Source organism: Zea mays, chromosome 3, assembly GCF_902167145.1.
Source record: "Zea mays cultivar B73 chromosome 3, Zm-B73-REFERENCE-NAM-5.0, whole genome shotgun sequence".
NCBI lineage: Eukaryota > Viridiplantae > Streptophyta > Magnoliopsida > Poales > Poaceae > Zea > Zea mays.
The window spans coordinates 216,930,292-217,002,380 of NC_050098.1; the positions used below are offsets into that span (position 1 = coordinate 216,930,292).

The 72,089-nt window shown below is 48.9% G+C and overlaps 1 protein-coding gene and 1 pseudogene across 2 annotated transcripts; one reads left to right on the top strand and one right to left on the bottom strand.

Annotated features, from left to right (window-relative positions):
- Window positions 1–34,859: 34,859 nt before the first annotated feature.
- Window positions 34,860–38,867, bottom strand: LOC100282599 (pterin-4-alpha-carbinolamine dehydratase). Of its 2 annotated transcripts, none has more exons than XM_008674653.3 (7): window positions 38,609–38,867; window positions 38,436–38,497; window positions 37,631–37,716; window positions 36,825–36,910; window positions 36,495–36,618; window positions 35,904–35,972; window positions 34,860–35,074 (listed from the first exon to the last, which is right to left on the bottom strand). In XM_008674653.3, exons 1-7 carry the CDS (start codon window positions 38,786–38,788, stop codon window positions 35,037–35,039), a joined length of 645 nt encoding a protein of 214 aa, XP_008672875.1. In that variant the 5' UTR covers window positions 38,789–38,867; the 3' UTR covers window positions 34,860–35,036. The 2 variants fall into 2 exon arrangements, with proteins under 2 accessions (XP_008672875.1, NP_001148979.2); NM_001155507.3 differs by having other exon boundaries at window positions 34,946–35,222; window positions 38,609–38,791.
- Window positions 38,868–51,545: 12,678 nt separating this feature from the next.
- Window positions 51,546–54,584, top strand: LOC103652551 (cytochrome P450-like; annotated as a pseudogene).
- Window positions 54,585–72,089: the final 17,505 nt, after the last annotated feature.

Sequence of the window (72,089 nt, forward strand, 5' to 3'; positions counted from 1 at the left end):
CTCACAAGCACAGGGTTGGCAAGCCATTCGGGATGGAATACCTCTTTGATGAACCCTGCCGCCATTAGCTTGTGGATCTCCTCGCCTATGGCTCTGCGCTTCTCCTCGTCGAATCGGCGCAGAGGCTGCTTGACGGGTCAGGCTCCGACTCGGATGTCCAGCGAGTGCTCGGTGACATCCCTCGGTATGCCGGGCATGTCCGAGGGACTCCACGCGAAGACGTCGGCGTTCGCGCGGAGAAAGTCGATGAGCACTGCTTCCTATTTGGGATCGAGCCCGGAGCCGATCCGGATCTGCTTGGAGGCGTCGCCGCTGAGGTCGAGGGGGACGGACTTAACCGTCTCCGCTGGCTCAAAGTTGCCGGCATGACGCTTCACGTCTGGCACCTCCTTCGAGAGGCTCTCCAGGTCGACGATGAGGGCCTCGGACTCGACGAGGGCCTCGGCGTACTCCACGCACTCCATGTCACATTCGAACGCGTGTTTGTACGTGGGGCCGACGGTGATGACCCCGTTGGGGCCCGACATCTTGAGCTTCAGGTAGGTGTAGTTGGGGACGGCCATGAACTTCGCGTAGCATGGTCTTCCCAGTACCGCGTGGTAGGTTCCTCGGAACCCGACCACCTCAAACGTTAGGGTCTCCCTTCGGAAGTTGGAGGGTGTTCCGAAGCAGACGGGAAGGTCGAGTTGTCTGAGGGGCTAGACGCGCTTCCCGGGAATGATCCCATGGAAGGGCGCAGCGCCTGCCCGGATGGAGGACAGATCGACACGCAGGAGCCCAAGGGTCTCGGCGTAGATGATGTTGAGGCCGCTGCCTCCGTCCATGAGGACCTTGGTGAGCCTGACGTCGCCGATGACGGGGTCGACGACGAGTGGGTATTTCCCCGGGCTCGGCACATGGTCGGGGTGATCGGCTCGGTCGAAGGTGATGGGCTTGTCGGACCAGTCTAGATAGACTGGCGCCGCTACCTTCACTGAGCAGACCTCCCGGCGCTCTTGCTTGCGGTGCCGAGCCGAGGCATTCGCCGCTTGCCCACCGTAGATCATGAAGCAGTCTCTCACACCCGGTTTTGGAAGGTAAACCGAATGCGAACTATGTACGTGCCAGGATCAGAACTCACGTACACAGCGATTACATAAATGAACATCATCGCACAGTGCTCGAATAATAACATAAAAGAGTATTAACTTATTACATCACAGAGTCAAAGACATCCACATAGTCATCAACTTAACTGATAAATCAAAGTGCTAAGCGAAACGCAGTAAAGATAAGGCCTTCACAGGCAGCTGACTGGGGGTTGCCGCCAACCCACACCTAGAACTCGTCGTAGTCTTGAAATTCCTGGAAGTCTCCTTCCACGACTTCATCTTCTCCTGAGCAGTGGTTACAATGTGGACAACCTGGTGTTTTGTGGTAAAGCAAGGATGAGTACACATCAACGTACTCAGCAAATGCCCCGTTTGGCTGAAGTGGACTAGCTTTATGTGGGGTTAGGCTCAAGCAGTTGCTTTTAGTTGGTCAGGTATTTATTGTTAGTGGAAGCCAGATTTTATCATCAAGCCCAAGTTATAGACCCAAAAGTACCTCCTCCGAAAGGAAATACCAAAATACATAATTAAAGTCACCAACATTAACCATCATCATTAGAGTCATCATCTGAAGTGTATCCGGAGTATCTCTAATCAAAGAGGATCCCAAGGCTGCTCTTAACCGTGAGCATGGCTGATATATCAGTTTCACTACCCTCTGCAGAGGTCGCACACTTTACCCATGAGCCGTGATTCCCGTTCTGCCCGGGGAGAGCTAATCCCCATTGATCACTTCCTAGGTGGTCCGGCAGGGTATCACTACGTAGCTGTTACAAAGATTCCCCAGAGATCATAGCTACCCGTTAGGTTTCTCCAGTTTGATAAACACAGTACCCCTCCCCGCAGGAGAGTGACTAACAAAAAGCAAAACGAAAGAACCTCGGCACTCTGCCTCGGCAGAGCAAGCACTGTGCCTGGACCCCATTGAAACAGCCCGAGTCCCCTAGAGTATCACAAGATCATCAATATCATCAGGATAACATTATCGTATCATAAATAGTCACATCATGTTCAGTGATTAGGTTAAGGCAATAGCAAAATGCTAACCATATTAACTCAAAAGGTCATCAAGGATAAGGTAAAGTATAAAGCTAGTCAATCCTTAGGTTTCAATTAAGTAATGCGGGAAAGTGAATTATAAGTGAATAGGACATAATGGGTCAGAGGACACTTGCCTTCACCAAACTGCTGATCAGGGACTTCTTCTGCAACTTCCTCGGGAAACACAGACTGCCCGTTGTCTACGTAAAGTAATCATTCATTCTATGCACTTGGGAAATAACAAACAAAAGCAATAAACCAAACATATGCAGCAGAGAGATCACAAGTTCACAGTAGAAAAGGGTTGGCAATCTGGTGTTCCCTAGGTCTAGGGTAGATGACTATACAAAATGATTCATTATCCACTAATCAGGTCTAAGTCAGTGGTGGGGTTAAATCATTACATGGTTTTAAGTCCATAAACTTAGGTGCTCCAACTTTTATTAAAGTCTACTATCTTCTATTTATCTCAAATAGGGTTCCAATAACATTAATTTTACCCTAATGATCAACAATTAATTGGGACATAAAAACAGCAGGGAAACATTGTTTAAATAGATAAATAAGAATATTATGAACATTTTGCAATTTGAAGCACCTAATTTGGAGTTCATATGACAAAGTTATGAATTTTACAAGATTAGGGATTAAAAATATGCCTTAATTACTTATCTTGGATTAAATAAAAGGTCCGAGGACCTAACTGCGAAGATCCAGGGACGGCGGGTTAATTTGCAGAAAGCCGGGGGTCTCTTTAAGAAATTGCGTGGGCGAAGGGGTATCGGGCTTCTACGGCCGTTGGATCTCAGATCAACGCCCGAGATTAGATCCGCGGGCGGGCGCGCGAGCGCGCGACGGCACTTTGGTGTGTGAGCAGCGTGGGGGAGGTGGAAGGGAGGTCTGCAGGTGCGCAAATGAGGGAGGGAGAGAGGGTGGGCTAGGCTCCGGGCTCAAGTGGCCGAGGGCGAGGTGGTTGCGAGCTCCACGCACGACGTGGGCGCGGAGTCCGCGGCACGCGCAGAGCGGGGCGGCGGTTACGCGGAGACGGAGGAGCTGACAGCCGGGGCCCGCGGGCAGAGAGAGCGGGGGAGCGAGCGCGAATGCGGGGAAAGCGGCCGCGCTGACGGGTGGGCCCGCCAGGGCAGAGAGAAGAGGGGGGAGGAAGGCGCGCGCGCGGGATGGGCCAGATGGGCCGAAAGGCCGAGGGGGCGGGGGGTGTGGGCTTCTTTCCTTTTTTCTTTTATTCTGGCATTTGTTTTCCCTTTTATTTTTATTTACTCTATTTGATTCAAATCTAAATCTGCCACAAATTCAAATTAGCACTTCCAAGTATTATGCACCAAGCAAAAGTGGAATTTAGGGTTTGACATGATGCCACAATACATACTCCTTGGAGTTTTAGTCTAATAGACTATAATTACACAAAGTAAATAGCCACTTTTCTTCTATAGAAAAGAGAAAGAGGGGATTGGGAAGGGTGTGAAAAGAGAAGTAACACCTGAATTTGTGAATATGAGCAAAGAAATTTTATACCCCTAAATTCAGGGTGTTACAAACCTATCCCCCTTAAGAGAATCTCGCCCCGAGATTCAAGGTTGGTCAGCAAAGAGTTCAGGGTATTTGGCCTTCAGATCATCTTCTCGTTCCCAGGTTGCTTCTTCCTCAGAGTGGTGGCCCCATCTGACTTTGCACATTCTGATGGTGTTTCTTCGGGTGACTCTGTCTGCAAACTCCAGAATCTGCGTTGGCTTCTCTACGTAGGTCAGATCCTCTTGGACTTCCAAGTCCTCCACTGGCAACTGTTCTTCTGGTACTCGCAGACACTTCTTCAATTGCGACACGTGGAACACATTGTGCACTGCCGACAAACTTTCTGGTAGGTTGAGCTGATAGGCCACTTCTCCACGCTTTGCTTGAATCTGATACGGTCCAACGTACCGGGGTGCTAACTTGCCTTTAACTCCGAACCTTCTGACTCCTCTGATAGGTGACACCTTCAGATAGACGTAATCTCTCACTTCGAAACTCAGTTCTCTTCTCCTTCTGTCAGCATAGCTTCGCTGTCTTGATTGTGCTATCTTCAGATTCTCCCGAACCATTTTGATATTCTCTTCGGCTTCAAGCAAGATGTCGGGGCCAAACACCTGTCTCTCTCCAGGCTGGTCCCAATGCAGCGGAGTCCTACAACTCCGTCCGTAGAGTGCCTGAAACGGTGACATCTTCAAGCTGGCCTGGTAACTATTGTTGTAGGAGAATTCTGCATAAGGTAACCTTTTGTCCCACCCTGACTTGTCTTGCAACGCACAGGCTCTCAACATATCTTCTAGGATCTGATTAGTTCTTTCAGTCTGACCGTCTGTCTGCGGGTGATAAGCCGAGCTGAAGTTCAAATGTGTGCCCAAAGCTTCTTGTAGCTGCTGCCAAAAATGAGAGGTGAACTGTGTTCCTCGATCTGACACTATCTTCTTCGGCACACCATGAAGGCAGACTATCCGAGACATGTATAACTCAGCTAACGTTGCTCCGGTGTATGTTGTCTTCACGGGTATGAAATGGGCCACCTTTGTTAAGCGGTCCACAACCACCCAGATGGAATCATAGCCGGCCCGGGTACGAGGTAGGCCAACTATAAAATCCATCCCGATCTCATCCCACTTCCACTAAGGAATCCGCAATGGCTGCAACAATCCGGCGGGCCTCTGATGCTCTGCTTTGGTTCTTTGACAGCTATCACAGATGGCGACATACTCTGCGATCTCTCTTTTCATGCCATACCACCAAAATCTCCTTTTTAAATCCTGATACATCTTCTCACTTCCAGGGTGTATGGAGTAGGCTGTCTCATGAGCTTCCTTGAGGATCAGCTCTCGAATAGGTTTGAGGTCGGGAACACACAATCGGTCTTTGAACCATATTACTCCCTCTTCATCCTCTCGAAAGTCCTTGCCTCTTCCTTCTAAGATCAGCTGCCGGATCTTGTTGATGTTTTCATCATCCTTCTGCCCTTCTTTGATCTCCCGCTCTAGGGTGGGCTCTAATTCCACTGTTACTCCTTGCGTACTGTTCAGGAAACCGAGACTCAGTCTGTCGAACTCCTTGGCTAACTCATACGGCATTGGGTACGTGGCCATCATATTAACTTGACTCTTCCTGCTTAGAGCATCTGCAACAACATTGGCTTTGCCTGGATGGTAATGTATCTCCAACTCATAGTCTTTGATCAATTCCAACCATCTTCGCTGTCTCATGTTTAACTCTGACTGGGTGAATATATACTTCATACTTTTATGATCTGTGTAGATGTCGCACTTCTACCCATACAGGTAATGTCTCCATGTCTTTAACGCATGAACCACTGCTGCCAACTCCAGGTCGTGTGTGGGGTAATTTTTCTCATGGATCTTCAGCTGTCGAGATGATTATGCTACAACTCTTCCTTCTTGCATTAGCACACATCCCAATCCGGTGTAAGAAGCATCGCAGTACACCGAGAATGGCTTGTGAACATCAGGCAGAACTAACACAGGTGTTGTAGTCAATCTATTCTTCAGTTCTTCAAATGCTTCTTGACACTTTTGGGTCCACTTAAACTCAACTTTCTTCGCTAGTAACGCTGTCATTAGTCTAGCAATCTTTGAAAAGCCTTCAATGAAACGCCTGTAGTATTCGGCCATTCCAATGAAGCTCTTGATCCCACGAACATCCTTCGGTGCTTTCTAGTTCAGGATATCTGCTACTTTCTTTGGGTCCACTGCTAACCCATCTTGGTTTATGATGTGACCCAGAAACAAGACTTCATGAATCCAGAACTCGCATTTACTCAGCTTGGCATACAACTGATGCTCTCGAAGCCTTTGCAATACCATCTTCAAATGCTCCACATGATCTTCCTCACTTTGAGAGTATATGAGAATATCATCGATGAACACTACCACAAACTTGTCTAGATAGTCCATGAACACGCTGTTCATCAGATACATAAAGAAGGCTGGCGCATTTGTCAAACCAAAGGACATAACTGTGAACTCATATAAGCCATACTTGGTGATGAATGTTGTCTTCGGTATGTCCGAGGGTCGGATTCTAAGTTGATGGTAACCTGATCTCAGATCTATCTTCAAGAATACACTGGCACCTCTGAGCTGGTCAAACAGATCTTCTATCCTTGGCAGGGGGTACTTGTTCTTAATAGTGACTTCATTCAGGGCTCTGTAATCTATGCACATCCTTTTGGTACCATCTTTCTTCTCTACAAACAATACTGGAGCGGCCCAAGGCAAGGTGCTTGGTCTGATGTAACCCTTCTCTAACATCTCATCTATCTGCTTCTAGAGTTCCACCAATTCTGGTCCAGACACTCGATAGGCTCTTTTGGAAATGGGGGCGGTACCAGGGATAAGCTCTATGGCAAATTCGACTTTTCTCTCGGGTGGCATGCCCGTTAGCTCCTCGGGAAACACATCCGGAAAGTCCGACACAACCTTGATAGCCTCGAGCGGGTTGGTCTCCTTACTATCAACTGAAACCTGGTGACAAACTCCCTCCGCTGATTTAGGCATCTTTAGCTCAGCCACTACCTCCTCTCCGGACGGGGACTTCAATGTTACGATCCTCTTGTCACAGCTGACATTCGCTTCATATTTCATTAACCAATTCATCCCTAGGATGACATCTACCCCAGGGGTGTCTATTACTATTAGGTCACTGGGGAACTCTATCCCCCTTATTTCCACCCTTATATTTGAGCATATTTTATCTGTTTGCACCTTGCCACCAACCGAATTAATCCTCATGGGCGGCATCATTGCCTCTACTGAGATGTTATGCATTTCTACCCATGTTGCAGTGACAAATGAATGAGGTGCACCAGTATCAAATAGCACTTTTGCGGAATAAGATTCGACTGAGAACATACCTACTGCCACATCTGGTGCATCCTGGATTGCTTCGGCCTCCAAGTGGTTCACCTTTCCACGGTTGTACGCTTGGCCACGATTGCCTGCTGCCTGCTGCAGTACACCTTGCCTTGTTGGAGCATTGGGGTTGGTCTGCGGCTGCGCCATCTTCTTTGGGCACTGCATCACCCAGCGGCCTTGTTCTCCACAGTGGAAACATCCTCTGCCTCCTCCTTGTGCTGGGGCTGCCTGGTTGTTCTGATTTGCTGCGGGGGCAGGAAGGCGAGGTGGCTGGTTGTTCTGCTTCTGATACTGATTACCTCCTTGCTGGCTGTTCTGACGATACTGCTGCTGTTGTGGGTACTGCCTCTGAAACTGCTGCTGATGCGGGCGCTGACTCTGATGCTGATATCCCTGTGGGTGACCGGGCCTGCCTTGCTGAGATGAACTGCCTGAGAAGCGGGGACGGTTGATGCTTCCAGACTGTGGTCCACTCATCTTGCGCTTCCGATCTTCCATATCCTTACGCTTCTTCTCAGTCATAACTGCCCTATCGATCAGGTGCTGGAAGGTGGGGAAGGTGTGATTCATCAGCTGGTAATGCAGGGGATCCACCAAACCCCTCATGAACCTGAACTGCCTTTTTGCATCAGTGTTGACATCTTCAGGTGCATAACGAGATTGCTGCAGAAATTTGTCTCTGTATTCACTAACAGACAGGGGTCCCTGCTTCAGAGCCAGAAACTCCTCCTTCTTCACGATCATCAGTCCCTCTGGCACATGGTACCTGCGGAAACTCTCGCTGAATTCTTCCCAGGTGATGGCTTCGGGGTCAGCATGGGTAGCGAGGTAGAACTCCCACCAGGACTGGGCTGCTCCCCTTAGCTGACGGGGACCGTACAGAACCTTCTCCCTGTCGTCACATTGGGCGATGCGCAGTTCCCTTTCCACTACGCGCAGCCAGTCTTCTGCATCCATGGGATCAGCAGAATGGGCGAAGGTAGGAGGGTGCCCTCTCATGAACTCGCCACGCTTATCCCGTGGCATCTGAGGCATCTGCACTTGCATCTGGGGTTGAGGTTGTTGTTGAGCCTGCTGCATGGCTGCCAGAGTCTGCCCAATAGCCTGCACTGCCTGAGTCTGCATCAAGAACATATGCTCCACGATCATCGGGGGTGGTGGGGGAGGTTGCCTCTGATGTTCCTCCTGCTGGGCACGCTGCTCTTGCTGAGCACACCTGTTGCATCGGCGCCTGTTGTCAGACACCTGTGGAAGACATTCATACATCAGCATTGATCTTACAATCCTTCAGCATAAGAAAAGGGAATACAGAATTCTTCATGACACTGAGTGAACAAAGAGCTTCACTGATCCTCATTATGATTCAACACAGCTTCTCAGATAGAAAGGAAAGTAGAAGTAAATGGTTTCCCAACTAAATAACTGACTTCATTAATATCACTAGCTAAGCCAAACTGCAGGGGAAACCCACATGTTGGCTACAGTCATTACAAAGATTCAAATCCAGCACAAGTTCACCATAACAAGCATGTAAGCAACTGATAAGCAAACTAAACTGAATGGAAGCAACTGATAAGCAAACTAAACTGACTATCTAAGACTGGGACATCTGACTTAAGAATTATTACAAACTCCGACGCTAACGATCTAAGGATCCAGATCTATCCTGGTCTTACAGGCAGGGGAACCATAAGTGTGGTGACCACGTGGCGGCGAGCGGTATGGGTGCTGAGTCCCAACAGGAGCGGGGGAACCACCCTCCTGGTGGCGGCGCTCTGCCAGTTCAGCACGCAACTTAGCAATCTCCGTTCGAGCCCTGCTTAGCTCGTCCAGAGAGTGATCCAGCTCGGTGTTAAGCACCGCGACTAGGTTGACTGTGCTGCTCAACCTAGGGTTATCCTCACCAACAGGTGAGACAACCACACTCTCTGTGCTGCCGGTGGGACGGCGGGGGTAGTACCGAAGGTTAAGACCGTCGGCCACCCCACCGAATAAGGAACAGTACTGGGAGAGTGCACGCCGTGCTGCATCCTGCATAGCTGCCTCTGCAGTGTCCCTCTCGGAGATGGAGTAATGCTCCGAAACGGCCTCTGCACCCCGGAGGTCATCCTCCGGACGGCGAACTAGGCAGGTAGCCTCCTAGCGGTCCGGGTACCTCCCGCGACTGTGCTGGTAGACTACACAACGATACTCGATCGACCAGGTGTGCTGGTCGAAAGCCTGGCGCAGCAAGGTGTCGAGTGCGTCGTGGAAGTAACAACCGCGAGCGGCGTCACGGGTGATGGGTCGGGCGACCCATCCTTCCGCCTCCTGCGGCTCAGAGGACTCCGTGCTGTGGTCCGAGTCGTCGTCGTCGGGGTCTCCTCCAGGACCTCCTCCAGTAGCTCCTCCAACAGCCGGGGCGTCCCGCGATGGTGCAGGGGGCGCCTCCAGCTGGGGAACAGAGGAACGGCGCCTCACGGACTCCACCTCCTGCTGAGGTGGGGAGGAAGAGCCCTGCTGCTCTCTGTGCTGACGCCGGCGTTCCTGCTCCTCACACAGGCGGTGGTGCAGTCTCTCCAGGTGACTCGACTGACCGGACACGGTGCGGCGCAGAGGACGCTCCGCAAGGCGAGATGGCAGGAAAGGAATCACCGACTTACGTGCAGTGTGTCTAAGACGAGCCATCTACAAAAGACACCGTAAGCACAAGAGTAAGAACAGAACTAATATGACATATGCATAAACCATAGACAGAACAAAATAAAATTTTAACAAGGTATAATATAGTATATATATGTAGTAAAACAAAGGGTTGGTCGAGGTGACCGACTTTTGAAGTAACATCCGAGGTCAAGGTGAGAGGGAAGGTCAATAGTCCTTAGTACGACCAGTGCTACTCTAGGTCAGCGGTCCTACAGTCAGCACGACTTTGATACCACTTATGTCACACCCGGTTTTGGAAGGTAAACCGAATGCGAACTATGTACGTGCCAGGATCAGAACTCACGTACACAGCGATTACATAAATGAACATCATCGCACAGTGCTCGAATAATAACATAAAAGAGTATTAACTTATTACATCACAGAGTCAGAGACATCCACATAGTCATCAACTTAACTAATAAATCAAAGTGCTAAGCGAAACGCAGTAAAGATAAGGCCTTCACAGGCAGCTGACTGGGGGTTGCCGCCAACCCACACCTAGAACTCGTCGTAGTCTTGAAATTCCTGGAAGTCTCCTTCCACGACTTCATCTTCTCCTGAGCAGTGGTTACAATATGGACAACCTGGTGTTTTGTGGTAAAGCAAGGATGAGTACACATCAACGTACTCAGCAAATGCCCCGTTTGGCTGAAGTGGACTAGCTTTATGTGGGGTTAGGCTCAAGCAGTTGCTTTTAGTTGGTCAGGTATTTATTGTTAGTGGAAGCCAGATTTTATCATCAAGCCCAAGTTATAGACCCAAAAGTACCTCCTCCGAAAGGAAATACCAAAATACATAATTAAAGTCACCAACATTAACCATCATCATTAGAGTCATCATCTGAAGTGTATCCGGAGTATCTCTAATCAAAGAGGATCCCAAGGCTGCTCTTAACCGTGAGCACGGCTGATATATCAGTTTCACTACCCTCTGCAGAGGTCGCACACTTTACCCATGAGCCGTGATTCCCGTTCTGCCCGGGGAGAGCTAATCCCCATTGATCACTTCCTAGGTGGTCCGGTAGGGTATCACTACGTAGCTGTTACAAAGATTCCCTAGAGATCATAGCTGCCCGTTAGGTTTCTCCAGTTTGATAAACACAGTACCCCTCCCCGCAGGAGAGTGACTAACAAAAAGCAAAACGAAAGAACCTCGGCACTCTGCCTCGGCAGAGCAAGCACTGTGCCTGGACCCCATTGACGGCACGACGGCGAAGCAACTACACCTCTAGTTCCTCTAATTAATTAGCTAAGGGCATCCCATTTCACCCTCATGGTTGCACTGTTATCCCGGGTGATCTCTCAACGAACAGGTCCTTACGGAGAGGTACTCGGGAAACAGCCCGAGTCCCCTAGAGTATCACAAGATCATCAATATCATCAGGATAACAATATCGTATCATAAATAGTCACATCATGTTCATTGATTAGGTTAAGGCAATAACAAAATGCTAACCATATTAACCCAAAAGGTCATCAAGGATAAGGTAAAGTATAAAGCTAGTCAATCCTTAGGTTTCAATTAAGTAATGCGGGAAAGTGAATTATAAGTGAATAGGACATAATGGGTCAGAGGACACTTGCCTTCACCAAACTGCTGATCAGGAACTTCTTCTGCAACTTCCTCGGGAAACACAGACTGCCCGTTGTCTACGTAAAGTAATCATTCATTCTATGCACTTGGGAAATAACAAACAAAAGCAATAAACCAAACATATGCAGCAGAGAGATCATAAGTTCACAGTAGAAAAGGGTTGGCAATCTGGTGTTCCCTAGGTCTAGGGTAGATGACTATACAAAATGATTCATTATCCACTAATCAGGTCTAAGTCAGTGGTGAGGTTAAATCATTACATGGTTTTAAGTCCATAAACTTAGGTGCTCCAACTTTTATTAAAGTCTACTATCTTCTATTTATCTCAAATAGGGTTCCAATAACATTAATTTTACCCTAATGATCAACAATTAATTGGGACATAAAAACAGCAGGGAAACATTGTTTAAATAGATAGATAAGAATATTATGAACATTTTGCAATTTGAAGCACCTAATTTGGAGTTCATATGACAAAGTTATGAATTTTACAAGATTAGGGATTAAAAATATGCCTTAAGTACTTATCTTGGATTAAATAAAAGGTCTGAGGACCTAACTGCGAAGATCCAGGGACGGCAAGTTAATTTGCAGAAAGCCGGGGGTCTCTTTAAGAAATTGCGCGGGCGAAGGGGTATCGGGCTTCTACGGCCGTTGGATCTCAGATCAACGCCCGAGATTAGATCCGCGGGCGGGCGCGCGAGCGCGCGGCGGCACTTTGGTGTGTGAGCAGCGTGGGGGAGGTGGAAGGGAGGTCTGCAGGTGCGCAAATGAGGGAGGGAGAGAGGGTGGGCTAGGCTCCGGGCTCAAGTGGCCGAGGGCGAGGTGGTTGCGAGCTCCACACGCGACGTGGGCGCGGAGTCCGCGGCACGCGCAGCGCGGGGCGGCGGTTACGCGGAGACGGAGGAGCTGACAGCCGGGGCCCGCAGGCAGAGAGAGAAGAGGGGGGAGGAAGGCGCGCGCGCGGGATGGGCCAGATGGGCCGAAAGGCCGAGGGGCGGGGGGTGTGGGCTTCTTTCCTTTTTTCTTTTATTCTGGCATTTGTTTTCCCTTTTCTTTTTATTTACTCTATTTGATTCAAATCTAAATAGGCCACAAATTCAAATTAGCACTTCCAAGTATTATGCACCAAGCAAAAGTGGAATTTAGGGTTTGACATGATGCCACAATACATACTCCTTGGAGTTTTAGTCTAATAGACTATAATTACACAAAGTAAATAGCCACTTTTCTTCTATAGAAAAGAGAAAGAGGGGATTGGGAAGGGTGTGAAAAGAGAAGTAACACCTGAATTTGTGAATATGAGCAAAGAAATTTTATACCCCCAAATTCAGGGTGTTACACAGTCGCGGACCTCGGGGAACTCTCCTGCTTGGTGATCTTCCTTCTTATCGTCGTCGCGGGCCCTGCCACCCTCCGCGGGTGGCCCGGCCCTGTGGAAGTGGCGCCGAAGCATGACGCACTCCTCAAGGGTGTGCTTGACGGGCCCCTGGTGATAGGGGCACGGCTCCTTGAGCATCTTGTCGAAGAGGTTGGCACCTCCGGGGGGTTTCCGAGGGTTCTTGTACTCGACGGCGGCGACAAGGTCCGCGTCGGCGGCGTCGCGTTTCGCTTGCGACTTCTTCTTGCCCTTCTTCTTGGCGCCGCGCTGAGTTGACGCCTGAAAGGGAATTAGGCTTACACCTAGTTCCTAAATAATTTTGGTGGTTGAATTGCCCAACACAAATAATTGGACTAAATAGTTTGCTCTAGTGTATAAGTTATACAGGTGCCAAAGGTTCATACTTAGCCAATAAAAAGACCAAGAATTGGGTTCATCCAAAGAGCAAAGGGACAACCGAAGGCACCTCTGGTCTGAGGCACCGGACTGTCCGGTGTACACCGGACAGTGTCCGGTGCACCACCGGACAGTGTCCGGTGCACCAGAGGACTCCAACTCGAACTTGCCACCTTCGGGAATTTCCAGAGGCAACTCCGCTATAATTCACCGGACTGTCCGGTGTACACCGGACATGTCCGGTGCTCCAAGGAAGAGCGGCCTCCGGAACTCGCCAGCCTCGGGTTTTCACTTCAGCTGCTCCGCTAAAATTCACCGGACTATCCGGTGTACACCGGACTGTCCGGTGTAACGGCGGAGCAACGGCTACTTCGCGCCAACGGCTACCTGCGACGCATTAAATGCGCGCGCTGCGCGCGCAGAAGTCAGGCGCGCCCATACTGGCGCACCGGACAATGAACAGTACTTGTCCGGTGTGCACCGGACATCCAGACGGGCCCACAAGTCAGGAGCTCCAACGGTCGGAATCCAACGGAACTGGTGACGTGGCTGGGGCACCGGACATGTCCGGTGTGCACCGGACTGTCCGGTGCGCCATCAAACAGACAGCCTCCACCAACGGTCAAGTTGGTGGTTGGGGCTATAAATACCCCAACCACCCCACCATTCATTGTATCCAAGTTTTCCAGCTTCCAACCACTATACAAGAGCTAGCATTCATTGCAAAGCACACCAAAAGAGATCAAATCCTCTCCCAACTCCACACAAAGCTTTAGTGACTAGAGAGAGTGATTTGTAGTGTTCATTTGAGCTCTTGCGCTTGGATCGCTTCTTTTTCTTTGCCATTCTTTCTTGTGATCAAACACTCACTTGTAATTGAGGCAAGAGACACCAATTGTGTGGTGGTCCTTGCGGGAAGTTTGATTCCCAAGTGATTTGAGAAAGAGAAGCTCACTCGGTCCGAGGGACCGTTTGAGAGAGGGAAGGGTTGAAAGAGACCCGGCCTTTGTGGCCTCCTCAACGGGGAGTAGGTTTGAGAGAACCGAACCTCGGTAAAACAAATCCGCGTGTCTCACTTCATTATTTGCTTGCGATTTGTTTTCCACCATCTCTCGCGGACTTGATTATATTTCTAACGCTAACTCGGCTTGTAGTTGTGATTATTTTTGAGAATTTCAGTTTCGCCCTATTCACCCCCCTCTAGGCGACTATCAATTGGTATCAGAGGCCGGTGCTTCATTAGAGCCTAACCGCTCGAAGTGATGTCGGGAGATCACGCCAAGAAGGAGATGGAGACCGGCGAAAAGCCCACTACAAGCCACGGGAGCACTTCATCGGAAGAGTCCCGCACCAAGAGGAAGGAGAAGAAGAAGAGCTCCTCCAACAAAGGGAAGGAGAAGAAATCTTCTTCTCACCACAAAGAGAAGGAGAGATCTTCCTCTCACAAGCCACATCGGAGTGGGGACAAGCACAAGAGGATGAGGAAAGTGGTCTACTACGAGACCGACACTTCATCAACATCGACCTCCGACTCCGATGCGCCCTCCGTCACTTCTAAGCGCCAAGAGCGCAAGAAGTATAGTAAGATCCCCCTACACTACCCTCGCATTTCCAAACATACACCTTTGCTTTCCGTCCCATTAGGCAAACCGCCAACTTTTGATGGTGAAGATTATGCTAGGTGGAGTGATTTAATGCGATTTCATCTAACCTCACTCCACAAAAGTATATGGGATGTTGTTGAGTTTGGTGCACAGGTACCATCCATAGAGGATAAAGATTATGATGAGGATGAGGTGGCCCAAATCGAGCACTTCAACTCTCAAGCGACAACAATACTTCTCGCCTCTTTAAGTAGAGAGGAGTATAACAAAGTGCAAGGGTTGAAGAGCGCCAAGGAAGTTTGGGATGTGCTCAAAACCGCTCACGAAGGAGATGAGCTTACAAAGATCACCAAGCGGGAGACGATCGAGGGGGAGCTCGGTCGGTTCCGACTTCGCAAAGGGGAGGAGCCACAAAACATGTACAACCGGCTCAAGACCTTGGTGAATCAAGTGCGCAACCTCGGGAGCAAAAAGTGGGATGACCACGAGGTGGTTAAGGTTATTCTAAGATCTCTTATTTTCCTTAACCCTACTCAAGTTCAATTAATCCGTGGCAACCCAAGATATACACAAATGACCCCCGAGGAAGTAATCGGGAATTTTGTAAGTTTTGAGTGCATGATCGAAGGCTCAAGGAAGATCAACGAGCTTGATGATCCCTCCACATCCGAAGCTCAACCCGTAGCATTCAAGGCGACGGAGGAAAAGTAGGAGGAGTCTACACCAAGTCGACAACCAATCGACGCCTCCAAGCTCGACAATGAGGAAATGGCGCTCGTCATCAAGAGCTTCCGCCAAATCCTCAAGCAACGGAAGGGGAAGGATTACAAGTCCCGTTCCAAGAAGGTTTGCTACAAATGTGGTAAGCCCGGTCATTTTATTGCTAAATGTCCTATATCTAGTGACAGTGACCGCGACGACGACAAGAAGGGGAGAAGAAAGGAGAAGAAGAGGTACTACAAGAAAAAGGGCGGCGATGCCCATGTTTGTCGTGAGTGGGACTCCGACGAAAGCTCTAGCGACTCCTCCGACGACGAGGACGCCGCCAACATCGCCGTCACCAAGGGACTCCTCTTCCCCAACATCGGCCACAAGTGCCTCATGGCCAAGGACGGCAAAAAGAAGGTTAAATCTAAATCCTCCACTAGATATGAGTCTTCTAGCGATGATAATGCTAGTAATGAGGAGGAAAACTTGCATACCCTTTTTGCCAATCTTAACATGGAACAAAAGGAAAAATTGAATGAATTGATTAGTGCTATTCATGAAAAGGATGACCTTTTGGATTCCCAAGAGGACTTTCTAATTAAAGAAAACAAGAAACATGTTAAGATTAAGAATGCTTATGCTCTAGAGGTAGAAAAATGTGAAAAATTGTCTAGTGAGCTAAGCACTTGCCATGAGACCATTAACAACCTTAGAAATGAAAATGGTAAATTAATTGCTAAGGTTAATTCTCATGTTTGTAATGTTCCAACTTCCAATCCTAGAGATGATAATGTTGATTTACTTGCTAGAATTGATGAGTTAAATGCTTCCCTTGATAGCCTTAGAATTGAAAACGAAAAATTGCTTGCTAAAGATTTTGATGTTTGCAATGCTACTATTTCCGACCTTAGAAGTCAAAATGAAATATTACATGCTAAGGTTGTAGAACTAAAATCTTGCAAATCCTCTACATCTACTATTGAGCATGTATCTATTTGTACTAGATGTAGAGATGTTGACATTAATGCTATCCATGATCACATGTCCTTAATTAAACAACAAAATGATCATATAGCTAAATTAGATGCCAAAATTGCCGAGCATAACTTAGAAAATGAAAAATTTAAATTTGCTAGAAGTATGCTCTATAGTGGGAGACGCCCTGGTATTAAGGATGGCATTGGCTTCCAAAGGGGAGACAATGTCAAAATTAATGCCCCTCCTAAAAGATTGTCTAATTTTGTAAAAGGCAAGGCTCCCATGCCTCAAGATAACGAGGGTTACATTTTATACCCTGCCGGTTATCCTAAGGATAAAATTAGGAGAATTCATTATAGGAAGTCTCACTCTGGCCCTAACCATGCTTTTATATATAAGGGTGAGACATCTAGCTCTAGGCAACCAACCCGTGCTAAGTTGCCTAAAAAGAAAAATCCTAGTGCATCAAATGATCATAACATTTCATTTAAAACTTTTGATGCATCTTATGTTTTGACTAACAAATCCGGCAAGGTTGTTGCCAAGTTTGTTGGGGGCAAACACAAGGGCTCCAAGACTTGTGTTTGGGTACCCAAAGTTCTTGTTTCTAATGCCAAAGGACCCAAAACCGTTTGGGTACCTAAAGTCAAGAACTAAAATTGTGATGTAGGTTTATGCATCCGGGGGCTCAAGTTGGATACTCGACAGCAGGTGCACAAACCATATGACAGGGGAGAAAAAGATGTTCTCCTCCTACGAGAAAAACCAAGATCCCCAACGAGCTATCACATTCGGGGATGGAAATCAAGGTTTGGTCAAAGGTCTTGGTAAAATAGCTATATCTCCTGACCATTCTATTTCCAATGTTTTTCTCGTAGACTCTTTAGATTACAACTTGCTTTCCGTTTCACAATTATGTCAAATGGGCTACAACTGTCTATTCACTGATGTAGGTGTCACTGTCTTTAGAAGAAGTGATGATTCAATAGCATTTAAGGGAGTGTTAGAGGGTCAGCTATACTTGGTAGATTTTGATAAAGCTGAACTCGACACTTGCTTAATTGCTAAGGCTAACATGGGTTGGCTCTGGCACCGCCGACTAGCCCATGTTGGGATGAAGAATCTTCATAAGCTTCTAAAGGGAGAACACATTTTAGGATTAACAAATGTTCATTTTGAGAAAGACAGGATTTGTAGCGCATGCCAGGCAGGGAAGCAAGTTGGAGCCCATCATCCACACAAGAACATCATGACGACCGACAGGCCACTGGAGCTCCTACACATGGATCTATTCGGCCCGATTGCTTACATAAGCATCGGCGGGAGTAAGTATTGTCTTGTAATAGTGGATGATTATTCTCGCTTCACTTGGGTATTCTTTTTACAGGAAAAATCTCAAACCCAAGAAATCTTAAAGGGATTCTTGAGACGGGCTCAAAATGAGTTCGGCTTAAGGATCAAGAAAATTAGAACCGACAACGGGACGAAGTTCAAGAACTCACAGATTGAAGGCTTCCTTGAGGAGGAGGGAATCAAGCATGAGTTCTCTTCTCCCTACACGCCACAACAAAATGGTGTAGTGGAGAGGAAGAATCGAACTCTATTGGACATGGCAAGAACCATGCTTGATGAGTACAAGACTTCAGATCGGTTTTGGGCCGAGGCGATCAACACCGCCTGCTACGCCATCAACCGGTTATATCTACACCGAATCCTCAAGAAGACATCCTATGAACTCCTAACCGGTAAAAAGCCCAACATTTCATATTTTAGAGTTTTTGGTAGCAAATGCTTTATTCTTGTCAAAAGAGGTAGAAAATCTAAATTTGCTCCTAAAACTGTAGAAGGCTTTTTACTTGGTTATGACTCAAACACAAGGGCATATAGGGTCTTTAACAAGTCCACTGGACTAGTTGAAGTCTCATGTGACGTTGTGTTTGATGAAACTAACGGCTCTCAAGTAGAGCAAGTTGATCTTGATGAGATAGGTGAAGAACAGGCTCCGTGCATCGCGCTAAGGAACATGTCCATTGGGGATGTGTGTCCTAAGGAACCCGAAGAGCCTCCACATGCACAAGATCAACCATCCTCCTCCACGCAAGCATCTCCACCAACTCAAAATGAGGACGAAGCTCAAATTGATGAGGGACAAGATCAAAGTAATGAGCCACCTCAAGATGACAGTAATGATCAAGGGGGAGATGCAAATGATGAAGACAAGGAGGATGAACAACCAAGGCCGCCACACCCAAGAGTCCACCAAGCAATACAACGAGATCACCCCGTCGACACCATCCTCGGCGACATTCATAAAGGGGTAACTACTAGATCTCGTGTTGCACATTTTTGTGAGCATTACTCGTTTGTTTCCTCTATTGAGCCACACAGGGTAGAGGAAGCACTACAAGATTCGGATTGGGTGGTGGCAATGCAAGAGGAGCTCAACAACTTCACTAGAAATGAGGTATGGCATTTAGTTCCACGTCCTAACCAAAATGTTGTAGGAACCAAGTGGGTCTTCCGCAACAAGCAAGACGAGCATGGTGTGGTGACAAGGAACAAAGCTCGACTCGTGGCCAAGGGTTATTCACAAGTCGAAGGTTTGGATTTTGGTGAAACCTATGCACCCGTAGCTAGGCTTGAATCAATTCGCATATTATTAGCCTATGCTACTTACCATGGCTTCAAGCTTTATCAAATGGACGTGAAAAGTGCTTTCCTCAATGGACCAATCAAGGAAGAGGTCTATGTTGAGCAACCTCCCGGCTTTGAAGATAGTGAGTACCCTAACCATGTCTATAGGCTCTCTAAGGCGCTTTATGGGCTCAAGCAAGCCCCAAGAGCATGGTATGAATGCCTTAGAGATTTCCTTATCGCTAATGGCTTCAAAGTCGGCAAGGCCGATCCTACTTTATTTACTAAAACTCTTGACAATGATTTGTTTGTATGCCAAATTTATGTTGATGATATCATATTTGGGTCTACTAACGAATCTACTTGTGAAGAATTTAGTAGGATCATGACACAAAAATTCGAGATGTCTATGATGGGGGAGTTGAAGTATTTTCTAGGATTTCAAGTCAAGCAACTCCAAGAGGGCACCTTCATTTGTCAAACGAAGTACACTCAAGACATTCTAACCAAGTTTGGAATGAAGGATGCCAAGCCCATCAAGACTCCCATGGGAACAAATGGGCATCTCGACCTCGACACGGGAGGTAAGTCCGTGGATCAAAAGGTATACCGGTCGATGATAGGTTCTTTACTCTATTTATGTGCATCTCGACCGGATATTATGCTTTCCGTATGCATGTGTGCAAGATTCCAAGCCGACCCTAAGGAAGCTCACCTTACGGCCGTAAAACGAATCTTGAGATATTTGGCTTATACTCCTAAGTTTGGGCTTTGGTATCCTACGGGATCCATATTTGATTTGATTGGATACTCGGATGCCGATTGGGCGGGGTGCAAAATCAATAGGAAGAGCACATCGGGGACTTGCCAGTTCTTAGGAAGATCCTTGGTGTCTTGGGCTTCAAAGAAGCAAAATTCGGTCGCTCTTTCCACCGCCGAAGCCGAGTACATTGCCGCAGGCCATTGTTGCACGCAATTGCTTTGTATGAGGCAAACCCTGCGGGACTACGGTTACAAATTAACCAAAGTCCCTTTGCTATGTGATAATGAGAGTGCAATCAAGATGGCTGATAATCCCGTCGAGCATAGCCGCACTAAGCATATAGCCATTCGGTATCATTTTCTTAGGGATCACCAACAAAAGGGAGATATCGAGATTTCTTACATTAATACTAAAGATCAATTAGCCGATATCTTTACCAAGCCACTTGATGAACAAACTTTTAACAAACTTAGGCATGAGCTAAATATTCTTGATTCTAGGAACTTCTTTTGTTGATTTGCACACATAGCTCATTTTACATACCTTTGATCATATCTCTTTCATATGCTATGACTAATGTGTTTTCAAGTCTATTTCAAACCAAGTCATAGGTGTATTGAAAGGGAATTGGAGTCTTCGGCGAAGACAAAGGCTTCCACTCCGTAACTCATCCTTCGCCGTCGCTCCAAGTCACTCTCCATTCTTGAGGGAGAAAGCATGAGCACAAGGACTCCATCTTTGGTATAATCTTCACTCATTTATTTATGAACAAAGGGGAGAGAGTAGTTCAGAAGGGCTCTAATGATTCCGTTTTTGGCGATTCATGCCAAAGGGGGAGAAAGTAAGAGCCCAAAGCAAAAGGACCGCACCACCACCAATTTCAAAGACTTCGTGTTTCCAAGAATATTATCAATTGGTTTCCTATTGTGTTCAAAAAGGGGAGAAAGTAATATTTCAAAAATGATATATCAAAACCCTCTTGAACACTAAGAGGAGGATCTCATTTAGGGGGAGTTTTGTTTAGTCAAAGGAAAAGCATTTGAAACAGGGGGAGAAAATTTCAAATCTTGAAAATGCTTTGCAAAATCTTATTCATTTACCCTTGACTATTTGCAAAAGAACTTCGAAAAGGATTTACAAAATAGTTTGCAAAAACAAAACATGTGGTGCAAGCGTGGTCCAAAATGTTAAAAACAAAAGATCGATCCATGCATATCTTGTAAGTATTAATATTGGCTCAATTCCAAGCAACCTTTGCACTTACATTATGCAAACTAGTTCAATTATGCACTTCTATATTTGCTTTGGTTTGTGTTGGCATCAATCACCAAAAAGGGGGAGATTGAAAGGGAATTAGGCTTACACCTAGTTCCTAAATAATTTTGGTGGTTGAATTGCCCAACACAAATAATTGGACTAACTAGTTTGCTCTAGTGTATAAGTTATACAGGTGCCAAAGGTTCATACTTAGCCAATAAAAAGACCAAGTATTGGGTTCATCCAAAGAGCAAAGGGACAACCGAAGGCACCTCTGGTCTGAGGCACCGGACTGTCCGGTGTACACCGGATAGTGTCCGGTGTATACCGGACAGTGTCCGGTGCACCACCGGACAGTGTCCGGTGCACCAGAGGACTCCAACTCGAACTTGCCACCTTCGGGAATTTCCAGAGGCAACTCCGCTATAATTCACCGGACTGTCCGGTGTACACCGGACATGTCCGGTGCTCCAAGGAAGAGCGGCCTCCGGAACTCGCCAGCCTCGGGTTTTCACTTCAGCTGCTCCGCTAAAATTCACCGGATTGTCCGGTGTACACCGGACTGTCCGGTGTAACAGCGGAGCAACGGCTACTTCGCGCCAACGGCTACCTGCGACGCATTAAATGCGCGCGCAGAAGTCAGGCGCGCCCATACTGGCGCACCGGACAATGAACAGTACTTGTCCGGTGTGCACCGGACATCCAGATGGGCCCACAAGTCAGGAGCTCCAACGGTCGGAATCCAACGGAACTGGTGACGTGGCTGGGGCACCGGACATGTCCGGTGCGCCATCAAACAGACAGCCTCCACCAACGGTCAAGTTGGTGGTTGGGGCTATAAATACCCCAACCACCCCACCATTCATTGTATCCAAGTTTTCCAGCTTCCAACCACTATACAAGAGCTAGCATTCATTGCAAAGCACACCAAAAGAGATCAAATCCTCTCCCAACTCCACACAAAGCTTTAGTGACTAGAGAGAGTGATTTGTAGTGTTCATTTGAGCTCTTGCGCTTGGATCGCTTCTTTTTCTTTGCCATTCTTTCTTGTGATCAAACACTCACTTGTAATTGAGGCAAGAGACACAAATTGTGTGGTGGTCCTTGCGGGAAGTTTGATTCCCAAGTGATTTGAGAAAGAGAAGCTCACTCGGTCCGAGGGACCGTTTGAGAGAGGGAAGGGTTGAAAGAGACCCGGCCTTTGTGGCCTCCTCAACGGGGAGTAGGTTTGAGAGAACCGAACCTCGGTAAAACAAATCCGCGTGTCTCACTTCATTATTTGCTTGCGATTTGTTTTCCACCATCTCTCGCGGACTTGATTATATTTCTAACGCTAACTCGGCTTGTAGTTGTGATTATTTTTGAGAATTTCAGTTTCGCCCTATTCACCCCCCCTCTAGGCGACTATCAACGCCTCAGGAGCATCTTCCGATGGGCGGCCCTGGGGCTGCTTGTCCTTTCTGAAGATAGCCTCGACCGCCTCCTGGCCGGAGGCGAACTTGGTGGCGATGTCCATCAGCTCGCTCGCCCTGGTGGGGGTCTTGCGACCCAGCTTGCTCACCAGGTCGCGGCAGGTGGTGCCAGCGAGGAACGCGCCGATGACATCCGAGTCGGTGATGTTGGGCAGCTCGGTGCGCTGCTTCGAGAATCGCCGGATGTAGTCCCGAAGAGACTCTCCCGGCTGCTGTCGGCAGCTTCGGAGGTCCCAGGAATTCCCGGGGCGCACTTACGTGCCCTGGAAATTGCCGGCTAAAGCTTGGACTAGGTCGTCCCAGTTGGAGATCTGCCCCGGAGGCAGGTGCTCCAACCAGGCGCGAGCGGTGTCGGAGAGGAACAGGGGGAGGTTGCGGATGATGAGGTTGTCATCGTCCGTTCCACCCAGTTGGCAGGCCAGACGGTAGTCCGCGAGCCACAGTTCCGGTCTCATCTCCCCCGAGTACTTTGTGATAGTAGTCGGGGGTCGGAACCGGGTCGGGAACGGCGCCCGTCGGATGGCCCGGCTGAAGGCCTGCGGACCGGGTGGTTTGGGCGAGGGACTCCGATCCTCCCCGCTGTCGTAGCGTCCCCCACGCCTGGGCGGTAGCCTCGGCGCACCCTCTCGTCGAGGTGGGCCCGACGGTCACGGTGATGGTGCTCGTTGCGGAGGCGACCCGGGGCCGCAGGCGCGGTGTTGCGCGTGCGCCCGGTGTAGACCGAGGCTTCCCGCATGAATCGGGAAGTCGCGACATGAGGTTCCGAGGGGTACCCCTGCCTTCGGGAGGCAGAGCTCTCGCCCCGTCGGACCGCGGCGCCTTCCAGGAGATTCTTGAGCTCTCCCTGGATTCGCCGCCCCTCGGTGGTTGATGGCTCCGGCATCGCGCGGAGAAGCATCGCTGCTGCAGCCAGGTTCTGGCCGACCCCACTAGATGCGGGTGGTGGCCTGACCCTGACGTCGTCGGCGATGCGGTGCTGGAAGCCCTGGGGTAGATGACGTATTTCTCCGGCCGGGGGTTGGCCCGCCCATGCCTGCCCGACGTCCCGGCGGATCGGCTCAAGCGCTCCTGCTCCCTCGTCGAGCCTGTCCTGCACCCCGCGGATTTGCTCGAGCTGTGGGTCATGGCCCCCCGCCTGAACGGGGACCACAGCTAGCTCCCGTGGGATGTCAACGCGAGGCACCGGCCTAGGGAGATCACCGTCCTCCGGCATGCCGAGATGGTTGCCTTCGTAGGGACCCCCTAGATCGACGTGGAAGCATTCGCGACTTGGGCCGCAGTCCTCGTCGCCGAGGCTACGGCTACCGTCGGAACAGTCGGAGAGGCAGTAGTCACATGCGGTCATGAAGTCCCGCATGGCACTGGGGCTGCCAAGTCCAGAGAAATCCCAACAGAAGCTGGGCTCGTCGTCTTCCTCGGACCCGGAGGGCCCGTAGGTCGAGACGTCCGTCAGCCGGTCCCAAGGTGACCGCATACGAAACCCCAGAGGGTTTGGACTCGCCTCTACGAGAGCGCCCGCCAAAGCGAAGTCGCTAGGCGGGTTGAGGCTGAATCCAAATGACGTGGGATGAGAATCGGTCGGTACCTCTTGGTCGACGGGCGGCGATGAAGTCACGTTGGGGACTGAATGCACCGTCGTCTCAGGTACGAGGGTGACGTCCAGCAAGCTTTTCGCGAGCGTGCTGGCGTCGTCCGCTTGCTCGGGATTGGCGTGTCGCGGGGAGACGGCGCTCGTCTTCGTCTCAAGAGCGAAGTTGATACCCGGTGCGCCCCGCGTTGGGGTGCCGGCGCAGTCGACTCGCTCGACAGCCGACGAGGCGCTGCCTCCTGCTTGGCCCTGGTTGCCCCGCCTTCCCCTCCGTCGGCGGGGAAGAGGGCGGGATGAGCTCGAAGGTCGTTCTTCCACCACGCAGGGAAGACGTCGTCGATTCCGCCGCCGGCGGGCGGACTATCGGCCGCCATTACCGCTGTCGCCCGGCGGTGGAATGAGTATCATGTCGTAGCTGCTGTCGAGGGACATGAACTCAAGACTCCCGAAACGGAGCACCGTCCCGGGTTGGAGAGGTTGTTGGAGACTGCCCATCTGGAGCTTGACGGGAAGCTGTTCGTCAACACGCAGCAGGCCCCTACCTTGCGCGCCAACTGTCGGTGTTTCGAGACCGGGGGGTCCCTGAGCCGACGAGTGAATGTCGCCGCGTGCCCCAGCCCAGATGGGTCGAGCGCGAGGGCGAGCACGAAGGGGGGAAAGTGAGGCGGCCGGAGACCGGCGTGAGAGAGGTGGGAATCCCGCGGCCTTCGTGTTCGTCCCGCGCCCAGGTCGGGTGCGCTTGCAGTAGGGGTTACAAGCGTCCACGCGGGAGAGGGAGCGAGCGGCTTCAAGCGAGCGTCTGTCTCGTCCTTGTCCCCGCGCGGCCAACCCTCTCTAAGAGGGCCCTGGTCCTTCCTTTTTATAGGCGTAAGGAGAGGATCCAGGTGTACAATGGGGGGGTGTAGCAGAGTGCTACGTGTCTAGCGGAGGAGAGCTAGCGCCCTAAGTACATGCCGTTGTGGCAGTCGGAGAGATTTTGGCACCCAGCTAGGGTGATGTCGTGGCCGTCGGAGGAGCGATGGAGCCTGGCGGAGGGACAGCTGTCGGAGCGGTTGAGTCCTTGCTGACGTCCTCTTGCTTCCGTAAGGGGGCTGAGAGCCGCCGTCATCACAGAGTATGCGGGGCGCCATCATTGCCTATCTGGCGGAGCGAGCCAGATGGGACGCTGATCTTGTTCCCTGTAGCCCGAGTCAGCTCGGTGTAGGGTGATGATGGCGCCTCCTGTTGACGTGGCTGGTCTGCGCCCTAGGTTGGGCGATGTGGAAGCTCCTCCGAAGCCGAGGTCGAGTCTGTCTTCCGTGGCCGAGGTCGAGTCCGAGCCCCTGGGTCGGGCGAGGCGGAGGCCATCGGCTGAGGCTAGGGCGGAGTCTGAGCCCTGGGGTCGGGCGGAGTGGAGTTCGTCGTCTTCTGGGGCTGAGCCCAAGTCCGAGCCCTGGGTCGGGCAGAGCGGAGTTTGTCGTCTTCCGGGACTTAGCCCGAGTCCGAGCCCTGGGTCGGGCGGAGCGGAGTTCACCGTCTTCCGGGACTTAGCCCGAGTCCGAGCCCTGGGTCGGGCGGAGCGGAGTTCGCCGTCTTCCGGGACTTAGCCCGAGTCCGAGCCCTGGGTCGGGCGAAGCGGAGTTCGTCGTCTTCCGGGACTTAGCCCGAGTCCGAGCCCTGGGTCGGGCGAAGCAGAGTTCATCGTCTTCCGGGACTTAGCCCGAGTCCGAGCCCTGGGTCGGGCGAAGCGGAGCTTCCTATGGTGCCTTCGACCGGGCCTGACTGCCTGTCAGTCTCACTCTGTCAGGTGGCACCGCAGTCGGAGTGGCGCAGGCGGCGCTATCCTTCTGTCAGGCCGGTCAGTGGAGCGGCGAAGTGACGGCGGTCACTTCGGCTCTGCCGGCTGGGGGGCGCGCGTCAGGATAAAGGTGTCAGACCACCTTTGCATTAAATGCTCCTGCGATTTGGCCGGTTGGTGCGGCGATTTGGTCAGGGTTGCTTCTTAGCGAAGACAGGGCCTCGGGCGAGCCGGAAATATGTTCGCCGCTGGAGGGGGGCCTCGGGCGAGACGGAAATCCTCCGGGGTCGGCTGCCCTTGTCCAAGGCTAGGCTCGGGCGAGGCGTGATCGAGTCCCTCGAATGGACTGATCCCTGACTTAATCGCACCCATCAGGCCTTTGCAGCTTTATGCTGATGGGGGTTACCAGCTGAGAATTAGGAGCCTTGAGGGTACCCCTAATTATGGTCCCCGACACCATTATAAAGTGAATTCATTATGTTTAAAATCATAATAAACAACAATTTACATTCACATGCACATATCACAATCACATCTATATACCACCGGTTGGTCTAAGTTGTGTCCAACCGTGCTGACCACTTAATCGTGTCCTGCTCCTGCCAGCTCATCGTGACGGGGTAGCGGCCTAAGCATGACACTACACCCACGTCGTGACGACACTAGCACTCTATGAATCGTGCATGTGTCGTGCCGAAGCACTATGGGTCGTACCGTGCTTAGTGCCGGCCTATTTAGCCCGGTCCATTTAGCCATCTATAAGTACGACATCACCCTTACTAGGGTATCACCATCGAAAAACTTGTACCTAGAGATCAAAACAGACGAAAATGGAATCATCGGAAACGAGATAAAAAACGGGGCTAGCGGAATGACAAAAATGAAGCAAAATGAATGGAACAAACGATAATATATCGGAATTAAACTTAAAAAGCAAAAACATCGCTGTATAGAGTATAAAAATAAAGTAACATTATGATCAATTGAAACATATCATCTAGACATAAAAACAATACATTATAATATACATATAACTAGCAAAGAAAATGATCAGTTATGGATGTAGGAAACGAGTGACGCCTAAGAGGGGGGGGGGTGAATTAGGACTTCTAAAACTTTCGCTAAACTAGGCCATAAATAAATCCCTAGAGCAAAACTTATGCAAATAGTCAAACTAGAATATGCAAACTAGGTTTTGTCTAAGTGTTGCTATCTCTACCGCAATGGCTAAGTTTCAATCTACACTAAATCAAAGTTTTGCTAGGCGCTAGGCGGAATCTAGGCGATGACCCTTAGCCTAGGGACTAGTCCAGCCTAGGCTTGCCTAGGCGATGCTAGGCGTTTTTCTAGGCGTTTTGCCAACTTATATAATATATACATTTATAGATAAAAAATAGGGAATAACCGAGGAGACATACTTTTATCTTGCACTTTCAGATTGACCCTCACCCTCTGTCATCTGAGTTCTAACCAACAGTCAACAAATTACAAACTGAATATGTATGGATTATGGGAATAACCGAGGAGAGAAACAAGATTGGGAGGAGAGAAAGCAGGAGCCGCAGACCTTGAGCAACAGTCAACAAATTACAGGAGAGAACAGAGAAGCAGCCAAGCAGGACAGGAGCAACAGTCAACAAATTACAAGATTGGGAGGAGAGAAGGAGGATTTACCGCGTACAGGAGAGAAGCAAGCAGGGGTCAATTTTCTTCTCTGGCGCGCGTCCTTTTCTTCTCTGGCGCGCGTCCTTTTCTTCTCTGCGCGCTTTTCTTCTCTCCTTTTCTTCTCTGCGCACCTGTTCTCTGCGGCGCTTTTTTCTGCACGCTTTTTTCTTCTCTACGCGCGCCAGGCTATCCTCCCGCGCGCCAATTTCTTCTGCGCGCTTTTCTTCTGCGCGCGCGACTTTTCCCGCCCGCCTTCTTCTGCGCGCGCGACTTTTCTCGCCCGCCTTTTTTCCCACGCGCGCCTAGCACGCCTACGCCGCCGCCTTGGCTCCTGGGCGCGCAGAATCGACGTGGAATCGCCCCTTGGCGCCGCCTAGGCGCTCCCAACGCCTAGCAGCCCACCTACCCCCCTAGTCCAGGCGGGAGGCCGTGGCCTAGCGACTAGGCGCGCCTAGGCACGTCGTAGTCGTGGATTTTCAAAACCCTGCACTAAATAAGTATGACTACAAGTTTGAAACTTAAATGCTTAATATAAATGCGGAAACTTAAAGAGCAAAGTAGAGAAGCAAACTCTCGTGGATGACGCCGGTATTTTTACCGAGGTATCCGAAACCGCGCAAGCTCCCGACTAATCCTCGTTGGTGCCCCTACGCAAAGGGAAGCCCACGCGAGGGCCAAGCACCTCGATCGAGTAACTCCGTAGAGAGCAGCAGACCTTCTCCACGCGGAAGTGGTGCTCCGCTTCCGGCTCCTCTCGGATGCTCCTCGCCGTCTCCACTATCGAGCTTCCGGCCGAAACGCCGCTGGCCTCGTTCCCTCCGGTACACGGTGGAGGCCGTGACACAAACGCGGTTGTCACGGTCTCGCAAGACTCTCGCCCCACTCGGTACAATTACAACGACTCACGCAAGAGCCGAGGTGTTGTGAGGTTTATCTAAACTCACTCAACAATCTAGGGTTCACCTAGAGCAAGCGCTAAATCGGTCTAACTAACCTAAGCACTTCGCAAAGCACCTACGCTAATCACCGAGTGATTCTATTAAGCACTTGGGTGCAAGAGCACTTGAGAATGTCTACTATATGCCTTGGTATGTCTCTTGGGCTCTCACACTTGGAAATGGCTGGTTGGAGGTGTATTTATAGCCCCCAACACAAATATAGCCATTGGAGAAAAGCTGCTGCTTTCTGTGTCACACCGGACAGTCCGGTGGTGCACCGGACAGCGCACTGTAGCCTGTCCGGAGCGCCTAGCCGTTGCCCTATCAGAGCAGGTGACCGTTGGTGCCACAGGCTTTCCACACCGGACAGTCCGATCCTCACACCGGATAGTCCGATGGTCTTCTCTCCGGGTGCCACCTGGAACTAGTCGTTGGGCTGCGGTTCCCTGGTGCACCGGACAGTCCGACGTGTGGGCACCGGATAGTCCGGTGGTCCACGCACAGACAGTCCGGCGTGTGGGCACCGGATAGTCCGGTGCTCCACGCACAGACAGTCCGCAGGCAGCACACTTGGACTTTTCTTGGATCTTTTTAATGCCTTCTTTTGAGGTGTTGCTTTTCTCAATTTCTTAGTCCAAGTTAATCTTGCATCCTGTGAACTATAAACACAAACACTAGAAAACTTATTAGTTCACGGATTGTATTGATCATCAAACACCAAAACTCAATTAGCCAAATGGTCCGGGGTCCATTTTCCTTACAATCTCCCCCTTTTTGGTGATTGATGACAACACAACCAAAGCAAGCAAATAATACAAGTATTTGAATGAAAATATGCAATCTACTTGGTAGGATGCATGTTTGTCCCCTCAATGTGATATTATGGACTTAAGCCTCCCCCTAACTCCATAATTCACTTACTTCCTATTCTTGGACCAAATAACCAAAACCACTTGAAAAACCATTAAAATTTTAAGTTGGTGGTGTTTGGTGTTTGATATAGTTTTCATTGCTTTGGTCCCTAAATTTCTCCCCCTTTGGCATCAACCACCGAAAAGGAAGACATTAAAAGCATGTAGGAAGTAAAAAATTGCCCTCAGATGATTACTCCCCCTAAATGAGTGTTCTCCTTTAGAAAGAATTTTCTCCCCCTTTAGAGACGAAGAAAAAACTCCCCCTGATAGAGATCTTCTACTTAGGAAAAGCATGTGAGAAATAGAGGTGTAAAACATGATTTGAAAAGACTAACTTCCCTTATGCATAGGTAACACAATATGAGTTAGCCACTTATGAATTTTTAGCAACATGGAAGTATATGATATGAAATATAGTCTAATCAAATATTGGAGAAGACATGTAAATGATGCTAGATGTAGTCTCAAAAGATACCGATTGAAATTCAATGGCGAGCTTGAGAGACATGAGAGTTCTTGGAGATTTTGCAGTGAAAGATTGTTGTCTTTCTCTGGGGACTTCATTTCCTTACAATGAGACTATCACATAAAATAGACTTGAAAATGTGTTAGTCTCAAAGTATTAGATTATAGAGTAACCTCCCACTGAAGGTGTGCATACAAGTTTTGAATACTTGCAGGAGACATGCACTTTGATTTGATATCAAGAGAGACAAATTATCTATAGTCCGAACTTTGGCACATATAAGTTAAATGATACCAATTGTAAGATATAAGCTTTTGATGCATTAGTGTCATTTACTTAGGGACGTTAGATAAGCTATGTGTCGTGCTCAATTTAACTTTTTAAACCATGTAGGTTTGCTTAAGTGTATGAATTGAAAGCAAGCAATCCTACCATGTGATTTACCTAGTATGCATGCATTGTTAATCTAAAGCAAGTATCAAATGAAATACTAGGCATGAAAGATAAAACTAGATATAAGAAAATAGGTACGCATATCTAAAAATAAGGAATACAATAAATCTAGTTACCTTAGTCATGGGTGGGGAAAATTGGGTCCAAAATATTTACTAACCCACTTGACAATAAACTTGATCCAATATGATGTATCCCATGATATACATTCCAATTTTGCCAAGTCTCCAAATTTCCCGACGACCTTCGGTCCACTCACTTCCCTTTCGGGATCCAAACCTTCTTGGTGCTTTTCATGGTTGAAATTATTTCCTTTGACACCCAGATGCATTTGGCCCCCTTTCTTTTGTTGGCTTGCTTGTTTGCCTTGATTGCTATCACCTTTACATTCTTTTTCTCCTTGATCAAATATGGTGTAGCAGCCTTTTGTCCACCTTTTTGATGTAGGTGTTGGAGATTTTGCTTGCTGGCTTTTGCCTTTGTTTATCCCCGGTCATCGCCTTGCATTGAAAAGACTTGTGGCCTTCCATGTGGCATAGCCTACAAATCACAGTTTCTCCCTCCATAGGCTTGTTCACTCCCGCAGTGGTGTTATCCTGTGGAGGTCGGATTTGTTTGGCTTTGCCTTTCTTGTCATACAAAGTCTTGCCAAGACGAGCCACTTCTTGCCTTAATTGCTCATTTTCCTTTGTGACCTCATCCGAACATGTTTCTACAACAATATTCTCAACAAGAACTTGGTTGCAGGAGTAAGAATCATCAATTAAATCAACGCAAGAAGTAGAAGCATCCTTTTTAATAATTTCAGGAATTTCAACTAAAGATGCTCCTGGGATGCTACCAATGTTTTCTAGCTTAGTAGTTAGCTCATTATTGTGTATGCTAAGAATTTCCATTTTCTTTAGCAAATTTTCAGTAGTATCTTGGGAGCTAGCTAACTTAGCCTTAAGTTTTTCATTCTTTTTTATAAGGCCATCATCAGTAGCAGTGGATGGAGCACTAGACTCTAATAGCTCAATTTTAGTTGACAGCTCACAATTTAGGTTTGCAAAAGTTTCAAATTTTTCTAGCAATCCTTTGTAATCATTTTGGGAGCTAATCAACTTATTTTTTAAAGTTTTAAGTTGAGCTTTTTGCTTAGTGCAAACATCCTGGAAAAATATAACGGCTTCCGCAAGTTCATCTACGGAGGGCTTTCCCTCACCATCATCATCACTACTACTATCATCACTAGAGAATGGAATGCTAATTTTACCTCTTGCCATAAGGCATTTGTGTGATGACCGTTATGAGCGTGATGAGGACCGGTGGCTGTGCGTCCTTGGAAGTTCATCTTCACTTGAAGAATCATCCCAGGTTCTAACACTTGTTAGCGCCTTGCCTTTGCTCCTCTCCTTTTTGGGTTCAGCCATAGTTGGACAGTTGTCCCTGAAGTGGCCCTTCTCCCCGCATGTGAAGCACCCTCTCTTTCTTTGCTTTTTACTGTCAATGTTAAAGAGAAGATCTTCGACCTGCAGGGGCACACCCATTAGATTAATCTTGTGGATCATCCCCATTACCTTTCCGACGCGTCGGATTGTTTCTTCGTCCTCGGAGGATGATGTGCATGGTTGATTATTTTCATCATCGCCACTTTTTTCTTCTTCCTCTTCTTCACTTGAGGAGCTTGGAGTGGGAGCCTTCTTTTTGCCCTTCCTTTCATTACATGCAAAAGCATATGGCCTTGAGGAAGTTGGCTCCTCTCCCCGACACATTTTTTGCGACATCTCAAAAGCCACGATTTTCCCAATCACAATGGTCGGGGTCATGTTACTCAAGTCCTCAATGTTGTGAAGGATGGTGATGATGCTCCCATATCTTTGTTGTGGTAGCAGGGAGATAATCTTCCTCACAATGTCTGCATCACCTAACTTATTTATGCCAATAGAGTTGAGCTCATTGATGATTAGATTTAAACGAGAATACATGTCTCTAACAAGCTCATCATCTCTCATAGCAAAAGTATTATACTCATTTAAGACTAGGCAATGTTTTTGCTCACAGACATTTGATGTGTCGTCATGGAGCTCATGCAATTTTAGCCAAATCTCATTAGCAGTTTTCAGGGTAAATACTTGATTAAAAATATCCATGCTAAGAGATTCATACAAGCATTTTTTGGCTCTAGCATTTAAATGAATTTCTTTTTCCTCACTCGTGGTGGGTTTCTCGGGATTCTTGAGGGGTTTCATCCCGTCACGAGTCTCTCCAAACACCTAGATCAACGGCCTCTAAGTAACAAGCCATTCTAGCACTATAATAAGGGAAGTTAGTGCCGTCGAAGTGTGGTGGCCTATGGGTATCCATCCCTTCCTCTAAAAAGTGTCGGCTCTTTTAGCGGTGAAGCTAAAGCGTTTCAAATGAGCCAAACCAGGCTCTGATACCACTTGTAGGAAACGGGTGACGCCTAAGAGGGGGTGAATTAAGACTTCTAAAACTTTCGCTAAACTAGGCCACAAATAAATCCCTAGAGCAAAACCTATGCAAATAGTCAAACTAGAATGTGCAAACTAGGTTTTGTCTAAGTGTTGCTATCTCTACCACAATGGTTAAGTTTCAATCTACACTAAATAAGTATGACTAAAAGATTGAAATTTAAATGCTTAATATAAATGCGGAAACTTAAAGAGCAAAGTAGAGAAGCAAACTCTCGTGGATGACGCCGGTATTTTTACCGAGGTATCCGGAACCACGCAAGGTCCCGACTAATCCTCGTTGGTGCCCCTACGCAAAGGGAAGCCCACGCGAGGGCCAAGCACCTCGGTCGAGTAACTTCGTAGAAAGCCATGGGCCTTCTCCATGCGCAAGTGGTGCTCCGCTTCCGGCTCCTCTCGGACGCTCCCCGCCGTCTCCACTATCGAGCTTCCGGCCGAAACGCCACGGGCCTCGTTCCCTCCGGTACACGGCGGCGGCCGTGACACAAACGCGGTTGTCACGGTCTCGCAAGACTCTCGCCCCACTCGGTACAATTACAACGACTCACGCAAGAGCCGAGGTGTTGTGAGGTTTATCTAAACTCACTCAACAATTTAGGGTTCACCTAGAGCAAGCGCTAAAGCAGTCTAACTAACCTAAGCACTTCACAAAGCACCTACGCTAATCACCGAGTGATTCTATTAAGCACTTGGGTGCAAGAGCACTTGGGAATGTCTACTATATGCCTTGGTATGTCTCTTGGACTCTCACACTTGGAAATGGCCGGTTGGGGGTGTATTTATAGCCCCCAACACAAATATAGCCGTTGGAAAAAAGCTGCTGCTTTCTGTGTCACACCGGACAGTCCAGTGGTGCACCGGACAGCGCACTGTAGCCTGTCCGGAGCGCCTAGCCGTTGCCCTGTCAGAGCAGGTGACCGTTGGTGCCGCAGGCTTTCCACACCGGACAGTCCGATCCTCACACCGGACAGTCCGGTGGTCTTCTCTCCGGGTGCCACCTGGAACTAGCTGTTGGGCTGCGGTTCCCTGGTGCAACGGACAGTCCGGCGTGTGGGCACCGGACAGTCCGGTGTGCCATCGGACAGTCCGGTGCTCCACGCACAGACAGTCCACAGGCAGCACACTTGGACTTTTCTTGGATCTTTTTAATGCCTTCTTTTGAGGTGTTGCTTTCCTCAATTCCTTAGTCCAAGTTAATCTTGCATCCTGTGAACAATAACACACAAACACTAGAAAACTTATTAGTTCACGGATTGTGTTAATCATCAAACACCAAAACTCAATTAGCCAAATGGCCCGGGGTCCATTTTCCTTACAATGGATTAGTTTGTTACGTTGTGACATAACCATTTATAATTTGTTCATTGTATTAATTAAAATGGGATATTACATACAGATAAAAACCGGGATAATCTGAATAAAAACAGAAAAAGCAATAATGGTAAAAACACCCATATTATTTCCATCCCATTTTCACATTTGTCTAAAACGAAAAAACGGGAAAGGATCTCTAGCCTAGTGATTAAAGGCTTCCGATCAGCACCTCTAAATCTTGATTCAATTCTCCTCGAGAGCGAATTTTTCGACTTAGTTAAAAAAAATCTCCTTTTTGTGCACATCCGCTCTCAGGTTACGATGTTCTATACACCACTCTCCGGTTAGGCCATTGCAGAGTGGACGGTTGATGCCGACCCATTAGTGATAGGGGGGACAGGGTTCGAGGATTTTCTCGGTTAAGACTATTGTTTCAGTCTCTTTTTAATATAATACCATTGCAAAATAGAGCAAGATATATGCAGACCGTTTTCACCCCTCTCGTATTACAGGGAGGTGTAAGATCTCAGTTGCTGAACATGCCAATTAGGTCGATGATCTATCTTAGAGATGTTTGAATGCATTAGAGCTAATAGTTAGTGGCTAAAATTAGCTAGACATCCAAACAACCTAACTAATAGTTCAACTATTAGATATTTTAAGCAAATTAGTTAATAGTAAGCTAATTTCACTAGTAATTTTTAGCCAATTAACTATTAGCTCTAGTGCATTCAAACATCCTTTAGCAAGTGGCAATGGATCGGTATGTTTACTCGACCATGTGTCTTTCCAAAACTGACAGGCAAGGTAAGTAGGTAACCAAGTACAATGATGGATTCAACGTCTACTCATGCAAATTACTAATTAATAACAAGGTAAAATGAGCTACTGAATAAGGCACTACATTTCAGCAAGTTAATCTCACTCAGGGCGAGGTGTCCTCAACATTTGGCTTCTCCATCGCTGCGCATACAAAATTCCAAACAAATATAAGTTGCATATTTGAGTTGCTTCTGAGACATTGGCTATTTAGCTTTCTTCCTTATAATGCCGTCTAAAGTGAGATGATTGATCTTCGCAGCAAGGATGAAATCATTACTTGTTAAACCTCCTATAAACACAATAAATGATCAATATCCGAGCAAAGGCATGCCTCAGTTTTAAATAGAAAGGAAGTTGAACATGGTTTCCGGCTCACAATGGAAGTGCAATTGCATAATATTGACACCCAAAACAAGATCTAAGAGGCACCTAGTGCTAACCCACTAGCAATAGTAGGTAGACTAAAGTAACAGTTCAGTTTGATCCTGTAATCCTACAGTATATCCATTGTTGTGAACTATAGCAGAATAAATGATTCAATATAAACAAGTGATTTTATCTTTTTAAACTTTAGCATACCTTTCCATGGGCAAATTTGTAATTACAAGGTCATGTTCTGAGCTCATACTTTTCACTTAAACTTTACATGATTGAGTTCCTTAAAAAGAATCTAATATTTGATTGCTTCGAGATATTTAAAACCATGTATAGATATAATGAAGCACAAGAAAAAAAGGCATATGTGTTCTGGTTATTTGGATGGGAAAAATGCAAACTGATTGATAACAATGTTCAAATCCTTGAAACAATAAATTTAATGATGGAAAAATTGCCTGGTCATCAGACTTATTGCGACCAAGATGTGTCTAGTTTTGGAATGAATAATTCGAAAAGAAGCTAATACAAGTCATTTGCCTAAGTGCCACATAAAATCAAAATAAACTAGAAAAAAAACACATGAATCACTTACTGACAGAATGAGTCCAAACATCAATTTTCACATTATTCCAACCAACAAGATGAAGATCTGGATGGTGACCTGGAAAAGGCATATATGTTTGAACATGCTGTGGTCACATTGTTATAAAAGAAAATTTTGCACCAATTTGTTGGATTCTATGTGAATAGAAAAACTTACGACCAGTTTTAGGCTGTTTTCACCAAAATATGAAACTTTCACAACATGCTATACATAATTGTCATGTGTAATTGTGCAACTAGAGTAAACACTGTCTGCAGTATATAGATGCAAAATAGCTTGGTTCTGACATCTTGTATTTATGAGGGAATAGCTATCTCATGAAATGTTTCAGTTTCCTTCATGAAAATTCTAGAATAATTCCCCAAATTTAACTGGATTAGGGTTCGTGGCTCTCATGTCCATTATGTTGTTCAGATAACAATCATAGGAGAACAGGCAGTTAGCGAACTCATTCTACAGATAAAACGGTTGGAATTGCAGTTTCTTGGATTGATTCTAATTTTTAGACAATAAAGATGAAAGAGTTGACTATTTGCCAAAGAAATAAAGACAACGGGTAATATGAAGAAAAAAAAGGACCTTCTTCCTCAGCAATAGCAGCAACAAGCTGAAAGAACTCAAGTCCTTTAACAAAGTTCTTCACCTTCCATGTTCTATGTAATTTCAGAACACCACCTTCAGTGATCAGTTCCCAACCATTCACCTGTTTTCAGGTATCAGCCAATGGAGTAGGAATTAGGATGATCTTAAGGGTTGATTTGGTGACAAGGGGATCCCGGGAGGATCGGAGGGGATTGAGGGGGAAATGAACTAATTTCTCCCTCAATCCCCTCCGATCCTCCCGGGATTCCGGGTCAACAAATCAACCCTAATCAAAATTTTCACTGCAAAAATATACATGATCAAGACCTGTTCAAGCAACTTTTTAGCAGAATCTTCTGACATGGGACCTAAATCCTTAGAGTTGCATGGAACACAGCTTTTCATTGCTAATTCTGAAATAACAAAAATGCATAGGATTATTTAAAGAGTGTAAGGCGGAGAAATACCAGTAAAGAGTTAAAAAAATTCTGGTCTTTAGAAGAATATGATCCTATTTTTTCTAAAATATTTTTTCTTATGAAGAATAAAATATAATGACTTCAGGAGTATAAAAGCTTTGCAGCATATGTAATCAATGCATCACTATTTGTTCACCATGGTCATAAGAAGGTACCCTAACTGTAACTTAGGAAGTACAATCATACTTGCACGTTTATGATGAGCTTGTTATAGTCTTGCCACTTTTACATTTCAAAAGAATTCATATGAGAAGGATTACTTCAAATCACTAAAAAGATAGATAACATGACAAAATATAGAATGGTGTGACTTTTCCATGTCTTACAACGTTGTCAGCGACAGATAAGATGCTTACATAACAACATTAAGGCCCTGTTTGGAACCTCTAGAGCTAATAGCTAGCTGTTAAAATTAGCTGTAGAGGTTCCAAACGCCCCCAGCTAATTGTTAGCTAACTCACAGCTAACAATTAGTTTATTAGCTAGCTTAGCCCAGCTAACAATTTGTTAACTTACTAACTATTAGCTCTAGGGTTTCAAACAAGGCCTAATACGTATAAAATTGATGAAAGCATTAATGCACTCAAATCTGGGTGAGATAAATTTCAGTCAGTAAGAGACAACTTTGAAGAAACCAATGTATATGAAGATGACCTTGACTCTCAGGGGAGCTATGGCACCCTCTTGCAGTCAAACTTTTATTTTTGTATTGCCTTGTAATGTCCATCTGATAGAAAGAGCTGCATAAATAGCGATGTTTGTATTCAGTGAACAGAATATAAAAAAATGCGCAGAGGATATGAAATAATACCATTTATCAGGGTGCTTGAAACAAAAGAGTCAAGGTGATTTGGTCATTCGGTGGATCATCATGACCCATGAGTTCAGAAAACGATAAGCAGAGCTTTACAAACATGGTTTGCTGGGTCCAATTTTACATTGTTTTCATATCTAGCCTTCCATATAACAGGCATGAAAAGGGTTTTTTTATTGAGTAAAAATGTTAGGGGGCAAGGTTGTGTCAAGTACCTCATCGCATTTCTTCAGTAGCATATCAAGCAGTGTAGAGTACTTAAAATACCAACCAAGTGTAACAACTCTTTGGTTCACTAAATAGATCGTTATAAACAAAAAGTACAAATGCCCAATTCCACATGAAACATCAATTCTTAATCGTTCCTTGAGTGGGCTCTTTCAATTCCTCGAAAGGCCATTCTTTCAAGTTAATAATCTGATTATAGAACAAAAACACTATGCTCCTGGGACACGAGCCAAATAGCATTGAACTAAATATAATAAAGTTTCATACACAAAATGGTTCCTGTGGTCCCAGTTGCTAGAATTAACAGCCTTCGCTGAAGTTCTTGCACCGGCCTAGCAATAGCCACTCGTAGGGCACGCAGCCGCACACAGCTACTGCGATGATGCTCAGAAAGCTGCAGGTAGAACGAGGATATACCGTACAGATCCAAGATGCGAAGCCTTCCAGCGGACGAGAGGCCAGCGAGAAGCTGCCTGTGCCTGCACAGCCATTAAAAAGAGAGGCGCATCAGCAGTGCACGGGAGGTGTTTGCTGATATATTTACACGGAGATCGGAGGAATCCTCTCATGCGCAGTTGCGCATGGCGCACCTGTGCTACGTAGGAGCGCGATAGGAGGAGACGCGCTCGCACCGTTGCGGTCCGGATCATCGGTAGCTCCTGGCCCCCGCGGGCCGGATCCGGAGAGGGAAAACGGAGAACGTTTTGCGTGGCGCCTGAGAAGAGAGACGAGAGGCACGGCAGAGATTTTTGCAATTTTGGACTCGACATCGGCCGGCTTCCGAGAATTGGCAACGGGAACCACGCAATTGCGTTTTTGAAATTATAATGGTGAGCTCTTTGGAAAAATGGCAATAGACTCTGCTAATCGTCATTAGCCTCTTTTTAGGTCTGGAAATGGATGTCTGGAAATCCGAATTATTTTATTTGTATTCGCTAAAACTGATAATATAGATATCTGTATCCGTATTCGATTTTAATATGAATGTCAAATGGATTTATAGTACTTTTCTCTATCCGATTTCATATTTGTATTCGAAAAAACCGTGAAACATCTGATACTATCCATATCTAGAAAAAAATATGTACCATGAAACCATTTAAAACTTAATTTTATCGCTAATTACTAATTAAAAACGATTTTAGGTTTAATAATATACTAGAAAAATGTTATATATCATTTAAAATATTAAAAATATCTATATAATAAATAAATAAATAAATAAATAAATAAATAAATAAATCAACCTTATATTTCTAGTGATATTCAAGAATAAAATTCAATAAGTTTCATAAACATTCAATTATAACTCTCAACTTTATCTATATAGTGAACACATCTCAACGAACTTCAATAAACATTCAACTATAACTCTCCACACTACCGGAATCGCGTTCTTTGTCGAGTGTCTAAAACACTCGGGAAAGGTTATTTTACACTCGGAAGAAAAACACTCGACAAATTAAGAATCGAAAAAAACAAAAAAAATAGCAAAACATTTTTTTATTAAATTATAGGAACCAACTCTCCAACCCTACCTATTATTTACCCCATTGCCCTATCATTTTTCACTATTATTTTGAATCAAAGTTATAATATATTTTATGAATAATGAGATTCAAACTCGCAACCTCTCTCTCGCGCATACCCTCCTATACCACTACACTACTACACCAATTATGTCTATATTACGTTTTCATTTCCCATGTACTATAACAAATCGAGTGTAATCTGATTATTTAAGACACTACTAGTCGGTTGCCCGTGCGTTGCGACGGCTTACAACAATATCCACGTAAGAGCATCTTCAAGAGAGGCTCTAAACATGGTCCTATTTTAAATATAGAGCTCAAAACCATAAAACATTCTTCTAACAGCGGCCCTATTTTATAAAATTTCATCAAATGGTTATAGGGCTCGGTATCTCGGGTCCTAAATATAGTACCCATATACTGGAGCCTGAGAGCACCTAGAGGGGGGGGTGAATAGGTGATCCTGTGAAACTTAAAACTTAAGCCACAAAACTTGGTTAATTGTTAGCACAATAATTGCCAAGTGGCTAGAGAGGAATCTCAACAAAACACAATAACCAACAAGATCAAACACAGAGATGGCACGGTGGTTATCCCGTGGTTCGGCCAAGACCAACGCTTGCCTACTCCACGTTGTGGCGTCCCAACGGACGAGGGTTGCAATCAACCCCTCTCAAGTGGTCCAAAGACCCACTTGAATACCACGGTGTTTTGCTTACTTTTTCTCAATCCCGTTTGCAAGGAATCTCCACAACTTGGAGCCTCTCGCCCTTACACTTGAAATTCACAAGAAGCACGGAGCAAGGGAGGGATTAGCAACGCACTCAAGACAGAAATCACAGCAACACCACGCACACAAGTCGCAACGAGAGCTCACAACACAACTCAATGAGTTCACCACTCAACTAGAGCTCTAATCGCTATCGCAAAGAATCAAAGGCGCGGAGTTGATGTCTTGGTGCTTAGGAATGCTTAGGAGATGCTTGTTGTACTCCTCCATGCGCCTAGGGGTCCCTTTTATAGCCCCAAGGCAGCTAGGAGCCGTTGAGAGCAATCTAGGAAGGCTGATCTTGTCTTCTGTCGACTGGCGCACCGGACAGTCCGGTGCACACCGGACAGTGTCCGGTGCCCGATTTCTTTCCTTAAATGACGAAGCCGACCGTTGCGGATTCGGGAGCCGTTGGCACACCGGACATGTCCGGTGCACACCGGACAGTCCGGTGCCCCCTTCTAGCCGTTGGCTTGGCCACGTGTCCCGCGCAGATCGCGCGGCCGACCGTTGGCCCGACCGACCGTTGGCTCACCGGACAGTCCGGTGCACACCGGACAGTCCGGTGAATTATAGCCGTACGTCGCCGGTGAATTCCCGAGAGCGGCCACTTCGCTCGAACCAGCCTGGCGCACCGGACACTGTCCGGTGCACCACCGGACAGTCCGGTGCTCCCAGACTGAGCAGATTCTTGGCTGCCCGAGCCAAGACATTTCCAATTGGATTTTTCCTGTTTCCAGCACTTAGACACAATACATTAGTCCACAAAACAAAGTACTAAGTCTGAGAAACATACCTTTATTCTTGATTTGTACTTTGTCCACCATTTTACACTTAGGCACTTGTGTTGGACACTAAACCACCAAAATACTTAGAAATGGCCCAAGAGCACATTTCCCTTTCAATCTCCCCCTTTTTGGTGATTTATGCCAACACAACATAATGCAAGTAGAACAAGTACAAAATCACTTCAAATAAGAACTCAAATTATTTTGATTCAAATTTGACCTATATGGATCACTCTATGCCACCACTTGGTTTGTTTTTGCAAATCAAACTCAAATTCCTATCTCTAAGTCAAAACCACTTGTAGAGACATAAAGAGAGGTTTTCCAAAGAAATTTGATCAAGGATTCCAAAAAATCCCCCTTTTTCCCATAATCAACACTTCTCCCCACAAGAGGCCAACTTTTGACATAAGAGACAATAAAAGAGTTTTGACAAACCAAAAGCTCTAATCTACTATTTTCAAAATTTCTCAAGTGGTAGTTGATCCATCTATTGCTTTGGCCTTTATTTTCTCCCCCTTTGGCATCAAGCACCAAAACGGGATCAATCTTGGCCCTTTAACCCCATTGCCTCACCAAAATCATCAAATGAGAACACAAAGGCAATAAGAGTATAAAGATGGACTTGGAAAAGTTACTCTTTTCATCGGAGTGCAGTGGAAGTCTTGCATGGTCCAAGTCCACCTTTTCCCTTTCAATCCTCCTTTGAGGCTAAAACAACCAAACTCAAGTACATGGTTAGTCTCAAAGGGTCAAGTTGTAGCACAGCTCCCCCTAAATATGTGCATCACTTGCAAAAAGGACTTGTGAGGTCCAGGGAGTGTTTGTACAACTTGAGCACCAAAATACGCAACAATATGCAGAATGAACATGATCAAAGGCATAAACACATGTATGCTATAATTCAATCCAAGTTCCGCGAATCTAAGATATTGAGCTCACTACGCAGCCTGCAAAAGGTCTTCTCATCTAGAGGCTTGGTAAAGATATCGGCTAGCTGGTTCTCGGTGCTAACATGAAACACTTCGATATCTCCCTTTTGCTGGTGGTCTCTCAAAAAGTGATGCCGGATGTCTATGTGCTTTGTGCGGCTGTGTTCAACAGGATTTTCCGCCATGCGGATAGCACTCTCATTATCACATAGGAGTGGGACTTTGCTCAGATTGTAGCCAAAGTCCCTGAGGGTTTGCCTCATCCAAAGTAGTTGCGCGCAACACTGTCCTGTGGCAACATACTCGGCCTCAGCGGTGGATAGGGCAATGGAAGTTTGTTTCTTAGAGTTCCATGACACCAGAGACCTTCCTAAGAATTGGCACGTCCCCTATGTACTCTTCCTATCGACCTTACATCCAGCATAGTCGGAATCTGAATATCTGATTAAGTCAAAGGTAGACCCCTTTGGATACCAGATCCTGAAGCAAGGCGTAGCAACTAAATATCTAAGAATTCGCTTTACCGCCACTAAGTGACACTCCTTAGGATCGGATTGAAATCTAGCACACATGCATACGCTAAGCATAATATCCGGTCTACTAGCACATAAGTAAAGTAACGATCCTATCATTGACCGGTATGCCTTTTGATCAACGGACTTACCTCCTTTGTTGAGGTCGGTGTGTCCGTCGGTCCCCATCGGAGTCTTTGCGGGCTTGGCGTCCTTCATCCCAAACCGCTTCAGCAAGTCTTGCGTGTACTTCATTTGGGAGATGAAGGTGCCGTCCTTGAGTTGCTTCACTTGGAACCCAAGGAAGTAGTTCAACTCGCCCATCATCGACATCTCGAATTTCTGCGTCATCACCCTGCTAAACTCTTCACAAGACTTTTTATTAGTAGAACCAAATATTATGTCATCGACATAAATTTGGCACACAAAAAGATCACCGTCACAAGTCTTAGTGAAAAGAGTTGGATCGGCTTTCCCAACCTTGAAAGCGTTAGCAATTAAGAAATCTCTAAGGCATTCATACCATGCTCTTGGGGCTTGCTTAAGTCCATAGAGCGCCTTAGAGAGCTTACACACGTGGTCGGGGTACCGTTCATCCTCGAAGCCAGGGGGTTGTTCTACGTACACCTCCTCCTTGATTGGCCCGTTGAGGAAAGCGCTCTTCACATCCATTTGGAACAACCTGAAAGAATGGTGAGCGGCATATGCTAGCAAAATACGAATGGACTCTAGCCTAGCCACAGGAGAAAAAGTCTCCTCAAAGTCCAAACCTGCGACTTGGGCATAACCTTTTGCCACAAGTCGAGCCTTGTTTCTCGTCACCACTCCGTGCTCGTCTTGTTTGTTGCGGAACACCCACTTGGTTCCCACAACATTTTGCTTAGGACGAGGCACCAGCGTCCAAACTTCATTTCTCTTGAAGTTGTTGAGCTCCTCTTGCATGGCCAACACCTAGTCCAGATCTAGCAAGGCCTCTTCTACCCTGAAAGGCTCAATAGAAGAGACAAAGGAGTAATGCTCACAAAAATTAACTAATCGAGAACGAGTAGTTACTCCCTTGCTAATATCACCCAGTATTTGGTCAATGGGATGATCCCTTTGGATCGTCGCTCGAACTTGGGTTGGAGGTGCCGGTTGCGCTTCTTCCTCCATCACATGATCATCTTGTGCTCCCCCTTGATCACACGCCTCCTGTTGATGAACCTGTTCATCGTCTTGAGTTGGGGGATGCACCATAGTTGAGGAAGAAGGTTGATCTTGCTCCTTTTGTTCCTGTGGTCGTACTTCACCAATCGCCATGGTTCGTATAGCGGCCGTCGGAACATCTTCTTCATCTACATCACCAAGATCAACAACTTGCTCTCTTGGAGAGCCATTAGTCTCATCAAATACAACGTCGCTAGAGACTTCAACCAAACCCGATGATTTGTTGAAGACCCTATACGCCTTTGTATTTGAATCATAACCTAACAAAAACCCTTCTACAGCTTTGGGAGCAAACTTAGAATTTTTACCCTTCTTCACTAGAATGTAGCATTTGCTCCCAAATACACGAAAGTAAGATACATTGGGTTTGTTACCGGTTAGAAGCTCATACGACGTCTTCTTGAGGAGGCGGTGAAGGTAGACCCTGTTGATGGCGTGGCAAGCCGTGTTTACAGCTTCCGACCAAAAACACTCGGGGGTCTTGAATTCTCCAAGCATCGTCCTCGCCATATCGATTAGCGTCCTGTTCTTCCTCTCTACCACACCATTTTGCTGTGGTGTGTAGGGAGCGGAGAACTCGTGCTTGATCCCTTCCTCCTCAAGGTACTCCTCCACTTGAAGGTTCTTGAACTCGGACCCGTTGTCGCTCCTTATCTTCTTCACCTTGAGCTCAAACTCGTTTTGAGCTCTCCTTAGGAAGCGTTTGAGGGTCCCTTGGGTTTCAGACTTATCCTGCAAAAAGAATACCCAAGTGAAGCGAGAAAAATCATCCACAATAACTAAACCATACTTACTTCCCCCTATGCTTAGATAGGCGACAGGTCCGAAGAGGTCCATATGTAGCAGCTCCAGGGGCCTTGATGTGGTCATCACATTTTTGCTGTGATGTGCTCCTCCCACCTGTTTGCCTGCTTGACATGCTACACAAGGTCTATCTTTTTCGAATTGCACGTTAGTTAAACCTATCACGTGTTCTCCCTTTAGAAGCTTGTGAAGGTTCTTCATCCCCACATGTGCTAAGCGGCGATGCCACAGCCAGCCCATGCTAGTCTTAGCGATTAAGCATGCATCTAGACCGGCCTCCTCTTTTGCAAAATCAACTAAATAAAGTTTGCCGTCTAGTACACCCTTAAAAGCTAGTGAACCATCACATCTTCTAAAGACAGACACATCTACATTTGTAAATAGACAATTATATCCCATATTACATAATTGACTGACAGATAGTAAATTATATCCAAGACTCTCCACTAAAAACACATTAGATATAGAATGCTCATTTGATATTGCAATCTTGCCTAAACCTTTCACCTTGCCTTGGTTCCCATCACCGAATATGATTGAATCTTGGGAATCCTTATTCTTGACGTAGGAGGTGAACATCTTCTTCTCCCCCGTCATATGGTTTGTGCATCCGCTGTCGATAATCCAGCTTGAACCCCCGGATGCATAAACCTGCAAGGCAAATTTAGGCTTGGGTTTTAGGTACCCAACTCTTGTTGGGTCCTACAAGGTTAGTCACAATTTCCTTAGGGACCCAAATGCAAGTTTTATCACCCTTGCATTTTGCCCCTAATTTTCTAGCAATTATCTTCCTATCCTTTCTACAAATAGCAAAGGAAGCATTTAAGGCATGATAATTTGTAGAGGGTCCATTCATAACTTTCCTAGGAGCATGAACAAAATTCTTTCTAGGCACATGATGAATATTTTTCCTAGGCATATCTCTACAATGCATATAGGAAGAACTTGAAGCATACATAACATAGGAATCATAGGTATGTGAATCAAAAGCATTACAACTCCTATGAGACTGTCTTCTATCATTGTACATAAAAGCATGGTTCCTTTTATTACTACTTGCCATAGGGGCCTTCCCTTTCTCCTTGGCGGAGATGGGAGCCTTATGGCTTGTTAAGTCCTTGGCTTCCCTCTTGAAGCCAAGTCCATCCTTAATTGAGGGGTGTCTACCAATCGTGTAGGCATCCCTTGCAAATTTTAGCTTATCGAAATCACTTTTGCTAGTCTTAAGTTGGGCATTAAGACTAGCTACTTCATCATTTAATCTCGAAATTGAAACTAGGTGTCCATTACAGGCATCAATACCCAAATCCTTACACCTAGTGCAAATCATAACATGTTCTACACAAGAATTAGATTTATTTGCTACTTCTAATTTAGCATTTAAATCATTGTTAACACTTTGTAAAGTAGAAATGGTTTCATGACACGTAGATAGTTCACAAGAAAGCATTTCATTTCTTTTAACTTCTAAAGCATAGGATTTTTGTGCCTCTAGAAATTTGTCATGTTCATCATACAACAAATCCTCTTGCTTTTCTAAAAGCCTATCCTTTTCATTCAAGGCATCAATCAATTCATTGATTTTATAAATTTTATTTCTATCCAATCCCTTGAACAAGCTAGAGTAATCTATTTCCTCATCACTAGATTCGTCTTCACTTGAAGAAGCATAAGTAGAGTCTCGAGTACATACCTTCTTCTCCCTAGCCATAAGGCATGTGTGACGCTCGTTGGGGAAGAGGGATGACTTGTTGAAGGCGGTGGCAGCGAGTCCTTCATTGTCGGAGTCGGACGAGGAGCAGTCCGAATCCCACTCCTTGCCAAGATGAGCCTCGCCCTTTGCCTTCTTATAATTCTTCTTCTTCTCCCTCTTGTTCCCTTGGTCCTGATCACTATCATTGTCGGGACAGTTAGCAATAAAATGACCAAGCTTACCGCATTTGAAGCATGAGCGCTTCCCCTTGGCTTTGGTCTTGCTTGGCTGTCCCTTGCGACCCTTAAGCGCCGTCTTGAATCTCTTGATGATGAGGGCCATCTCTTCATCATTAAGTCCAGCTGCCTCGATTTGTGCCACCTTGCTAGGTAGCGCCTCCTTGCTCCTTGTTGCCTTGAGAGCAAGGGGTTGCGGCTCGTTGATCGGACCATTCAAAGCGTCGTCCACGTACCTCGCCTCCTTGATCATCATTCGCCCGCTCACGAATTTTCCAAGGACTTCTTCGGGCGACATTTTGGTGTACCTGGGATTCTCACGAATATTATTCACCAAATGAGGATCAAGAACGGTAAAAGACCTTAGCATCAGTCGGACGACGTCGTGGTCCGTCCATCGCGTGCTTCCGTAGCTCCTTATTTTGTTGATAAGGGTCTTGAGTCGGTTATATGTTTGAGTTGGCTCCTCGCCCCTTATCATCGCGAACCGTCCAAGCTCTCCCTCCACCAACTCCATTTTGGTGAGCAAGGTGACGTCGTTCCCCTCATGAGAAATCTTGAGGGTGTCCCAGATCTGCTTGGCGTTATCCAAGCCGCTCACTTTGTGATATTCATCCCTGCACAATGAAGCTAGAAAAACAGTAGTAGCTTGTGCATTCTTATGAATTTGCTCATTAATGAACATGGGACTATCCGAACTATCAAAGTGCATTCCACTCTCTACAATCTCCCATATACTAGGATGGAGAGAGAATAGGTGACTACGCATTTTGTGGCTCCAAAATCCGTAGTCTTCTCCATCAAAGTGTGGAGGCTTGCCGAGTGGAATGGAGAGCAAATGTGAATTTGAACTTTGCGGAATACGAGAGTAGTCAAAAGAAAAATTTGAATTAACCGGTTTCCTTCTCTCGTGGTCGTTGTGGTCATCGTCCTTTTGGGAAGAAGTAGACTCATCGCTGTCGTCGAAGTAGACGATCTCCTTGATGCGCCTCGTCTTCTTCTTCTTCCCTTCCTTCCGTCTATGGCCCGAGCCGGAGTCGGTAGGCTTGTCGTCCTTTGGCTCGTTGACGAATGATTCCTTCTCTTTGTCGTTGATCACGATTCCCTTCCCCTTAGGATCCATCTCTTCGGGCGGTTAGTCCCTTTATGAAGAGAACGGCTCCGATACCAATTGAGAGCACCTAGAGGGAGGGTGAATAGGTGATCCTGTGAAACTTAAAACTTAAGCCACAAAACTTGGTTAATTGTTAGCATAATAATTGCCAAGTGGCTAGAGAGGAATCTCAACAAAACACAATAACCAACAAGATCAAACACAGAGATGGCACGGTGGTTATCCCGTGGTTCGGCCAAGACCAACGCTTGCCTACTCCACGTTGTAGCGTCCCAACGGACGAGGGTTGCAATCAACCCCTCTCAAGTGGTCCAAAGACCCACTTGAATACCACAGTGTTTTGCTTACTTTTTCTCAATCCCGTTTGCAAGGAATCTCCACAACTTGGAGCCTCTCGCCCTTACACTTGAAATTCACAAGAAGCACGGAGCAAGGGAGGGATTAGCAACGCACTCAAGACAGAAATCACAACAACACCACGCACACAAGTCGCAACGAGAGCTCACAACACAACTCAATGAGTTCACCACTCAACTAGAGCTCTAATCGCTATCGCAAAGAATCAAAGGCGCGGAGTTGATGTCTTGGTGCTTAGGAATGCTTAGGAGATGCTTGTTGTACTCCTCCATGCGCCTAGGGGTCCCTTTTATAGCCCCAAGGCAGCTAGGAGCCGTTGAGAGCAATCTAGGAAGGCTGATCTTGCCTTCTGTCGACTGGCGCACCGGACAGTCCGGTGCACACCGGACAGTGTCCGGTGCCCGATTTCTTTCCTTAAATGACGAAGCCGACCGTTGCGGATTCGGGAGCCGTTGGCACACCGGACATGTCCGGTGCACACCGGACAGTCCGGTGCCCCCTTCTAGCCGTTGGCTTGGCCACGTGTCCCGCGCAGATCGCGCGGCCGACCGTTGGCCCGACCGACCGTTGGCTCACCGGACAGTCCGGTGCACACCAGACAGTCCGGTGAATTATAGCCGTACGTCGCCGGTGAATTCCCGAGAGCGGCCACTTCGCTCGAACCAGCCTGGCGCACCGGACACTGTCCGGTGCACCACCGGACAGTCCGGTGCTCCCAGACTGAGCAGATTCTTGGCTGCCCGAGCCAAGACATTTCCAATTGGATTTTTCCTGTTTCCAGCACTTAGACACAATACATTAGTCCACAAAACAAAGTACTAAGTCTGAGAAACATACCTTTATTCTTGATTTGTACTTTGTCCATCATTTTATACTTAGGCACTTGTGTTGGACACTAAACCACCAAAATACTTAGAAATGGCCCAAGAGCACATTTCCCTTTCAGAGCCCTATCCTCATTTCCACTTAATCTCCAACCATTTATTTCCTAATATTATAATTTATTTCCTAAATAGCATTATTTAAGGCATGACTATTGGAGTAAACATTTCTTTTGAGACCCTAAACATTCTAAATATGGTCCTATTTCAAATTTTAGGACTCTATTTTAGGGTTTGTTGTTGGAGATGCTCTAAACTATCCATCAAAAAAAATTTAAGATTTTTTATTTGATTGTCTCCGCTCTCTGTATAATATATTTTTTGATTTGGCTAACTGATGTTATTGTTTACTCCATGCAAATATATCTTGGTACAACACAGCTAATGAAGTGAGTGATTAGAAGAGAGTTCACAACGATTGACTGAATGAACAGATATTATAAAATGACATAATTCCATCATATAGAGACAAAATAAGAGAAAGTTTGTGAGATCAAGTTTCTAAAATAAGTCCCATGAAGTCAAACTTATAAAAAAGATAGATCAAAATATGGAGTGATTGCTAAAGTCAGGCATCAATAAAAACTAGATGCACTCCATATAAATTATGCTACTTCGTAGCAATTACTAACGTTTAAAACCAACAAATAACCTTTCATTTTGCTGTTAGTGTGACAAATTATTGCTGCTCCATCCAATTCAGCAACCTCAAACATCATGTAGTCCATTGCGCCAATGTGGTCTCGGAAACGACCTAATGCTTGCAAGAGCCAAGAACGTCGTGTCGTGCTTGGGCTGTAGCCTCGGCCAATAGTGCTGGCCCAGCCCGACACGATTATTTTTTTTATTTTACAAAAAAACTTATATGCTTATATACAATTTATATTCAATATTAAAAACATCTTAGTGTGATGTTCTACTGGTTAGACAGTTTCACCCAGTGTCTCCCGCCCTTCTTCCATCAGGGTTTGGGTTCGAACCCCACCTCCTGCACCGTTTTTTAACATTTTACGCTGATTTAATTAAATGAATCGATGGACTAACGGACTGGCCCGACACAGTTAGCAGGCCGGCATGACGTGCATGTGCCATAGTTGTGGCCCGCGTTCATCTAGCCCGTGTCGGACGTCGTTACGCTGATTTAATTAAATGGATCGACTGGCTAACGGGCTAGCCCGACACAGTTAGCAGGCCGGCATGACGTGTCTGTGCCATAGTTGTGGCCCGCGTGCATCTAGCCCGTGTTGGGCGTCGTTTGGCATCTATAGACGTGCGGCGGATTAATTTGAAATAGTTGTGAGGGGTTATTTGTAAAAAATGACGCATGACGACCGTTGAAACTGGTGCTTTAAGTATAGTATAGAAATGAGTTCATTTGAAAATGTGACCAACTATAAAGTTGCATAACTTTTTGAGATTTACAAGTTTTATTTTAATAGTTTCTACATCCGAGACCGTTTACAAAAATTGAATTTTAAATTTGAAAACTTCACACAGAATTTTCAATGATAAGATGATTTCAAATCAAAAAGTTGTCAATTACAAAGTTTCATTACATTTCAAGACCTATAACTTTTATTTTGGTGGGTTTTTCTTTCAAGGTCGTTTTCAAAATTCAAATTTTAATTTTTTTAAATTCAGACATAGTTTTCGTTGACAATATGACTTCAAATGAAAAAGTTGTCAACTACCAACTTCTATAACTTCTCAAGATCTACAAAGTTTATTTTGGTTGTTTGGTCATTTATTCATCTCACATGATGGATCTAACAATATGCACAAATTTTATACATCTCTCTCTTAGTTTCATAAACTATGAGAGAGATATAGGTTTTATGAACAAATATATTTTTATTTTGTCATTTAAAGAAATGTTCAATATATAAATTGTACATCATGATGAGTTATACAAATTTGTAGTTGAAAACATTTCATTTGAATTAATTTACTGCTTTAAAATATGATTTTTAAATTGTCTTTGCCTAGTGTTGAAAAAAAATCACTCGGCAAAGAGTGTTGTATTTGTGACACTCGGCAAAGAGCTCTTTGCCGAGTGTCAAAAAAAACACTCGGTCTTTGCCGAGTGTCAAAAATAAAAAACTCAGCAAATAGCTTCTTCGCCGAGTGTTTTCTTTTACCGAAGGTTTTTTGCGTGGCACTTGGCAAAGAGCTTCTTTGTCGAGTGCCCGAAAAAAACACTCGGCAAAGAGCCAAATTCCGGTAGTGTCACTTTCCAATATATAGATAAATTTCTTCATGTTTTCATTTAAGTTTTGGTACACATATTTATATAGGACATTCATTCATTTTAGAACGAAATATTTATTTTTCTTGGTACATTTACTATTTTATATCAAATTTAATTTACTTGTATTTGTACAAATGCCACTTATTAAATATCACATGTTGTTGTTTACCTTTTGTTACATGATTTGATTGTTTAAAAATATTATTTATATAGTTTTGTTGACTTGGATATAGAGGATCACGAGAAATCTATTTTAATTTAAGTTTGTTTTGACTATCTATTGACTATATATAAACTTGTACTTAAATAAAAATCTACATATACATATGTTAAATTTTAGAGTATGTTGTTTGAGTTGAATTGAGTAAATATATGAATAAGAATTCGGATTCGACTATCCGTTTTATATTCGTATCTGAAGATATTCAAATTCGTATACAAATTTGGACTAAAATATGATAAACTGTGACATTCAAATTCGTATCCGTGCGTATTTGATCTGTTTCCACCCCTACCTCTTTTGCTTTCCCTTCTTGCCCCTGGTTCCATTTCCGGTTAGAAGTTTTCCTCTTCCTAATGCTCTCCGACCACCCGGATTTGCCCACCGCGATCCGAGACAAAGTCTCCCGCGTCACCAGAGATAGAGACGGCCAAATCACGGCGGCCGCCGCCACCTCAGAGAAGCTCAAGGACATGCACATGCTTTACGTGCACGACTGCACGCGGCGCGACATGAGTGCATGCGGGTTGTTCCCGCCGGTGCAATTCGAGTCAAAGTTCGCCATCGGCGACGACATGCTCCCGGGGTGGCACGTTCGTGTTCGTCGCCACACACACCCGGGTGACCTACCATGCGTACGCCATGGGCTGCATGGAATCCATGTGGGGCCCTAATTGCGCCGAGTTTGGGGCTTCGAGCTGAACTGCGGCTCCATGACGTCGTTTGTGCTGGAGATCCCAAGAAACAAGGAGGACATTTTAGACTGAGAAAAAGAAATGGTGTATGTGGAAGGCAATGTGATGATCTTTTCATCAGCCTTAGACTGAGCAGAATCATCAGCACCTTTTGGTTCTGCTGCTAGAATGTAGATAGAAGGGTTTATGACCTTTGCAGCAAGGGCCACACCCGCCACCTATAGTTCAGCCAAAAAATATTTATACAAGTTCAAAAAAGAAATTATATCGTTTACATCGCAAAGAAGTTCATGTAGTACATACCACTAATGAGAACAATTACTGTGTCAATTACAGGGACTAACTCCAAAAGTTCAAGAAATACTGTACCCTGACCACTATAAAATCATCACAAAATGCCATGCATTCAGAGCAAGTATCAGTATCAACTATCAAGTAACTCCATATCATTTTTGTAATCATTTCACTAGAAGAATCCATCAACACTGAAGTAAACATCTGACTGAAGTTCTTCGTATATGGACATCCGTGGTTCACTGATCTTCAATATTCCAGGGGGATATAGTACCCCAGAAAGTTGAACTGACTGCTAAACCTACATGCTCTGTCGTTCTTCAGTAAATTGCTAATGAAGCATTTTGGGTGTGTTGATTTCAAATCATAGTGATCATGAACCCAAAAAAATACAATCAGTTCCAAATGTTGGACTGTCGTCTCTTCCACTAGAAAATTGTTGCTTGGGATTTAGGAATTAGGATTAACTAGGAGATAAGAGTCAAGTTACACACAGTGCACGTTTGATTCGCTACCTAATTTGCCACAATTTGCCAAACTTTTTTGCCTAAGCTTAGTTCTTCAATTTGAAAGACTAACCTTAGGTAAATTATGACACAGTTAGCCACGGATCAAACAACCCCTAAATCCACTTAACATTACCAGAAGCCATGTGGGGCCCCGATTGGCTGGATCGTGGCTCCATGATGGCGTTTGTGCCTGAGAGTCCCTACGGGTACCCAATCTTCGAGAGCGGCGTGCACATCTTCTCAGCAGAGAGCTTGCCATCATGGAGATGAAGTCTGTCATCGTCTCCGTCGTGCAGAGCTTCGACATCGAAACGGTCGACCGTAGCTCCCATCGGCCAAAGTTCGCGCCAGGTCTTGCCACCACATTCGTCGGGGGCGCGCATGTCAGAGTGCGAAGGCAAGCTCGTGCCCGTGAATACTCCAGGTAATAACACATAGATCGTGGCTTCACGCGTTGGGCTACGCCATCGGCAACCACGAACGAGATAAAGAAGACAACAGGTGCAAATGGATCTGAGTCCAAGCTTGGAAATGGAGGCAGAGGCAAGAAGGGAAAGCAAAAGAGGCTAATGGCGACCAGCCAAGCCCATTGCCATTTCTTCAAAGAGCTCACCATTATAATGTCAAAAATGCAATTGCGTGGTTCGAGTTGCCAATTCTTTGAAGCCCACTGATGGCGAGTCCAAAATTGCAAAAATCTCGGCATGACAGGACAGGCTGACGTCTAACGGGCCTATTTCGCCTATTTCTGACCAGCTAAGCATTTCTCATTAGACTTCATCTCTTTACTTTACGAGGCGGATGCATGCAGTGGCGATGGCGGAACCCTCCTCCATACATGTACGGATGACTGAGGTCGCTGGTAGCAGATTAGGCTTCATTATTTTAGTTAATTAATGTCCATAGTCTTTTTACAGTTTGGTAAAAAAATCACTATTCGCCTGATTGGTTCACAGTGCCCACACAGCCAATTCGCTTGCAGTCCAGTCGGTCGGATACAAAGATTTCCGGCGTACAAGCTCATGCAGACATATAACATTAAAATAACTTATTTTACATCTATGCATACAACCCACTCCTCCCACATATAGGTAAACAAACATATGCTTAGATAAAGTCAACGCACACAATAGTCTAGGATAAGACTATATGGCCAACCAATCAGACAATATATAAACACAAACATTATGAATGGTTGCCCTACTCATGACAAAACATCTCCTCAACTCCTCTTATCAATCTATGGCGGCATGGTGCTGCCATCAGCCTGATGGTGCTTCGGCGGACGACAATTCAGCAGTTCAGCGATTACATTACATTGATCTCAAATTTTGAGAGCTTCACCATAGGTAGATTTGAATCCTGGATCCACCATTGCTTTACCTTCTATGAACCTATGCCCATACTCATATGAAGATGGTTAGTCCAATGTGGTGTGTTGAACACTTAATCAACAAAACAGGTAGAAATGGCCCTATGGCACATTTTCCTCTCAGTTATCACCAAATCGCGAAGAAGGAATCTGACCAACCAGCCACCTCCTTCATCACCCTTTTTGGTTCGTGTTGTTATGTGACCATGCTGTTCGGCTTAAAGAACGTTAGGGCCACATATCGGTGATGCATGATTAAATGCTTTAGCAACCTGATTGGGGGGATCGTGGAAGCGTATGTCGATGACACCGTGGTCAAGACTAGGTGGTCCAAGGGCCTTGTGTCTGACCTTGGGTTGGCATTCAATAGGCTAAAAGCTAACAGCACCAAGCTGAACCCCTAGAATTGTGTTTTTGGCGTTCCAGAGGCATGATGTTGGGTTTCTTAGTTTCCAAACACGAGATCAAGGCAAACCCTGAAAAAAATCACTGCCATTATGAACACGGGGCTAATAAGTGACCTCAAGGGGGTGCAAACGGGTCACGGGGTGCCTAGCCTCCCTCGGTCGCTTTATTTCGCGTCTCAGAGAGCGTGAACTTCTACTCTCGGAGAGCGTTTCAAGTGGATGGCGGAAGCGCATGAGGCTCTTGACAGCCTTAAAAACCTCCTAACCAGGGCCCCCGTTCTGGTCCCTCCAAAAGACAAAGAGTCGCTCTTGCTCTACATAGCGGCGACCACCTAGGTGGTTAGTTTGGTGCAATGGTGCTCGTGATCGAAAGGTAGGAGGAGGGGTGCATATGTCCGCTCCAACATCGCATCTACTTCATAAGTGAGGCCCTAACAGGCGCGAAGACTCGCCACCGCTAGGTACAGAAGCTTCTGTACGTTGTACTCATTACTAAGCGAAATCTCAAAAATTATTTCGAGGTGGTTAGTTCGGTGGTCGTGGTCGAAAGGTAGGAGGGGTGCATACGTCCTCTCTAGCGTCCCGTATACTTCATAAGTGAGGTCCTAACAAGCGCAAAGACTCGCTACCCCTAGGCCTCAAGTACAGAAGCTCGTGTATGCCATCCTCATTACTAAGTGAAAGCTCAAATTTTATTTCAAATGGCACCCCATCACCGTTGTAACAACGTTCCCCCTCGGGGAGGCAATCCATAATATAGAGATCGTCGGGAGGATTGCCAAGTGGGCCCTTGAGTTCATGGGATACGGGATATCCTACATTCCGCGAACAACAAGTAAATCACAAGTCCTCGCTTACTTTGTCACAGAATGGACCCAAACCAAAGTGGATCCCACACCGACGGAGGGGAAGTATTGGGTCATGTACTTCGATGGTTCACCGGTGAAAGAGGGGGCTAACGAACACCTCATCTTCATTTCACCTTTGGGAGAGCAGCTGCGATACACTATTCAACTTCATTTCCAAGCCTCCAACAAAATGACAGAATATGAGACCCTCGTAAATGGCCTACTTATTGCTATTGAGCTGGGCATCCAATGCCTCGACATCTGGGGCGACTCCTAGCTTGTCGTGGGGCAAGTAATGAAGGATTCGAAATATCGTGATCCCAGGATGGCAGCATACTACAGGGAGGTACGACGTGTTGATGACATTGTCGAGGACCATAATTAGGGGTACCCCCAAGACTCCTAAACTCGGCTGGTAACCACCATCAGCACAAAGCTGCAAAGGCCTGATGGGCGCAATACAGGTCAAAGCTCCACACACTCAAGGGACACAATCTCGCCTCGCCCGAGCCCAGCCTCGGGCAGGAACAGTAGACCCAGGCAGATTCACGCCTCGCCCGAGGGCCTCCTCAAGCAACGGGCGCACCTTCGACTCGCCCGAGGCCCAGCTCGGTCAGGCTTCGCGGAGAAGCAACCTTGGCCTGATCACCTCGCCAGCCGAATGGATTGCAGGAGCATTCAATGCAAGGATCGCCTGACACCTTATCCTGACGCGCGCTCCTCAGTCGACAAGGCCGAAGTGACCGCAGTCACTTCGCCCCTCCACTGACTGACCTAACAGGAAAACAACGCTGCCTGCGCTGCTCCGACTGCTGTGCCACCCACCAGGGTGAGGCTGACAGCAGCCAAGTCCAGCCTCGGGCGCCATAGGAAGCTCCGCCTCGCCCGACCCTAGGGCTCGGCCCCTGCCTCGACCTCGGAAGACGGTCTCCGCCTCGCCCGACCCCAGGGCTCGGACTCAACCTCGACCTTGGACGACGATCTCCGCCTCGCCCGACCCTAGGGCTCAGACTCAACCTCGACGTCGGACGGCAATCTCCGCCTCGCTTGACCCCAGGGCTCGGACTCAGCCCCGACCTCGGAGGAGTCTCTGCCTCGCCCGACCTTGGGCTCGGACCGACCACGACGCAGGGGGGTACATCATTACCCTACCCCTAGCTAGCTCAGGCTACGGGGAACAAGACTGGCATCCCATCTGGCTCGCCCCGGTGAAACAAGTAATGATGGCACCCCGCATGCTCCTATGACGACGGCGGTTGTCATGCCCCTACGGAAGTAAGGGGACGTCAGCAAGGTCCCGTCAGCCCCAACAGCTGTGCTTCTATAGGGCTCAAGCGCTCCTCCGACGGCCACGACATCACATGAACAGGGCACCAACACCTCTCCAACAGCCACGTCGGCATGTACATAAGGCTCTGGCTCCTCTCTGCTAGACACGTTAGCACATTGCTACACCCCCCATTGTACACCTGGGCCCTCTCCTTACATCTATAAAAGGAAGGTCCAGGGCCCTCGTACGAGAGGGTGGCCACGCGGGAGGACGGGCTAACGAACAGACTCTCTCTCTCTCTCCCTCGCGAACGCTTGTAACCCCCTACTGCAAGCGCATCTGCCCTGGGCGCAGGACAACACGAGCCGCGGTTCCCCTTGTTGTTCCCCCTTGTGTTCCGTCTCGCGCCAACCCATCTGGGCTGGGACACGTAGCGACAATTTACTCGTCGGTCCAGGGACCCCCCGGGGTCGAAACGCCGACAGTTGGCGGGCCAGGTAGGGGCCTGCTGCGTGTTGACGAACAGCTTCCCGTCAAGCTTCAGATGGGTAGTCTCCAGCAACCTCTCCAGCCCGGGATGATGCTCCGTTTCGGGAGTCTCGAGTTCATGTCCCTCGACGGCAGCTACGACATGGTACTCCTTCCTCCGCCGCGCGACAACGACAATGGCGGCCGTCAGCCCGCCCGCCCGCCGGCGGAATCGACGATGTCTTTCCCGCGTGACGGAAGAGCAGCATCCGGGTCTGTCCCATCACCTTCCCCGCCGACGGAGGAGGAGGCGGGGCAACCATGGCTAAGCAGGAGGCGGCACCTCGTCGGTTGTCGAGCGAGTCGACGACACCGGCTCCCCAGCGGGGGACACGTCGGGCGTTGACCTCGCGTCTGAGACGAAGACGGGCGTCGTTTCCCCGCGACACACCAACCCCAAGCAGACGGATGACGCCAGCACGCTCGCGAAGGACTTGCTGGCGTTAGCCTCGTACCTGAGATAACGGTGCAGTCCGTCCCCGACGCGACTTCGTCACCATCCGTCGATCAAGAGGTACCGTCCGTTTTCCATCCTGTGCCTTTTAGATTCAGCTTCGACCCACCAAGCGACCCCGCTTCGGAGGACGCTTTCATAAAGGCATACCCAAACCTTCTGGGGTACCATATGTGGTCAACCTGGGACCGACTGATGGCCGTCTCGACCTATTGGCCCCCGGGTTCCGAGGAAGATGACGAGCCCAACTCTGGTTGGGATTTCTTCGGGCTCGGTAACCCCAGTGCCATGCGAGACTTCATGGCCGCATGTGACTCCTGCCTCTCTGATTGCTCCGATGGTAGCCACAGCCTTGACGACGAGGACTGTGGCCCAAGTCGCGAATGTTTCCACGTTGATCTAGGGGGTCTCGACGAAGGCAACCACCTTGGTATGCCAGAGGACGACGATCCCCCTAGGCCTGCGCCTCGCGTTTACATCCTTCGGGAGCTAGCTGTGGTCCCAGTCCCTGCGGGGGGTCAGGACACACAGCTCGAGCAAATCCGCGAGATGCAGGCCAGGCTCGACGAGGAAGCAGTACAACTTGTGCAGCTCCGGTAGAACATCGGGCAGGAGTGGGCAGGCCGAGCACCAGCTAGAGAAGCGCGTCATCTAGCCCAGGACGTCTAGCACCGCATCGCCGATGATGCCATGGCAAGGCTGCCCCAGGCTTCCAGTGGGGTCGGCCAGAACCTGGCTGCAGCGGCAATACTACTCCGAGCGATGCCGGAACCATCCACAACCGAGGGGCGGCGTATCCAAGGAGAGCTCAAAAATCTCCTGGAGGATGCCGCGGTCCGACGGGCCGAAAGCTCTGCCTCCCGGAGGCAGGGGTACCCCCCGGAGCATCACGCCGCGACTTCCCGATTCATGCGGGAAGCCTCGGTCCACATCGGGCGCACGCGGGACACAACGCCTGCAGCCCCGGGTCGCCTCGGCAACGAGCACCACCACCGCAACCGTCGAGCCCACCTCGACGAGAAGGTGCACTGAGGCTACCACCCCAGGCATGGGGGACGCTACGACAGCGGGGAGGATCAGAGCCTTTCGCCCGAACCACCCGGTCCGCAAGCTTTCAGCCGGGCCATACGACGAGCGCCGTTCCCGACCCGGTTCCGAACCCCGACTACCATCACCAAGTACTCGAGGGAGACAAGGCCGGAACTGTGGCTCACGGACTACCGGCTGGCCTGCCAGCTGGGTGGAACGGACGATGACAACCTCATCATCCGCAACCTCCCCCTGTTCCTCTCCGACGCCGTCCGAGCCTGGCTGGAGCATCTGCCTCCTGCGCAGATCTCCAACTGGGACGACCTGGTCAAAGCCTTCACCGGCAACTTCTAGGGCACATACGTGCGCCCTGGGAACTCCTGGGATCTCCGAAGCTGCTGCCAGCAGCCGGGAGAATCCCTGCGGGACTACATCTAGCGATTTTCGAAACAACGCACCGAGCTGCCCAACATCACCGACTCAGATGTCATCGGCGCGTTCCTCGCCGGCACCACTTGCTGCGACCTGGTGAGCAAGCTGGGTCGCAAGACTTCCACCAGGGCAAGCGAGCTGATGGACATCGCCACCAAGTTCGCCTCTGGTCAGGAGGCGGTCGAGGCCATCTTCCGGAAGGACAAGCAGTCTCAGGGGCGCCAGCCGGAAGACGTCCCCGAGGCGTCCGCTCAGCGCGGCACCAAGAAGAAGGGCAAGAAGAAGTCGCAAGCGAAACGCGACGCCGCCGACGCAGACCTTGTCATCGTCGCCGAGCACAGGAACCCTCGGAAGCCTCCCGGAGGCGCCAACCTATTCGACAAGATGCTCAAGGAGTCGTGCCCCTATCATCAGGGTCCCGTCAAGCACACCCTTGAGGAGTGCGTCATGCTTCGGCGCTACTTCCACAAGGTCGAGCCCCCGGCGGAAGGTGGCAAAGGCCACGACAACGACAAGAAGGAGGGCCACAAAGCAGAGGAGTTCCCCGAGGTCCATGACTGGTTCATGATCTACGGTGGGCAAGTGGTGAACGCCTCGACTCGGCACCACAAGCAAGAGCGCCGGGAGGTCTGCTCGGTGAAGGTGGCGGCGCCAGTCTACCTAGACTGGTCCGACAAGCCCATCACCTTCGACCAAGGCGATCACCCCGACCGCGTGCCGAGCCCTGTGAAGTACCCGCTCGTTGTCGATCCCGTCATCGGCAACGTCAGGCTTACCAAGGTCCTCATCGACGGAGGCAGCAGCCTCAACATCATCTACGCCGAGACCCTCGGGCTCTTGCAGATCGATCTGTCCGCAATCCGGGCCGGTGCGGCGCCCTTTCACGGGATCATCCCCGGGAAGCGCGTCCAACCCCTCGGGCAACTCGATCTGCCCGTCTGCTTCGGGACTCCCTCCAACTTCCGAAAGGAAACCCTCACGTTCGAGGTGGTCGGGTTCCGAGGAACCTGCCATGCAGTGCTAGGGAGACCATGCTACGCCAAGTTCATGGCCGTCCCCAACTACACCAACCCTCCGTCAAGACCGACGACACGCCCGAGCCCGAGAAGGCCTCGGCTCTGCCCAAGGCGCCCTCGGCTCTGCCCGAGGCGCCCTCGGCTCAGCCCAAGGCACCCTCGGCCGCCGAGGGTGAGGCACTGCGCGTCGAGGAAGAGCGGAATGGGGTCCCGCCTAATCGAAACTGGCAGACCCCGTACCTGCGATATCTCCACCGAGGAGAGCTACCCCTCGATAGAGCCGAGGCTCGGCGACTGGCGCGGCGCGCCAAGTCGTTCGTCTTGCTGGGTGACGAGAAGGAGCTCTACCACCGTAGCCCCTCAGGCATCCTCCAGCGATGCATATCCATCGCCGAAGGTCAGGGGCTACTGCAAGAAATACACTCGGGGGCTTGCGGTCATCACGCAACACCTTGAGCCCTCGTTGGGAACGCCTTCCGACAAGGTTTCTACTGGCCAACCGTGATGGCCGACGCCACTAGAATTGTACGCACCTGCCAAGGGTGCCAATTCTACGCAAGGCAGACACACCTGCCCGCTCAGGCCTTGCAAACAATACACATCACCTGGTCGTTTGCTGTGTGGGGTCTGGACCTCGTCGGTCCCTTGCAGAAGGCACCCGAGGGCTTCACGCACCTGCTGGTCGCTATCGGCAAATTCTCCAAGTGGATTGAGGTCCGACCCCTAAACAGCATCAGGTCCGAACAGGCGGTGGTGTTCTTCACCAACATCATCCATCGTTTTGGGGTCCCAAACTCCATCATCACCGACAACGGCAGCCAGTTCACTGGCAGGAAGTTCCTGGACTTCTGCGAGGACAACCACATCCGGGTGGACTGGGCCGCCGTAGCTCACCCCATGACGAATGGGCAGGTAGAGCGTGCCAACAGCATGATTCTATAGGGACTCAAGCCGAGGATCTACAGCGACCTCAACAAGTTCGGCAGGCGATGGATGAAGGAACTCCCTTCGGTGGTCTGGAGTCTAAGGACGACGCCAAGCCGAGCCACGGGCTTCACGCCGTTCTTTCTAGTCTATGGGGCCGAGGCTATCTTGCCCACAGACTTAGAATACGGTTCTCCGAGGACGAGGGCGTACGACGACCAAAGCAACCGGACAAGCCGAGAAGACTCACTGGACCAGCTGGAAGAGGCTCGGGACATGGCCTTACTACACTCGGCAAGGTATCAGCAGTCCCTGCGACGCTACCACGCTCGAGGGGTTCGGTCCCGAGACCTCCAGGTGGGCGACTTGGTGCTTCGGCTACGACAAGACGCCCGAGGGCGCCACAAGCTCACTCCTCCCTGGGAAGGGTCGTTTGTCATCGCCAAGATTTTGAAGCCTGGAACATACAAGCTGGACAATAGCCAAGGCGAGGTCTACAGCAACGCTTGGAACATCCAACAACGACGTCGCTTTTACCCTTAAGATGTTTTCAAGTCGTTCATATACCTCGTTCATACGCAAATAAAGTCTAACCATTAAGGAAGGGTCAGCCTTGCCTCAGCAAAGCCCGACCCTCCCTCGGGGGCTAGAAGGGGGGAACCCCCACTGCGTCAAAATTTTCCTCGGAAAAAGTCTTCCACCAAAACGACTTTCGTGTTTCCCGGCTATATCAGTAACAGAACCCCGAGAAACGAATAAGAGTGCATGTAAGCGGCAAGGCCGACCGAGCCGAGGGACTCCTACGCCTCCGGGATACGGACACCTCACTCGTCACCTACCGCGAAAAATAACTCTTACTTGGGTAAGCGATCCTGCTACTGACGAACAAGTCCGGATACGAGAAACAGGAGGAAAAGAGACACAACTTTATATCACGACGACAAAGTGTTCAGGCCTCGGCGGCCACGAAAGACACATACGTGTTCAAAACAAACTACTCCGGCAGAATCAAGCATTGCCCGGGGGAGAAGCAGCACCCTCGGCTTCGTCTCCAACCTCGGCTTCGTTTCCACCCTCGGCGAGATCCGCCCCGGCCTCGGACGGCAGCGCAAGCGGAAGGATTTCCACCTCGAAGGAGGACGCCAGCACCGCGCTCGGGCCCGCGGCGGCCGCGTCAAGCCTCTGAACTTCGGCCAGGGCGGCTTCATCTTCGTCGGGAAGGCAGTACCCCTCGCTGACCCGCTCCAGATCCACATCATAGTGGGAAGCGAGCACGGCGAAGGCCCGCCTAACGCCGTGATGCAGCGCCTTGCGGAGTCTGCCGCGCGTGCGGTCACCCAAGGCCTGCAGGCGACTCTGGGGGGAGCTTCCCGAGGGGACGTCGTCAAGACCAAAGACCCGACAGAAGGCCGAGATAGCCTCGGACATGGCCACGCGATCGACCTCCTTCTGCTCAGCCGCCTGGGCAAGTGCCTTGGCGGACTCATTGAGGGCAGACTCGAACTCTGCAAACAGCCAAAACAGAATTCTTCAAACACGAGTTGAAGAGTGAAGCTGAATCAAAATCTCAAAACAGCCAAGACATACCTTCAGCCCGGGCACGCTGCTCCGAGGCTGCGGCTTGGGCGGACTGAAGAGACCCGACGGACACGGCCAGGTCCTGCGCAAGGGCTCCAGCCCGAGCAGACGCCTCGGCTAGCTGGCCTCCAAGGGCCTCAGCCCGGCTTTCAGCCTCGGCGGCCTGGCTCTGAGAATGGTCCCGCTCACCGATGACCTGAACAAGCTCCAACTGCCGCCGCTGCGCCTCTACGCGTGCCGCCGCTGCCTCTGCCCCCAGCTCGTCACAGAGCAACCGAAGGTCCGCCGCCTCGACGCTCCGTTGGGAGAGGCGCTCGGTAGCCTCGGCAAGCGCGGTCCTCAAGAACCACAGCGAACCCCAGATGTCGGCCTCACGGCGGATGAACGATGACTTGGCGGTGCTCAGATTCGTCAGATCCTGAGGAAGGGAAGCAGGGTGTCACGAAGAATGCCTTCATCATGTGAAAGGTACGCCTGAAATCCTTACCTGGAGGATCCTGGGAACGTCCCTGGATAGGACCTCCAGGGTCGACCGAAGCGACCCCATCGTTGCCTCGGCGCACTCATGAAGCTCGTCCCGAGACTGCTCCTCCCGCTCGTCGTCAAGAACGAAGAGGGGTTTCGAAGCACCACGGGTCCAGAACCGGAGCGCCTGCCCACGCCGCTCCTCGGGACCGCGCCGCGCGAGGACGAGGTCGCCGCTCCCCAGGACGGGCCGCGGTTCTGCGCCCCCCTCCTCTAAGGCATCGGCACCCCTGCAGTCGGCGCATCGGGTACCTCCTCGGCTAAGGGGGCAGGTTTCCGATCGCCGGCCTCGAGTAGCGGCACCTTGGCCATCTCAACATCGGCGGCGATGTGTGGCTCCATGGCCAGAACGGCAACAGCCTTGGCAGAAGCCGGTGCCAGCGCCGGCAACACGTCAGGTGGGCCCGAGGCCGCGGCCGCGCCAGCAGTCTCCCTTGGCACGACGGCCGCCTCGACAGAGGGGTCAGCCTTGGGAGCTCGCCCCACGACAACTCGTACCACATGAGCCCCCTGCTTGGGGGCATCTTGTGAGGAGGCCAGCCGACCGGTGTGGCCCGGTGCGGCGCTGGCTGCAGAAGCCGACGCCGTCTTGAGGACCTTCCGAGGAGCCAGACCGATCGAGCCGTGCCTCCGTTTGCTAGGAGGAAAAGGAAAAGTAGAATCAGGACACACGAAGAAGGAGCCGGGACAGAGGTATCCTCAGATACTTACCCACTCCAGACCAAGGCCAATCGTCCCTACAGGGAGGCCCCTCGGGCCTCGGGCCCCGCAGGCGCTGCCAAGGTTTGCCCCGCTGCCGGCTTTGGCACCATCCCCGCCTCGGGCACCCGGAGCGCTGAAGGGATGGTCTGCCCAGGCGCAGTCACGATGACCTGAGGACCAACCTCCTGTGCGGCCGGCACGGGCGACTGCTCTTGGGGGACAGGCGGGTCGGCCTAACTCCCCAGGATCACCTCAACTACCTCGGCCGAGGGGTGAAGTGCCCCCTCGGCCTGCCCCTGTTCTTTGGACCGGGACCCTGATATCCCGGCCCCGGATACCAACGGCGCCAGCCCACTCGGGGGCTGACTCGACGACCCCTGGCCCAGCCTCAGATCCGGACTGAGGCCAAGGCGGGCCGCCATGTCGTCGTCTTCGTCATCCTCGTAGTCGTCGTCGTTGTCAGGCGTCTCCGGCGATGGCTCCCTCGGGAGCCTGTCCCTCTCCTGCTTCTGACGACGCCTCTCCAAGGCATCCCGAGCCCGCATCCGCTCGTGGGCCCGAGCCTTTTTCACGTCCTTCTTCTCCTTCTTCTTCTCCGCAGCCACCCTCCGCGCGGCTCGGTCCACCGCGTCCTCCGAGACCGGTGGCAGGGAAGGCTTGTGAAATCCCAACTCCTGGAGACGGACGGAAATCTCGACTGTGAGAACCAAGGGCAATCGAACACAGGAAAGGAGAAGGAGCGGACACTCACCAGGGATATGCACCTACGCTCGGGATGCATCGAGGGTTGGGTAAGGGCGCCAGCGTCCAGCCTCCCTACCGTGTCGGCTACCCGCCTGTGGAGGTCATCGGCGGGGAGGGGGACCGAGGACATCTGCGAACCCTCCAAGTCGACCCCTGGCGTCATCTCCGAAAGCAGCAGCCGCCGCTCCGTCAAGGGGAGCACCCTCCGGCGATGAATGGCGGCAACCACCCCCGCAGCGGTGAGCCCTTCATCTCGCAGCTCTTGCAAGGCCTCTAGAAGGGGCTGGAGATTCTTCTGTCTCTCGCGCGGGGCCCCATAGCGCCAGTTGCTGCCGACGGCAGTCGCCACTCGTTGAGAAAACAACGGGAGCCTCCCATCGTCGTTCTGGAGGTAAAACCACCGGCGCTGCCACCCCTTGTTCGAAGACACAAGGATGGCGGGGATGTACTGTTGCGCACGCTCCTGCCTCAACTGGAGGATGCAGCCACCGGCCTGCACCACCATGCGGACTCTCTTTTCCCCTATCGTCGAGGCAAAAGGCTCCGCGGAGAAGAGATGGGTCCACAGATCCCAGTCGGGGTCAATCCCCAAAAATCCTTCGCAAACCGCCGCGAAGTTGGCTGCTTGCGCGATAGAGTTGGGGTTGAGATTGTGCAGCTCCACCCCATAGAAATGCAGAATCGCCCGCATGAAACGGCTTGCCGGCACTCCGAACCCCCGCTCATGGAAAGAGACGAAACCCAGCACATACCCCGACGGCGGGGACGGGGCGGCTCCGCTCGGAGGGACCATCCACTCCGGCTGCGGGTCACCGGAGTGGGGACGAAGCAAGCCATCGGCAACAAGGGCCTCCAGGTCGTCCGCCGTGACGGTGGAGAAAGGCCACGGGTCGCGCGACGGAACGACTGTTACCCAGTCGGCCATCACCAAGAGAAGGGGGTGGCGGCGGAGCAGACAAGGTGCACGGTTCTCTTTCTCTGGCTATTCCCTCAGGTTGCGGAAACCAAAGCAGGAGGCGAGCAGCAGAGTAAAGAACCACCATCAGTCCCTCTTTCGAATATATAAAGGCCCGGGCAAAACCCGTTCAACACTTCGCCCGAACCCACCGCGAAATTCAAAACTCGAAGGCGAAACGCCCGTTCCTCGAACGGCTCGCACAATGGCTGCCTCGCGAACCACTCGTCCCGTCGCATTAGCTCCGCGGCAGGGCAGGCGACACCTTTGGCAGGCAAAGTGGGCGACGCTTCACCTCCGCCATAATGACCGCGTCAAAAAAGGTGCGCCACATCATCCAATTTCGTATCCTTTTCCTCTTCCCCTTTCTCTCTCTTGCTACAGAGACCGAGAAAGGGGGATACTCCGAAAGGGATCCTTCTCTGCGAAGGAAGCAGGCCCCGAGCCCTCCTACTGATCAGAGGTTCGAAGGCTGGCCCCTCGGAAGGGTTCGACAGCCGCCTCAGAGCACTCGGGCTCCGCGCCCACTACTGGTCAGAGGTTCGAAGGCTGGCCCTCGAAGGGTTCGACAGCCGCCTCAGAACACGCAGAGCGAGGGATGACTCTGGGTACGTCCGATACATGGCTGAGGCTCGGGCTATGCTCCCGAGGTACCCTAGGACATTTTCGAGACCAGCAGGAGCGATTCTGTAACGGAATCCCATCAGAGGGAGGCATCGAGCCCTCGGACCCTATCAAACGGGACCAGGTCCGGCAAACACCTGCAGGTACTTTTGGAGCATGCCTCTGGGCCACTAGCCGACCCTTATCGAACGGGGCACGGGCGTCCACTCGGATCACCCGTTAGCAACTCACTGGAGACACCATGTTCGGCGCCCTTTGAGGGCAACATGGCGCTTTCCCCCCTCCTCCTTGCGGAAAGGCGACGAAGGGGCGTATGATAAAAGCTGAGTCAGTCCTTGGCCGTCCTCTCGCTCTGTGCGGAGGCTCGGGGGCTGCTCTCGCAAACCCGGCTCCGGCCAAACCGTTGACAGCGTCAACATACCAGCCCGAGAACTCGGAACCCGACTATGCACCCGGGCTACGACCAGTTTGCATGAGGGAACAACCAGACCGGCCGAGGCATCACAAAAGGTATTAAGACCTCGAAGGAGTCAAACCACTCCTTTGAGGCCTCGGGGGCTACACCCGGCGGGTGCACTCGCGCGCACCCACCGGAACAAAATGCAACCGAGAAAGGCCGGTCCCCTTGCAAAAAAGTGCGACAAAGCCTCCAAGCGAGTGCCAACACTCCCTTTGAGGCTCGGGGGCTACTGTCGGGGACCATAATTAGGGGTACCCCCAAGACTCCTAAACTCGGCTGGTAACCACCATCAGCACAAAGCTGTAAAGGCCTGATGGGCGCAATACAGGTCAAAGCTCCGCCCACTCAAGGGACACGATCTCGCCTCGCCCGAGCCCAGCCTCAGGCAGGAACAGTAGACCCAGGCAGATTCACGCCTCACCCGAGGGCCACCTCAAGTAACGGGCACACCTTCGACTCGCCCGAGGCCCAGCTCGGGCAGGCTTCACGGAGAAGCAACCTTGGCCAGATCACCTCGCCAGCCGACCGGATCGCAGGAGCATTCAATGCAAGGATCGCCTGACACCTTATCCTGACGCGCGCTCCTCAGTCGACAAGGCGAAAGTGACCACAGTCACTTCGCCCCTCCACTGACTGACCTGACAGAAAAACAGCGCCGCCTATGCTGCTCCGACTGTTGTGCCACCCGCCAGGGTGAGGCTGACAGCAGCCAAGTCCAGCCTCGGGCGCCATAGGAAGCTCCGCCTCGCCCGACCCTAGGGCTCGACCCCCGCTCGACCTCAGAAGACGGTCTCCGCCTCGCCCGACCCCAGGGCTCGGACTCAACCTCGACCTTGGACGACGATCTCCGCCTCGCCCGACCCTAGGGCTCAGACTCAACCTCGACGTCGGACGACAATCTCCGCCTCGCTTGACCCTAGGGCTCGGACTCAGCCCCGACCTCGGAGGAGTCTCTGCCTCGCCCGACCTTGGGCTCGGACCGACCACGACGTAGGGGGGTACATCATTACCCTACCCCTAGCTAGCTCAGGCTACGGGGAACAAGACTGGCATCCCATCTAGCTCGCCCCGGTGAAACAAGTAATGATGGCACCCGCATGCTCCTATGACGACGGCGGTTGTCAGCCCCCTACGGAAGCAAGGGGACGTCAGCAAGGTCCCGTCAGCCCCAACAGCTGTGCTTCTACAGGGCTCAAGCGCTCCTCCGACGGCCACGACATCACATGAACAGGGCACCAACACCTCTCCAACAGCCACGTCGGAATGTACATAAGGCTCTGGCTCCTCTCTGCTAGACACGTTAGCACATTGCTACACCCCCCATTGTACACCTGGGCCCTCTCCTTACATCTATAAAAGGAAGGTCCAGGGCCCTCGTACGAGAAGGTGGCCGCGCGGGAGGACAGGCTGACGAACAGGCTCTCTCTCTCCCTCGCGAACGCTTGTAACCCCCTACTGCAAGCGCATCCGCCCTGGCGCAGGACAACACGAGCCGCGGTTCCCCTTGTTGTTCCCCCTTGTGTTCCGTCTCGCGCCGACCCATCTGGGCTGGGACACGCAGCGACAATTTACTCATCGGTCCAGGGACCCCTCGGGGTCAAAACGCCGACAGACATGTACTATGTCCTTGAGCTAAACTATATTCTCTAATGAGATAACAAAGCGGCAAATGCCCTTGCAAAGATGGCATCCGGACGGGGACCATCCCTCCAGGGGTTTTTGTTAGTGACCTCTTTGAGCCGACCGTTCATTATGAAAAACCTATCAAGAGAACAACCAACCTTTGGGTACTAGCCCGCGGATCTACGCAACCATCATTGTCATAGAAGGTGAGGATGCCCCCGCAGATCACACGGGCGATTGGAAGCCATCGTATCGTGACTACCTCACTAATGGCTCGCTCCCCGAGAATGAGACAGAGGCACAAAGGCTCCATCGATGAGCCAAGTCCTTTGTCCTCATTGGCAAAGACTTGTACAAATAGGGGCACATAGGAAATATTGTACTTGTGCTCTTGTCTTTGCATGTCTTATGTGTGTTGCTATGATTTGCTGTTTTGTGTGTACTCTATCTTCCTCTCTTACTCTAAGTTTTGATTGTGATCACTTTGTAAGGCTGCGAGAGGCTCCAAGTTGTGGAGATTCCTCGCAAACGAGAATTCTTGATATAAGGAAGAACTGTGGTACTCAGGTTTGATCTTTGGATCACTTGAGAGGGGTTGAGTGCAACCCTTGTCCATTGGGATGCCACAACGTGAAGTAGGCATGCATATTACGCTTGACCGAACCACGAGATAAAAATCGTTGTGTCTCTTGTCTTATTTACTTAATTGTGACCTATCTTCCATAGTGCTTAACTTCACTTGTGATATGGCTCTAAGTTTAATACACATCTTGGGAGAGCAATCAAGTGAAGGGATCATTTTCTCTCTCCTTCTTGACCCAGTCTTGGTTTTAGTTTATACTAAATTCATTTATTGACCAAGTTTGTGTTGTTTTAAGTCATTTTTTGTAGGATCACCTATTCACCCCCTCTAGGTGCTCTCAATAGTTCGAGTAGGCGTCGAGGAAGCTCAACACTTCACATCTCGAGGTGGAATCAACCACATGGTCGATATGTGGCAATGGAAATGGGTCCTTCATGCACGCCTTGTTTAGGCTGTTGTAATCAACGCACATCATCCATTTCCCTCCCATATTTCATACCAATATCGGGTTGGATAACCACTTTGGGTGGTGTCTTTCCCTAATGAACATAGCTACTAGGAGTTTGCTGACCTCTTCCTCTATGGATGTGCTCTTCTCTTCATCAAATCGACGCAACCATTGCTTTATGGGTTTGGACCCTGAAAGGGAAATGTGCCCTTAGGCCATTTCTAAGTGTTTTGGTGATTAACTGCTCAACGCACAACTATGAATTAACACTCTTCGTATGAGCATGAGAACAGGTGTTTAGAAAGGAAATTGAAGCAATCAAGTTCAGAAGTTGGTGAAAAAAAGAAAGACACTTGTAGAACTTGTGTTTGGGCATATTTCAAACCATTATGGAACAAAGTGATAAAGGTATGTTTCTAGCACTGAGTCAATTGATTTGGTTGCTAAATGTGTTCATCTAAGTGTTAGGGAACTCTTCAAATCGAGCCAAAAATGAGTTAAGAAGTTTGGCTCAAAAGTGGTCAATGTTGGGCCAGGCTGGGCCTCACTAAACAGTCCGGTACCTGACCTAGTCAGCTGGCCAACTGGCCGCTCACGGGAAAACACCAAGGCTCGCTGGTTTAAAATCCTCGACGGTGTGCACCGGACATATCCAGTGCGCCGGGCAGCCAACGACTCTTCGCCAGCACCAATGTTCAATAGTGCAATCTGTGTCGACCACGTCAGTAGGACAATGGTTGGGAGGGCCACCGAACATGTCCGGTGTGCCACCGGATAGTCTGGTGCCCACTTGAAAAGGAAGGCGACCAATTAGACGTTTTGGTGGTCGTTGCACAAGAGCTATGCGATGCGCCACCAGACAGTTTGGTGCACCCGCAGACAGAAGGAAACCATACCCTTCCAAATGGGACTTCAATGACTCCTAGGCCTCTTGGGGCTATAAAAGGGACCCCCATGCACATGGAGCAGTACACCAAGCATACTTTGAGCACACTACAACTCCGAGCCTCCATGACCACGCCTCTGAAATGTTCTAGAGATACTTGAGTGCATTTCTTGAGTCGTTACTCTGTCGTTTTGTTGTTGCGCTCTCTTCTTTGTATTTGTGCGTGTTGTTGCTACATTGTGCTCTTGTGTGTATTCTATTCCCTCCCTTACTCTCATTTTGATTGTGATCACTTGTGTAAGATGTGAGAGACTCTAACTTATGGAGATTCCTCACAACCGGGATATTGTGAAACATAAGGAAGAATCGCAGTACTCAAGTTTAATCTTTGGATCACTTGAGAGGGGTTGAGTGCAACCCTCGTTCATTGGGACGCCACAATGTGGAGTAGGCAAGCATATTACGCTTGACCGAACCATGAGATAAAAATTGTTATGTCTCTTGTGCCATTTACTTTATTGCAATTTTTATCTCTTCCTCGTTCCAATTCTTCACTTGCGATATTGCTCTAGGTTTAAATTAAATCTTGAAAGAGCAATCAAAGTGAAAGGAACTTCTCTCTTCTCTCTACACTCAAACTTGGTTTTAATTCTCTCTAACTCATATTTTAGACCAAGTTTATGTGGTTTGAGTTAAGTTTTGCAGTATCACCTATCCACCCCCCTCTTGGTGCCTCAATTGGTATTAGAGTTGCTCTCTTCATCAAGGGACTAACCATCCGAAGATATGGATCCTAAAGGCAAGGGGAAGGTGACCAATGAGAAGGAGAAGGAGATCCTCTCCAGCGACAAGGAAGGAGAGACTGTCGACTCCGGGTCTGGCAAGACCAAGAAGGACGGGAAGAAGAAGCGCATTAAGAAGATAGTGTTACGATGACAATGCTTCTTCATCTTCTCCAAAGGAGGAGGATGACATCGACTTCAAGAAAAAGATGGTTAAATAAAATTATTTTAAGATGTCTTTTAATTACTCTCCCATTCCTTATGGTTCAAATGCTCATTTATTATCCATTCCGCTTGGCAAGCCTCCTCACTTTGATGGAGAAGACTATTCATGGTGGAGTCATAAGATGTGTAGTCACTTATTTTCACTCCACCCTAGCATTTCAGACATAGTAGACAATGGAATGCATTGTGATAACAATGATGATGCTATTAATATTCATGAGCAAATTCATAGAAATGCCCAAGCTACTACTGTGCTTTTAGCATATCTATGTAGGGATAAATATAATAAGGTCAGTGGCTTAGACAACGCCAAGGAGACATGGGACACCCTCAAGATTACTCATGAGGGGAATGACATCACAATGATCACCAAGATGGAGTTGGTGGAAGGCGATTTGGGGAGGTTCGCCATGAAGAGGGGTGAAGAGCCAACCGGCACATACAATAGGCTCAAGACCCGGGTGAACAAGATCCGAAGCTATGGAAGCACAAGATGGATAGATCATGACGTCGTGCGCCTAATACTAAGGTCTTTTACTGTTATTGATCATAATCTTGTGAACCTTATTCGTGAAAATCCCAGGTACACGAAAATGTCATCCGAAGAAATTCTTGTTAAATTTGTGAGCGGGCGCATGATGGTAAAGGAAGTAAGGTACATCGACGACGTCGCGAGCGGACCTTGTCGAAGAGAAAACTTCAGCCAGGTGGCGGAGTGCACCCGCCTAATCCTGTGAACTAGGAGGGACCTAGGGATTTGCCTCATTAGATGGATGATCACGAGAACATAAGAGTTAGAGTGGTTCGGGTCGCTGGAGCGTAATACCCTACATCCATTGTGAGTTGTATTGCATGGGTGTCTCTTT

Coding starts and splice junctions, on each gene's coding strand:
- LOC100282599 (XM_008674653.3), bottom strand. CDS start 38,788: ATGTCGAGTCCAAAATTGCAAAAATCTCTGCCGTGCCTCTCGTCTCTC. Junction 36,619..36,824: donor CTAAAAAGTTGCTTGAACAG/GTCTTGATCATG, acceptor ACCTGAAAACAG/GTGAATGGTTGGGAACTGAT. Junction 35,973..36,494: donor TGCTATTGCTGAGGAAGAAG/GTCCTTTTTTTT, acceptor TGCCTTTTCCAG/GTCACCATCCAGATCTTCAT.